Source organism: Sturnus vulgaris, chromosome 9 (genome assembly GCF_052056855.1).
Source record: "Sturnus vulgaris isolate bStuVul1 chromosome 9, bStuVul1.hap1, whole genome shotgun sequence".
NCBI classification, from domain to species: domain Eukaryota; kingdom Metazoa; phylum Chordata; class Aves; order Passeriformes; family Sturnidae; genus Sturnus; species Sturnus vulgaris.
Window position 1 is genome coordinate 16,675,767 of NC_142251.1, and position 72,089 is coordinate 16,747,855.

At 39.8% G+C, this 72,089-nt stretch overlaps 1 protein-coding gene across 1 annotated transcript; it reads left to right on the forward strand.

Moving 5' to 3' along the window:
- The first annotated feature begins 19,612 nt into the window (after positions 1 to 19,612).
- On the forward strand, positions 19,613 to 36,847 carry CDC7 (cell division cycle 7). Its single transcript, XM_014884120.2, has 12 exons — positions 19,613 to 19,692; positions 21,139 to 21,290; positions 23,571 to 23,657; positions 25,549 to 25,684; positions 26,332 to 26,425; positions 26,538 to 26,680; positions 28,345 to 28,594; positions 29,143 to 29,238; positions 30,232 to 30,410; positions 31,585 to 31,667; positions 34,568 to 34,717; positions 35,680 to 36,847. The coding sequence occupies exons 2-12, from the start codon at positions 21,197 to 21,199 to the stop codon at positions 36,054 to 36,056; spliced, it is 1,689 nt and encodes a 562-aa protein (XP_014739606.2). The 5' UTR covers positions 19,613 to 19,692; positions 21,139 to 21,196; the 3' UTR covers positions 36,057 to 36,847.
- Positions 36,848 to 72,089: the final 35,242 nt, after the last annotated feature.

Genomic DNA, 72,089 nt, shown 5'->3' on the forward strand with positions numbered 1-72,089 from the left:
AATACAAATAAAAATACAGCAAAAATGAAGTTATCTAGGTAAGGAAAAGGGGAGTTTCTTCTATGTTATCATGTTGGCTACGATTCACAAACATGGGCCGGATGTTGCAGCACCCCTGCAAAAACTGAAAGCAGGTGAAAGTTGATTTGTGGCAGCTGAAGTTACTCACGTGTGTAAGTGTTTGCAAGATTGGGTCTTCAGAGAGCTAAACGCGGCTCCCCGGGGCCGGGGCAGTGCTGCTCTGCGTGTCCGCCCCAGGGCACAGCCTGCTCCTGCTCCTGCTGTGCCCCCAGCACATGCTGCTCCGCCAAGTTCAGCTCCTCAACTTGGATTTTTATGTGGCTAAACTAAAATAGTTTCAGCACTATTGGGTTTTCTTCATGGTGAGGTGGAGAAAGTGTTCTTTTCTGTACTTTTTTTACCTTTGTTCTCTTTTTCGATTTCTTACCCATATACATTTTTGGTTTTATTGTGTTTTTTTAACAATTTTAAGAGATGAATCCCTGAGGTATAGACTAACCAAGAACTATTTTCATTGTGTATACTATTAGTCTCATGCTTCAAATTAACAAACAAGCACATTCCACATTTATAACTCCATGTCATGTACAAGCATTTATTTTATAGAGACATTAGCAATTTTGCACATAGACAAAGGAGATATATTGAGTATATAGACTTTATAGTTCACATAGCTGATACTTTACAATCCCTGTATATCTGAATCAAATGCTCAGCTGATAAAATAAAGACATACACAGGAGGAAAGAAAATGAGATTAATGCTGTAGTGATATTGGTTCTTTTGAATGTACCTCCTAGGGGCCAAGTCATTGCTGCTTCCCTTAAAAATGAAACAAAAAATGTCTCATTGAAAAGTGTCCGTGGAGTCTGCTTTTGTACAAATGACAAACCTGAAAGTTGTATCTGCAACCACTGTTTTGGAAAATATCTGGCTATTTTAATCTATTTTACTTTTTTAAAGGTAGGGACAGAATGGATCTTTTAAAGATAGAGCAATTTTGTTGAAGTCAGTTCTCAACAGAAGTACAACAATTGCTCTTGTTTTATTAGCTATTTGTTTTAAAATTATGAATCAATTATTATGAATCAATTCTGTTTACCAGCTATACAGCTAACATCTGGATTCCAGATCCTCTGATGGTTCATGCCCTTTGAAAATGTTTCCTGTCAGCAAGATTTCTTGCTTTGGATTGGAAATTATAATTCTATAATTAAAAAAAATATATTCAGAACTCCTGAAAAACAACACTTTTTAGAGTTCTTCCTTTAAATAGATAAGTATACTAGGAAATCTATAGATTTTCCTGGAATGATTTTTTTGTTTTTAAAAAAATAAGTATTTGTCCGCAGTCAAGGAACAGAAGAAAATTTGTGAGTTTTGAAGATACAGGTCTGATACATGATGAATTTTTAGAATACATTTTGTTTTACACTTAACACTTTCTTTAGAAGAAAGTTTATATCTTTTTAAATGTGGTTTATTATTTTGGCAAACAGTGATTTGAGGAAACCATGACACTATGGCCACTTACCAACTATGTGTCTGAATCCTCCTCAAGGGAATTAATTTTCTGGGCTTTGTGTCCACTTCATTATGTTCGGGGGGAAAAAAAAAAAAAAGAAAGAAACAAATATTTTAGGTAGTATTCTCTTTGAAATGCTCATCCAAATATATCTAGAAAACTTCACCTTCACTTTCTGCCTTCCCTGATCACATCCTAATTTTTAAATTTATACTGATTAAAGGTGGAATAACCACCAACAGTGTTTAAAGCAGCAGTGTGATCCATATGCAAAGTGTGGGGGGGGTCCAGCCAGTATGATTAATGGCTTGATGTAGGCAGGGCTAAGACACATATGTACTCCAAAGATACTTCTGTTAATTTGAAACTGTCTTTCCTAGAATGACAGCCTACTTACTCAGTTATTTCTAATAATCTTCCCTACTGTAGCTATGCTGTGCATTTTAAGTTAAACAGCAACAATGTGCCAATTAAATTTCTGCAGACTATATGATCTGAACACCCTACAGATCCTTAGCTTTTTCAAAGTAGGTCCGTGTATACAGATTTTGTTTGATCTCTGGTTCATGTCAACCTGGTTTTGAAACATACCATAACTAGAAAATGTTTCTTTATGATATGTTAGTTATCAGGAATGTGATCTATACTGATAGAGGGGGAAACAAGTTCATGCACTGATCTTTCTTCAAAAATGAAGTTTATTCTCCTTACATTAAGGTAGAAAGAATACATTCCTCAAAGTTTATATTTTCTCCCTTTTTCAACTTTTATAATCATTGCCTTAAGATTTTAAATTTACTAATTCAATGCTTGATAATATATTTACTGATACATCATAAAAAGGTTAAGTGCAAAACTGTGTGTTGTGTGTCACAGGTAACAAATTGTGGTCTAGTCCTTAGGAGACCATTGGGATATTACTGCAGTGCAAGTAACACACAACAGAAAATACAAGTGCAGAAGTGGTATATATCCTTGCAGATGATGGAATGGACACAAGCCAACCCTCCTGACTCATATCAGATACCAGGAAATTGTGTTTTACAGCACTGAAACCATACTGATGTAGGAACTTAACATGACTTGGCCTTTAAAACTGTACTCTTGTAGATGCAGCAAGATGAAACACACAAGAATGACACAAGTATCTGGTATCAGGATAAGAAGAAATAACCTCAAGTTGCACCAGACAGGATGTAGCTTGGATATTCTTCATGGGAACAGGCATTGGAACAGGCTACCCAGGGAAGTGGGGGAGTGACCATCTGTGGGGGGATTTAAAATGTCTGCAAACGTGGTTCTAGGGACATGGTTTAGTGGTGGACTTGGCAGTGCTGAGTAAAGGGTTGGACCTGATGATATTGAAAGTCTTTTCCAACCTAAAGGATTCTATGGTTAAGCTCTCTGTTCAGTACTTCATCATAGTCCATGAGTTCACTGCCCTTCATGTACAAATTTATGCAATTCCATTGCACAAGTCTCAAAGGCATTTGAACAGAATATTTTTTTCCACCTCAACCAAATTTGTACCACTGCAAACTGCAGCAGTATTGTATTTTTGGGACTGAAAATCCGTGTGGAACAGTATAATTCAAAACTTTAAAGTAGCAACTTTCTTACATTTTGGAATGCAGTAACTAAGCACAGATGTTCAGATTCCAACTGGGGCACTTGAGGAAATTGTACCAGTTCCCGATATGTTCTGAAAACAAACCCCAAAGCAAAAAAATTACATGAGAAACAGCCAAATAGAATGTCTGAGTACACTCACATTTAAGAAATTGTCCATCACCAGATGGGTTTGTTCCAAGCAAACTGTAGACTCCAAACTGCTGAGCATCTCAGGAGTAGGCACAGCACTAAACAGAACACATTCTGGGAAACTTGCAAACTAAGAAGTAAAGACAATGACTGAAGCTTGGGGTCTTCTCATCATCACAGAAACATTTGAGTACAAAATCCCACTGCATTTTGGCACAAAGCACTGAAGATGGTTTACACAGACTCAACTTATCCTCAAAGTAGCACAACTGCTTTGGTGACAGTGGAGAACCTGAGATATCAACATGTTGCAAAGAAAGAGACAAACTTCTGTCACACTGAATTTTTGATAAAAATGGAACAGGCAGCAAGGAGCACAGCTGAAAAATGCAGGATGTCGACACACTACCAAAAGAAACAGAGTTAGATATGAAACACTTTTATAACAAGCTGACTACTGACAACGATACAGAAAGTAGGTGACAGCATTTCAAAGTCAAGACATTCTACATACTTGTTGATGTGTTTACAACATAGATGAAAGAGCAGTTTCAAGATTTCACAGAGAAATGCAGGCTGACACGTTGACATTGATAAAGTTTTAAAAACATCTTCTCATATAAAGCCTCAAAGAAAACTTTGTAATTTGCATATTTAGTCCAGCTATTCACTAATCAACCCTTTCATGTATTAATTCAGACCATACAGACATATTGGTAAATTTTCAGTTAAGATGGTCAGAAGAGGACATATACATTTAAATACACAAAGAAAAGATGGAATGATCACTGGACTTTGTCTACAGAAGAATTCAGGATGTCATAATAGTCTGACAGTTTTGTGAGTCGTCTTCTGGAAGGTAGTATGTGTTTTCTGCTGGAACATTCTGTAGAAAATTGAAAGCCCTGGCTTCCTCTAAAGAGGACTTGGGAGTTTATTGAATCTAGCTCATCACTATAAAGAAGGGAAGGGTTCCCCCTTCTCATTTAACCAAAGAGCATTATAGTAGTCATTTGAGATCCCTTCCCTTTCTGTGAAGTGATTTCAGTCCACATCTCCCATCTCATGAGTGAAAGCTCCAGTTACTCCAGTATTGAGTTTTGTGATCCAAACCTGTACCAGCTCTTTGAGGGTAAAACCATTTAAAGTTGTATGGAATAATTAAACCTTATGTAGAAAGAGCACATATGTGCAATACCACTGTTTGACTCAGGAAAATCACCTTAGACTTGTGGGACCCCCCCAACCAAATCACTGCATTCCCCTAGGCTACAAGAGAATACATCCATTTGTGCTCTTGTGCAAAGTATTTCTAGTGACATCAGTGATGTTTGGACCACATTTGCAAAAAAAGCCAAAAAAGTCAAAACACTATTTAAAGGTGAAAAATTGTTCACATGCTATTAACATTGAATTTCAGGAGTGGATTTTATATAGGTCTTAAAACTGTTTAATTTAGTATGAAAGAAAGTAAAGATTAGAAACTCATGCCTTAACAGACTGTTTCTGCAAGTTATACTAATTTATAAAAAAAATCAGCCTAACCTAAACTATTGCTATAGCATTGCTAAATGTTACAAAGTGTGAATTTCAAGTGTTTAGCAGCCATTCATTACTTCTTTGTACTTATTTAAGTGTCATGCTTTCCTGTTAAACAAGCTAGGTTTGCAACATCTAGGCAAATTACACTAACATTTGGTCTTTTAAGCTGACTACAAAACATGCAATGTGAAAATAAATTTTTTCATTAAAAGTCTTATTTTGTTTATTGAGAAGTTGCTGATAGATAAAATTCACATTATATTCAGACAGTATTTTAATTAATATATATACAAAAATAAATCCATCTCCTGTCTCCTTGTTTTAGCTCTTACTTCTGGCTTTACCTCTACAGAGCCAGAATGGTATGACCAAGGAGACTGTGAGAATCCCCAACCTGAGCTGCTTCATGTAAAAAGCCACTAAAGTTCACTAAGTCACCCCCTTTTTGAGACCTATAACTTTTCCTTTTCCCTCCACCCTTCTGTTTTCTCCAGTGTGACCTATGGCCTATATTCACAGTCTGTGCATAGACTGTGGAAGCAGAGGGATTTGAGGTAGAAACATTTCCTTGGGCAATAGAAGTGGTAACAGCAGGAGTACCAAGGAAAACAAAGTGTTAGGATAAATCTCTTCTTAACAAAACAAAAAAAAAAAAAAAAGGAAAAAACATCACAAAAAAACCCCACAGTGCCAAGGTGTTCCTCATAGCTACTTTATATGTACGGGGAAGAATCTTAATCACCTGTGCACAAGGTACAGAATATAGATCTACAGAACTTCAGACGTAACTAAAACTCACAGTATTTGTTAAAAATAATAGTAATTAAAAATTGGAGTGTTAGCAAGAGAAATGGACTAAAATGTCAAGGCAAAGCCCAGCAATCCTGCAGTTTTAGAGCACATACTTATCATGTTATCATACTTATCAGAGCTGAGAGCTCTGCAAGGCAGCTCCAGCCACTGCTTTCCAGATGGCAGAGGAGAGCAGAGGCACAAGGCAGTTACCCTGATGGAGCTCAGGTCTATCACCACAGTAACAACTCTGCCACAAAACAGGCACATCAGAAAAGCAGAGGAAATTTACTCAACCCCCTCTCCCCCAAAAAACCCAAACCAACCAAACAAAAACAATAACCCAAACAAAAAACACGCAGGAAAGGGCTCCAAGAGTGGCTGGGGTTACTGGGAGGGGCATCTGGACCCTGAAGTCCCAGCTTCTGTACCACTGCCTAGGTTAGGTCCCAAAGAAAGATCTGGTTACATTTACTTACATATATTTCATGTTTCAAAAGTAAATTCCTAATTCCCCAAATATGTTCCAAGCTTTTACTCAAGATCATTACTACTGCTTCTTGTCATCTGTTTCTCAATAACTAAAGGGAATTTGCCTTTCACAATGCTTATGTTTTGTCATCAGCTGATAGGTGTGCATTGTGTTTATTTCAAGGGTTGAAAACACAGCTTGGGTGTTACCTGGTCCTTTTTATCTGACATTGAGGGCATGAAACATGCCTCCAGCAGTAAATAGAGACCCCCATACATGGGAAACCAGAAACATAAGCACACACATGTATTAGTACATATCATCCTAAGAGCATAAACTAATCTACAGTAATTATCTTTGGGAACAAGACAGCAGCACAATTTCCCCTTTGAAACTACCACTGCTGCACATTCAGCCTGAAATAAGCATTTTAACCATTATTCCTTTCCTGCCAATTAAACAGTTTTATAATGTGTCACTGAAAAACAAGGAATTTCAAGGACTCAGACTGATTTCCCTGTCACTGCCAGCTCACTTCTCTGGTAGTAAAGCATAGCTTTATTTGTAATGGTTATAACTAGTGATTCCTTTGTTGATTTCTGGGAAGCCCACTGGCATCATAATCACAGTGTAAGATTTTACCATATGTGATACTAATGTTAGACAGTGTGCTTGGCTTTGTCTTTATATTTGGACAATTTGGTAGAGATTCAAGATTATGCTTGAGGAGTTTGTGCTTTAATTTGTTAAAACTGCCTATTTTTCTGCTGAAGAATATTTCAAACAATATGATGGAGTAGGATAGAGTGAAGTCTGTTCCCTAGACCTAGACAACTTTTCATTGCTGACAGGACAGGTAAGTAAAAGCTAGTGAAATTAAAATGACACAGGAATTGAAACAGAGCATTTCCACCTAAGGTGGGTTGAAAAATAAAGTTTTCATCCTGGTAAAATCGTAATACTTAAGACCACGTCTGTTTTAAAATATCCAGTTGTTTTGAGACTTCCATAAAAACCTTGGGCCATGTTAGTGTCTTCAAGTGGAATATTCTTATTATGGTAAAAATTCAGCAGATCATGGCTTCGCTTCAACAGTACTTCAGTAATTTGTAATTCATTCAGAATAGTCTTGTAGAAAAAGGCATTAAAATGAGAATTTTTTTTTTTTAGGCGCAGGATTCTTTAAAATTTCAGTTATATTTTTGCATTATCTAAATTTTTTCTAGTTTTCCTTTCACAGTGAAGAACCTCAGCAACTTTATTTGCTACTGTCATAAAAACAAGTCAACTTTCCCATGATGATTTACATAGCTAGACAGTATACAGCACATATCTTAAGTCCTATAAAACTGAACTTTGCAAAAAAAAAGGTATTTCTAGGTTATATTTTGACATTATACAAGGAACTGTTTGCCATATGTTTGGAAAGGATTAAAAAAGAACTATCCTCATATCAAACTGGAGACAAGGGCTTGCTACTTACCCAATTTCTATTCATGTTTACAGCGTTTCAAGTAATTTCTATTTTAAACATAAGAACCCTCAAGAGATATCTACAGAAATATTGGGGGAAAAAAAAGAGGAAAAAAACTCCTGATACCAAACACAAAAGGCAGTGCTGCATTTCATTACTATTATTGTTGTGTTAAACTAAGCATAGGTTAGTAATCTACCAGTTCTCAGGAAAAAGCAACAAAATTTCGTTCATATACATTCCATTTCTCTGGTTTAAAACTAATTTCTTTCAAAGAAGGTATCAGTTAACACTACAGAGAGTTTTCTTGCCCCTTTGCAATGCTCTATAGTTCTGAACCACTAGCTGAAAATAGGACTCAAGGCAGTGGAGCCGAGTCTGAGTTGGGGAGTTTTCTGTGATTCTGCATCCATTGAATTATTAGTACTTCTGAAACTCAAGAAAACTGAGTATTGTGTAAAACAGCTGGAGGGAACAGCTTCAGAACATTAAAATACAGTCCACAGGCAATTTTCTAAAAGAACTCTCCTTACCATAGTTCTGTCCTCCTTTTTAATATTTTAAGCTAGATGCCTTAAGTGATCTATGTATTCCTGTCCTTTCAGGATAAAGCCTCTCTCTGACAGCCTGCTTTGGTGAGAGGGCCCCAGTGCCACCATCTGCTGGGGGCTCCCTGTGCCCACTGGGACGGGGCAGCTCTGCCAGGGATGGTGCCAGCTGGGCACTGCAGTTTTTCCTGTGTGTATTCCCACCTTCCTGTGCATGCAGCTATGGAATGCTTCTCTCAGGAGCCGTGCCCCTCTGCTCCCGGGTTGGCAGCTCTGGGCACCAAAGCGTGGCAGGCACAGGGAAACCCCAGACAGTCCCATTGCTGCTCTGCCCTAGAGAGCTGAGGGTTAACTCTACTTCTGTTATACCGATGTAAACAAGGAGGAAATAGTCTTCTCTATATCTCTAATCTAAGAGAAAGTAGACATAAAAGAGTAACTAAAGCCTAGAGTTTTGGGGCAGGGATGTGGCAGCTTTTAGAGATTTACAATTTTTTGATTTTTATTTGTAACATCACCCGTAGGGGTTTGTTTCTTTTTATGCCAAACAACAAGAATAAAAGAACCAGAGTTTTAAAAGCTAAAGTTCAAAATCATAAATACCTGTAGCTTCTTCTGGGATTAGAATAGTAAATCCTTGTGTGCATGCATACTTGCAGATAAGTGGGCACAGTTTTACTTGTATGGAAAGCTAAGTGTTAGATTAAAATAACTTTTCTCACATCAGTGACAACTTCAAAATAATATAAATGCTACAAGCATGAAAGATATGACAAGAAAGGTGTTTCAAACAAAGTCAGTTTTCCAGCTTATTAATTCTGGGAGCTGGCTCTCCTCTTTATCCTTTTTTTAAACCACTGATGCCAAAATAAGGAAAGCACAAATACTAGCAGCATGTAGCAAAAAAAAAACCAAACCAAACAAAACTCTAAATTTTTTAAAATGAGGATCAGTGGGTAGAATGCACAAAGAATTCAGTTTTAAAATCTGAATAAAATAGTATACTGTTTAAGAAATAGTGTACAATATCATGCTTTCCTAAAATTATCTTTTAACTTCAAGATATTAGTCTTGCTAAAGCAGAAGGCCAATATTTTTACTCATAGAAGATACACAAGAGAAGAAATCCAGCAGTATCTAAGACCCCAATAGTAATAGCAATGGAACAATGAAGTTACAATTGCCTAGAAACAGCATAGGAGAGTGGAAAATCTAGGCTTGTGCACTGATTTAAATAAAAGCCTACATGTATGTTGTTAGATCATATTGGAAGTGACATTGTGTTAAGAGGTTTCAGCCATTGAAGGTGTAGTGCTGTAAGCTCGGGCAGGATTTGGCCCTGCCTATCACATTTATTATACATGTGCTGCTCACTCTCTTGTTTTGCTCCAGTCTGACCTATGGGCTGTCCCTGCTGGCTGGGATGCTGACTTCATCCTTGACCCTGGCTTCCTTCCACACCCTGGTTCTCCTGTGGCTGCACATTACTGCTCTCATTGCCTTAGCAATCTATTTTTTACTGTAATTTCATCCTCACTGAAGTCTCCCATTAAGAAATCTGATTATATCAAGCTGTCATTGAAGCTGTTTGCTTTCCAAATTTGAAATACTTGTATTTTGACCTTAATGCTTCTCAGTATAAGCACCCTGCAGAAACATTAAAATTAATCCTCTAAAGGCCAATTTTAATGTAATATTATGTCAGTTTTCATCATAAGCTATCCCTACCAGCTCTTCATTGATTGCAGGATCTGTTAAAAATTGTCTCTCCTTGTTTTTCTCTATGGATTTTCTCCAGACTACCTTTTCATCTAAGGCTGGACTTTTCATTCCACCTCTCCTTAGGAAGTATCTTTCATCAGAGCTGTGTGGATGCCAAATGCTGTTAAGTAAAACTGCTATACACAGCTTTGCTTGCATTGTATAAATGCAAATGCAGATAAAGTCAGCAGAGAATAAGGTCCCATTGGTCAGTGCTATGCAAGAGTGCACAGGGATAAACAGACTATCTACAACACAGAATACCCCTAACTGTGTCCAAAGGATGTAGTTTGGATAAAAAACAAGAGGAAATTGAGTTTTCCAAGTTGATGGGGAACAGTTAGGACACAAAGCCAGTGGCTATAAAAATATTGAATATAATAGGGATCAGAAAGGCTGAGAGGCTATGCCTTTCTTCTGGCATGAAAGGCAGTGTTCATAGTGGAGGGAGGCATTACAGTTGCCTTATTTCCTCTCCCTTACTCAAATCTCTGAAGGAAGACACCCTGCTGAGTTGTATGTTTCCACAACAGCTTCATGGTCCTCGCTAGAACAGCAAACATGAGGACTTCAGCTCTCCCCAGCCACTCCAAATGAGCACTGTAGTTCCTGTCAGTTCCCACCCCCCCATTTAGCACCACTGTCTTCGGACTCTTCTGTCCTTTGTTAGAGTTTTACCAGCATTGTTTACAAAACGGCTTCTGCTATCTATTAAAAAATCCTTTTCTCAGTCCGTCCATCCAATCCTATTGCTTTCCCTTGTGTTTTCAAAATTCATATGATAATAGCTATTTCTGAGTGACTCCTTGTACTTTGATACAAATATCAGTTAACAGAGGGTCAAAAGAGAGACTATGAGAGATTTCTGTGGCAAAGAGCAATGTCTGAGAATGCCATGGACTTGCATAAAGGTCACTTTGCTACCACATTTGTACCAAAACCAGGGACATTCCAACACCCCATGTTTGTTGAATACATGCATTAGTCACCAGGTAGCTGACAACTCCTATGGACAAAATGTGAACAGTAACCATTGCATCTCTCATGCCCCTTTCAGAGAATGCTAGTAGAAAATCTATTTTCAATTAGGCAAAATATCTGGAGTACTCTCTGTGCTACTTGTGAATTTTCACAACTAAGTGTTTTGGGCTTGCTGCTTTCTTGAATAGTGACATAACTTTTGACCAATTTAACTCATCATTTCCATATTTTGTAGCTGTAATAGGAAGCAGTTTCATAATGAGCATGCATATTTCTGTGCGTACCACAGAGTGAAGAATAGAACTAAAATCAGAATGTATTCACCAAAAGTTTCCCTAGAAAGCTCATGTGCAGCAAAACCCACTACTTGGAGCATGCTCACACCAGATTACAGCACTAAAATATTTCCTCACTGAGGATTTGAAAGGGGTCCACAAACTCCAGAAACGGTTGTGTAGGAAGAATTTTGGAACAACCAACATTCTATATGCCTCCCCACAAAAAACATATTACAGCAGAAAGCAAGCAACCTGATATAGGCAAGGCATTTTCACATAATAAAATATTCCAGGTGAGTTTCTATGCTTAAAGGAACATTAGAAGATTGAGGCACTTGAGGGCTCAAAAAAGTTCATTTTTAAGTGAATGTCCTGTCTATTCCAGATGCAGACATATGTGTTATTTGGTCCATTGCTTCACCTGTCTGGAGAGGGTTTGTCTGAGACACCTGAACATGTACCTTGATAAAAAGGAGAACATGGCTCCCACTTATTTGCCAGAGATCACAGTAGACTAGAAACATGGCATGCTTTTCCATGCAGGGAGGAGGAGAAGCAGAACTGCCTTTCCACATGATCACATCCCTGCCTTCCCTGTGCCAGAGCTTGAGAAAAGCCTTCTGCTGTATTCTGACACAGAGCTGTGCCTGTCACATGGGGCCAAAGCCACAATAAACATCAACATGTTCCTTTGCCAGTCCACAGAAGTTACCACCTTATTCTGGCATTTGAAAAGTCACCTGATTGTACTTTGAACAATGAAGCTAGTTTTCATTTCATCACCTGTAGCTGAGAGTAACAAAAAAACTCAGGAAAAACAAAAAACCCTAGACAATTGTATTTAAAAATAAATGAATCAGTCAAGTCACAGCAAACTACTCACAAGAGAATTCATCCTTGGAATTTAATACAGAACAAGCTCTGCAGTGCACCAGTACAGACTTTAAATAAAGCGTTTTCAAGGCATGTTATCCTCTCAGTGAAAGGGGGGAAAATCCTAAGCAAAAAAAACAACAACAAAAAAGGCTCTATATTCAAATTCAGTACTGTTATTCCTATAGTAGCTGGCAAGCACTGCAGTAGCATTGGAAGCAGCTAGCTTGGAAAGATGACTACTTTCAGTATGAGAGATTGCAAGAAATTAATATTTTTTTCTCAGATTTTAGAGTTTCTGCCCCAAGGAAAAATTGAAATGGCAACATGAGAAAATTACAAGTCCAGAGAAAGGAATTCTTCCGATTTACTGCTGGGCTGCAAGACCTTAAAAATTAGGTTGCTTAATTGCCCAGCCTAGGATATGTGGTGCCCAATTTAAATTTCTGTATTTGCTTCCTTTGGCCAAAGAACCTGGGAGTCTGAACCAGGAGCATACAGTTATGTGCAAAGAGAGCTGCCAGGCTGGAAACACCTGGGTCAAAAGCTACCTGGTCTGGAAGGCTTCCATGGAGAGTCTCTGCTGTACATCTTTGCACCAGAGGAGAGAAGTAAAGGAGAACCCAGATGAGTGTGGCATTTCTTCCTCAGTAAAATTGACCTAGAATAATCTAGGCATAATATAACCTTGGAGTGCTGGGAGAGACCTCCAGTGTGGGTAGGACCTGAGCAGGGCAGGGAGGAGACAGCCCCCACACCCCTCTATCACCTCCCTGGGCACAGGGACAGCCCAGGACACCAGCCCACAACCAAGCAAGGCTGGAAGGAGCAAGAGAGCAGCACTGCTACAACACCACCAAAACCCAAGGCAATGAGCCCAGGCTGGGCTGAAATAGGGACGTGGACAGGGTGGAGAGAGGCCCCAGGTGGAGATGACCAGGCCTATCATTACTGTATTGACTTTTTTCTTTTTAATTAAACTCCAGAAATTAAAGTTACGGGGTTACAGTATTCATTTGTCTTCAAAAATTAATGCAATGAATACTTTAGGCGTAATGTTTTCAGGTCTTATTCAATGTTATAGAAATAAAATAAGTGGTTATACAAGTTAGCATGAAAAGTGGGTGGTTTTGTTAGGAATTTTCTCATTCAAAACACTTGTTCATGTGCAGGAATTAATGTATATTATTATGTTTTACTCTGACCAGAATTAGGTCCACAGTGACTATGCAGAGTTTCAAATTTTCAGAACATCCTTTGCCTCTGTGGTTGGGTTATCCAAACCAGGATCCTTCAGGTAGCTGCCTGCCCATTTACACACACTCACAAACACACTTACCTACCTGGCACAGGATGCTAAGAGCAGCACACAACCCAGTTCAGTACCTTCAGGGTTACACCTGTGTTTAAAGTTATGTATATACTTAAGTGCTTAGTTGCATGAAGCTGCCAGCATAGTGGCTCACAGACCCTTATTTCACATGCAAAAAAATTGGTTCAAGAATAGTCATGTATACAGTTACAGGCTCATTTCTTAGTCTTGATAAGTTTGAGATGCTGAGAGATTTCCGCAAGATGTGCTTCCAGAACAGAGCTAAATTCAGTCAATTCAGTCCATACTAAATCAGCAATGTCAAAATTCAAGCCAGCCGCTTTTCCTGCAAAACATCTTCAGGTCTCTGCACCAGCCCTGCAGCCTGGATGTTCTCCTCTACTGCTCATTTACAGTGGTTTAGTTGTGGTGGATTTCAGAGGTTCTGTGGATGAGATTAAAACTCTGCTTGGGTGACAGAATACAGTAATAAATCCCTGTGGGCTGCTCTGTAATGTTCAGCAGGTATTTCACATGGGGACTCTCAGGAGGATAGGTACCTGCAGGGAACATTAATTGCTGGTCACCTAAATGATGGTTTAAAGACAAGGTGGTTTCAGGCTGGACTGTGCTGCCACACACAGGGTTAACTCTTGCTCTGCACACCAGCCCTCTGCCCAGGGGAGGCATTTTCCCTTCCTGCTTCTCCCTGGCATTTTTAGGCATCTTCTTTTATTCAAAATTCAGTTTCAGTTAATATGATTTAAAAAGGCATTAAATTTCTCTGCCTTTCATAGGCATTTCTTGGAACTTAGTGATGGGGACAGGTTTTGTCCATTTTCTAGAAAGTGCCTCTGCCAAGGAGAAATGCATAAAGAAAACAGTATTTCATCTGGATAACCCAATGTTTCTATTAGAATCACATAACGTCTAATTATGTACTCCATAAATCTTCATATTTTGTTATGAAGCTCATAATAACAAAGTCTGATAAATAGATTCTCTCCCCTGGCCACTACCAATTGAGTAGAAAAAATACTTATTTATGAAGCTTTATTAATAAAATCTGAATAATTCAAACAGCTTCTTCAGTGAAGAAACAGCATATTCCTATTTGCATATAAATGAAATGATGCTTTAGTGTCAGAGTGAAGAATTAAATAATATGAATTTTTACTGTGCAGTCCTGGCAGCCTCATAAATATTATGGTCATAAGTTGCAGTTTCCTAAAAATCTAATATTATCTTTTATTAGAAAAATATGACCAAAGGGCCAAGTCCTACTCATTTTACATGTGTGAGTATTCCCAATGACAACACAATCATTCAGTAAGTGAGGTTACCACATTCAGCCTTATGTCAGCTACTGGAGCAAAAACACACTGTTATCTACATATCTACTAGGAGACCAGAATCTTTTTTTTAACCATGAGGAAAATCTTGTGTGTTGATAAAATACAAAGAACAACAAAGAAAACTGTAGCTCTACATTCAAAGAGAAAATATACAACATGAGAAAAGGAAAACCACACAGCTAATACACTTAAGATGTCAGATTTGCCCTAAATGACACAGAGAGCAGTTTGGCCAAGCCAAATATTCCTGTTGGGTGTAAGCAATCACAAAAGCTGCTGCAATTATAAGAACATCTATTAGACTTCAAATGGACTGTTGCTGCTGAGGAAAGTTTTGTTTTTATCTGTTTTCTTTGAAAGGTTGTAAAATCTCTGAAGCACAACCCAGACCAGCTATAGAGAAAGCTGAACTGGATGAAGAACATTATTCTAGAGGTCAAATAAAAGTGAGGGCCATGACACTACTTAAGAAACTTCTCAGAGAGGTATTGTGCAGTCTCAGCAGCTGAGACAAGAAGTGGGTGTCTCCATAACCTGTCAGTGATATTTTTTTCAACCACAGTGCTGTGCAAGTGGGACAAAATAGTCAAATAAAGATGAGGCACACATGGAAAGTAAAGCTAAGCTTGGGGTGGTAGGATGAAAATAATTATTTATAAATGTTTTGGAGAGTTTACAAAGTATAGAAATTTATTTATAAAGTCTAAAGGAGACTATGGGAGTATATATAGTCTGATCTGTAAATTACAGACAAGTGTATTCAACCCTGAACTAAGCCTGCTGTACTCAAACACAACACAGCCTTTGTCTAACTCTGCTTTCCAGGGAGGCACTGGGTCTCAATGAAGACACCCAAAGCCATGTAACCAATGATGGCCCTTAACTATTCCAAGGAATACTTATTGTCAGTACTGAACTAGGTACTGAAAATGATTTTATTTTGCTTGATTCCAGCTACTAGACATTATTCCTTCTTATTTCAGTCTGGTAGATTCAAATGTCCCTTATATTCAACATTTTTTTTGTGCATATATGTATACAGTTATCAACTCACCTTTCAATCTCTTTGATTCAGTGGCTAAGTTAAGGTTTTTAGTTCTTCAATTACATACCATTTTCTCTGACTCCTGATCATTCTGTAGCTCTTCTCTATACTCACTTTGTTTTTTCTGTATCCATCTTGCACACCATGGCCCAACCACCCTCAGCACTTTGCACATACAGGTAAAAATTGTTACCATTAACAGCTGCACTCTGTCTGTAAGTCAAGGGTTGCACAAACCCCTTCTGCTACAGCAAACTCATCAGCTTACTCAGCTTGGCCTTTTTAAACTTTTCCATTGTGTAGAGAGCCTACATTCCTTCTTAGGTATGTATCAATAGATTTTATTAAAACATCCTTTGTTTGAATGAGACCCAGTTCATAAAAGGTTGAGAATTCCTCTGAATCTTTGCCTAAAGGATTTTTAACTGCCTTTAAATAGGCTGTGGAGACTGTTATTGTGGTATGTTTTCTGACACCACAACAATTCTTGATATTTCAGATATAGCTGATCATAAAATGCTGGCAGAGACAGTCACTGACACATCTGAGTGCATTATTCTAGGGCTGCACTCATCTGCATGTGAGAGCAAAGCTGGCAATCTCAGTTTTCCTGGCTAAGAAATGGAAATGGAAAATGAAAAACAGGAAAAAAAAAGGACTTTAGTCTATGGTTTTCAAATCAATCTCTTCATGTTAGTGCAAGACTCATAAGTCCTGAATAATTGAATTTGACAGTATTCCTAAGGGGCACAATAGTGTGAAGAGATTTGTCTTAACCTGGTGCCAAAGAGAGCAAACTTTTGCCATACAATCATATTGCTAACAAAAAGAGTAATTAGAAGTAGGAAAGCATGTGTCATTTAAACTAATGAAAACTGAATAGTACATTTAACAGTGTCATTAAAATTGAATTTTGTCTTTATTATATATATGTATATTTGTAATACTGACAGGGCAACAACTGCTTTTATTTGCTCATTTCTAATTCTAATTTTCTAATTTATGAACAGATATTCTTGGCAGCAAGGGGATGTTAAGGATCTCCTGCCTCTGCTTGTGCTGGATACAATTAATCAATTACCTTCCTGGATCTTGCTTATTGTTTTTCTAAGGCTGGAGAAAACACAGGGAGTACAAACACAGGTTGGCTTCTAGTTTAATTGACCTAGGAAGCAGTTAATAGATTTCTCTAGTGTCAGCACAGATTCTCTTAGGCCTGTCAGCAGATAGGAACAGTTTGATTTAGCTGCAGATTCTGGCAGCAGTGGATGCAATCACACAGCAATGTTTGGATCCTTTCTTGGCCATCTCCCAGACGTGGGTTTTGGTGATTGCTTGTCAGTCATAGGGAACATTCTGCATGACCTGGCTCATCATTTGGCTTCTCATCCTTCATATCCAACCTAGAGATAAAGCCACAAGAGAAGACAGTGCAGCAGTTTGGCTCACAGAGCATTAGGAGTGCTGCTTTGTTTGTCATTTTTAGTTGATGCAATTTTTTCTCTTTCCTTCTGAGAAGTTCCTGCCGTGGTGCATGGTTGGAACTGGACGCTCAGCATTGAATGAGAAGGTGGAGCCTTCTCTGCCCCACAGCTGAAGGAGGAGTTTGTGCTTTTCCAAGCCAACAGCAAAGGAGGAGTGTCTGTGCAAAGGCACAGAAGCTGTGCAGATGTGAAGCAGAAGCGATACCTTTACTTTTTCTACATTCATTCAAAATAGAGCAAAAATAAGCTAAAGGTACTTAAGCAAGTACTGAGGGAATAGAGTGGAAATGGTATATATAATCTATCTGCTGTAAAGAAGTACATGGAGAAAAACATTGATGAAGAGGTGACTTTTAGAAGATATGAGAAGAGTCATATCCAATTTAACTTAACTTCCTCCTTAAACAGAGAAGAAACAAGAAAGTAAAGTCTTTTGCAAGACATAAATGAAGGCAAGCATCAAGGCTGGCATTTCTGGCAGGCTAAAAAGAGTAGGGCAATAAATTAAGAAACAATATGAGATTATACTACAAGGTCAGTTATGTTCGTGAGAATAAAAAAAAAATTGACATCATAGAGAACGAGAATCAATGGAAGGATGGCATGAGAGAGCACAGCGAATTTGGATCAATAAGAAAGGAGGAAACAGAGAGGAGCTAATGATCAAGCTAGATAAATGACCTGGGTCTAAATGAAAATAATTTTAGGTGTTGGAACCAAGATAAATTGAGACATTGTAGGGAAAGAAATCACAGCTAGGCAGGCTCTTGATAATATAAAGAAAGCAGATTTCTTGCTGTATGAAAGTGCAACTGAAGTGATGAGGAGGAAGTTAGTATGGCTATGATTGACAGAGAGGTGCCAATAATGGGAGCTGTATAGAAATGGTGGTGATTTGGTATTCCACATGAGGACAACTCCAGGGCAGGGAGGCCAAGGAACTTGGATGAAACTCTGACCTGGCCAGGAGGCAGCAGAGCTAAGTATGCAACCTGTAAACAATCAGCAGCAATTTTTCAAGTATTAACTGGCAAATATAATTCCTGGTTCAACAATATTCAGAAATGGCTGTAGGTAAGTTTGTCCCAAGAGGTTAATTTAGAATGATATTGCTTGTCATTAGCACTAGGACAAACCTGCACTCACGAATGCCCTTTGAACTTCTGTAAAATTACATGCATAAAAGAAAGAACAAAATTTGGCCTAAATTATTTTGTCATTATACCTCATTTAAATAATGTTTGGTATAATCTACTTTTAAATACAGTCAACTGAAGTTATTGAGCTTGCATACTTCACTAAGTATCAAGTTGTTGCACTGACTTCTTAGAGCCCTAAACAGAATGTATAAGCGAGAACAACTGTTGGAAAAGAAAAACCCAGACATCAAACCAAAACCTGCTAAAACCAACAAAGCAGCACAACAACTCATTTCTGCACCCTCCTTCTATAATGTGCAATAGGAACCACAACTTAACAAAAGTGCTGGAACCTGCCTCTGCATTTAACGATTTGTTAACCTAAGTACAGCTTGTTATAAGGTAGAGCCAAGCTAGAACATTGCCTTGGGAACTTTGGCAACCCAAGGCTTGGTTGTTATTTACCAAGGGCTGCAGTTACAGATCTCTACCTGAACTATGCAATAAACAAGAGTATTTTAGTTCATATTCTACTGAACAAGAGATCTGTGAATTATCAACTGCAGTGGAGCTGCTCTTCAACAAGAGTAACATTCTTTTATCTTAAAAAAAATAAATATTGACCAAAAATGGGTAATAGACAAGAAGTGCTAAATCCTTCTATTTACAAACATACAATTGCATCGGTTTCAATAAAACCCAACGACTACAAACATCACCAAACATTGCAGTGAATATTTCCAATAGTTCTAGGAAATGTCCTAGTCCTACTCATTGCTGGTCAGCAGTTACAGCCCAGACCAGAGCCAAGATGCAAATTTAATTTTGTATTCTGTGTGATTCTTTTTGTTGTGCAATCAGGCAGTAAGGCGAAGCTGCAAGCCAAGCTGTTGCCCCGTTATAATTAATGGTGGCGGTGGAGCCATTCCTTGGCCTCTGGGCCATAACTGCATTTATAGCGGAGCTAATGAGCACAAAGACTTATGAGGGACTTGGGGCTGGGTTATTTCACAATAACCACACGTAGAAAAGGAAGTGTAAAGGACAAACAGCGTTATAAGGCGCTCGGTGACCGCGGGCAGCCCCCGGGCCGACCCAGCCGGGCCCCGGGGGGGCCTCAGGGCGCTCCCCGCGCCGGGCCCCGCCCCGCCCCGCGCGCGCCGCTCCGGCCGGGCCCCGCCCCTCGGGCCGGCCAATGGCAGCGCGCCCTGCCCCGCGCGACGCCGCCATTGGCCGGGGCCGCGGCTTCCGCCGAGGGCCGGGATTGGCGGCGGCGCGCGGGCGGCGAAAGGCGGCAGCAGCAAAACCCCGGCGCGCGCCGGTGTCCGCGTGAGTGCCCGTCCGCGCGCCCGCCACCCCCCCCGCTCCTTCCCCCTCCCTCACCCTCGCTCGTGCCGCCGGGGGACCCGGCCCGGCCCGGCCCGACCCCACCGCCCGGCGGGCCCCGCTCCGCGCACCCTCCGCTCCTCGGTGCCCGCCATCCCTGGAGTAGAGCAGAAGGGCCCGTCTGCTGGGCCCGTCTGGCCCCGCTGCGGCCGCCCGTGAGCCCCGGGGCCGATGGGGGAGCCCGCGGCGTGCGCTTGGCCCGGGGCCGCGCTGGCGGGAACTGTCCCGTAAAGCAGTGCCGAGCTGCGGGTGTCGCCGCTTTGTGTGGCGTTGGTGCCATCCCCGGAGCGCACGGGGGTTCGGGTGTGTGACGGGGGTTCGGATGTTCGGTTCTGGGTCGGTGTATGCTGGCTTGCAGTCTGTGCTGCTGGTGAGGCCGCGCTGGTACGCGTTTGCAACAAGCTAATCTGCCTACTCAGCACTAGTAGAGGGAGTGGCTACCTGTAAGGGACTAGAACCATCTCTAAATCGCGTTCCAATCGTTTCCAAGTCCCTCTCCACCAAAGATCCCGCAAAAAACGGGGCTCCAGAGAGACAGCTCCTGCCTCTTGTCCCTGTCGTTACACAAGGATGACAGCTCAGAATCTTTGGGGAGAAAAGGTATTTCTAGCTCCATAGCTGAAACAGATGAATACTTTCATCAGGAGTTTTTCAGAATGTTTCCCCCATGTGACAAAGTTCATCCAGAGCTTTGATGGTTTGACAAAGTAACAAGGAATGAAGGTTTTTGAATGGAACCAGTTTTGAGTAACTGTAAGAGGTGCTGCTTCCACACTCACTTGCCACTGGTTGTTCTGCCCTGGGAGTCCCTGCCACTCTTTTGCTCCTAAAATGCGATGATCGGGGCTTTTTCTGATTGTACAATATTAGTGGACTTTACAGTTTTATGTAGTGTTTCCAAGGTTTGGGAAGAAGCATTTCAAAATAAACGTGTTCTATTTTTCTTGTTGTGGTGGGAGGCCAATGAATAATTAAGCCTTTTGTTGAATTTACATAGGAGAAAGATCTCTCTTATGGAGAAGGTATTTTTTTCTCTTATTATTTCTTTCAGTCTTTCTGGGTTTCTATAGCTTTTGCAGTGTGCAGTGCAGCTATTTCTGTGTACATCACTTCCTTGCCTTTCAAAGCAAACTTCAGGGAAAAGACAATGCTTTTATGTGAATGAGGAAACATAAGAGATGAAAATCAGTTGTATTTAAGCTTATCCTGCAGTCTTCTTTCCATTCTCCCCTCTCTATCCTCGTGGCTTTACTGGTTTACTATTTCACTGGAATGGTGAGTGATAGTTTGTTTTAGAGCACAGAGGAACTCCTCAGACTCCCTAAATCTTATCTCAGGAACAGAGTGCAGGGCTAGGAAATGTCTTACCAGATATGTTTGCTCCCCCAGGTGTCCAGAAGCGGCCCTCGAAGTCTTGGATTCTCTTTTACTTGAGACTTGTTTTGTGATGGAGACGGTGTTGAAGTCTCCCTGCGAGGAACAGCACCCTCAGCAGGCTGAAGACTTGCGCGGGAATTTTGAGCAGAACAGCAAGCTTTCAGGTATGTGCTGAAATAGGGATTGGGAACATTACATTTTGTTGGTGACATGCTGCTTCATCACTTAGGGAAATTTCAGTATCAATTATAAGCCTGTCTGTATATGATCCTTTTGTCTAAAGAATTAATGAAATGAAAACATTTGAGGTGGCTTTTGATTTTAAGTTTATTCCTGCTGCTTGTGCATTACAAAACTTCAGCAACAGCAGTTTGTCACAATTTGCTAAAGCTCCTATTTATATATTACTGAGCATCTTATTATAAGAGGATTCCAGAATGAAAAAAAAAAAACAGCCTTTGAGAATAAAACTGACCAGAAAAGTGCACAAACCCAGTATCTTACCTTTTAACCTATAATCATCTGCCTTATGCTTCAATATCTTTAGATGTGTTTATGTCCATAAAAATATACTTCTCGTTTTTCTTTGTAGAAGCTGAACTAAGAACAAGTGTTCTGATAGAGGTTTTGTTGGTTGTTTCTGAGTCTGTTTGTGTACCTGAGTCCACTTTCTGTACAGTGCTTGCTCAGGAATCTCTGATGGTCAGCCAGTTTATAGCTATAATGGCTTCTGATTTTTTTAAAAATATATAGTCCCCTCTCAGGCTCCTGCACATCCATGCCCAGACTGATGCTGAACAGTGTTTGTATTGTCTTGTAAATATAAGAAATCGCTTCAAAATCTGCTCACAGAAAATACTGGCTAACATTATCAGTATTATTCTCCTGATGGGACAATGACTGTATGTTCTCTATACCCAGCTGAGGATTCAGGCCCCCAGAACAGCCCAGATGATGTTTATACTGATGTCGTTCAACAAGGACAGTCACTGACTTTTTCCAGCACTTCTCTCTTTCACACAAGCAGCTGTATTGAGTTCCTAAATGCTGTCAATGCTTGGGTAGGCACTGCAGCCTCTGACACCCTGCTTGAAGTTGTCTGACAGCTTTACCTTTCTCCAGGGAGGAATCTGGATTCAGCGTTGGACAAAACAGAGTACCTGGCAAATTCTATAGCAGTTGTTGAGATAGTTTTACATGATTGTTAGTATATACCTTAGGACTTTTTCATTCCTGAAATATTTCCCAAAACGTCTTAAAACAATTTGAAGAAGCAGAGAGAACAACTTAAAGGAAAGTAAATGGATAGTAAGTGAGGCAGCAGGTTTCAGTTCTCAGAAGTATTTTTAGTATGTTGGTTTTTATAAAATTTTGAAATGAAAAAAGATTAAAATTGAAAGTTAAGTATAATTTGAATTACTAGCTGATTTATTGGGTTTTTATCAGGAAGAAAGGGTTTTTCAGGCAGTTTTTATTGTTGTTTAAAGTGAGCTGCATAGAAGACTAGAGATGCATGCTAATCCATACTTTGATTCTAGCATATCTGTGATATTTAAAAAAAATTTGTATTGCTTATGGCTTACTGCCCTGGTGAAACATTGTCCATTTTTACTTACACAATACATTAAAATTTGTCTGGTTATGCTGAATTTATTTTTTATTTTTAGGACAAAAATTGTATACATATTTTTTCATTAGATTGACTTTTCAAATACCAGTTAGTTCGGTGCACTAAAATATTCTTTACCCCTGCTCCAGAGAAATTAGTCACAGCCTCTGCATAATTGATAGCTTCAAAAAAAGTGAATTCTTACGTGGGGCATAGAAAAGGCTTGAACAACAAGGATTTGTAAACTGAATGGAAAACGACATGATTGTTTTGGAAATAATGCAGATCGGCATCCTTGTCGTGCCATCTAGTGATTGCAGTGTGAAGTGCAGCAGCCTAAATACGGAGCAGACATGGGCTTTGCTGCCAACTACTTTATGTAACAGTGGGAAAGAAAGATTGCATTACCAATCTTTAAAAAAATCTAAAAAATCATTCTTTTTCTGCATCTGTGATTTGCATCTGATGGATTTGCACCTGTGCTTACAGAAACAACTGTTACAGTTTTGTCTTCTGTCAAATTGCTGTTGGAAATCTCATGTAAACATTTAGTGATGAGCTGTAGGTATCCTGTGAACCGGAAGGCTTTTGCCCTCTTAGAATCTGTTATGTATCAGATAAGTAAAAAATAATTGCTTAAATGTTGCAGCTTAGAAAGGAGTGTGATGAAGAACAACAATGATGTCAGAAGGATAGGACACCTTTGTGCTGCTTTTTCCTCTGTGTATGAATCCACGCTCCTATGAAGTGAAGTGTAATTTGTGATCTCCAAAATAGATCAGATATTGGATCAAGTAATAAAGTTCCTAACTTATTTTCCCCATTCTTTCCACAGCAGGAGTAAAAAAAGATATTGAAAAACTTTATGAAGCAGTGCCACAGCTTGTAAATGTGTTCAAAATAAAGGAAAAAATTGGAGAAGGTAAATACTTCATTTTATCTTGCTTAGAGTTAAGATTTCTTTTGGAATTTCTAACTTAAAAATATAAATCTAAGATCTCAATATACACAATTTAAGCCAAATGCGTGTTTTTTTTTTTTTACTTACTACATGGTCTCTGTAGGAATTCTAATATGTTGCTGCACACATAGGTGTATTAATTAGGAACATTTTCAAGATATTTTCTTGAAAGTCAATTAAAGCCTTTTAAAGAAACAGCATTCCAGTTTTAGCAATTAAAAATTTTTGAGCCAGATTCAAGTAAATAGTCTTAAAAATCCATTCTTTTTCTCTTTTACATGGGAAATCTACTTATATGTAGCTGTGTTTGGGCATACTTAATTGGTGTTCTTTAAGTTAGCTTTGTTTCCACTAAAATCTCTTGGGCAGAAATGGATGATGAAACTGAAAGGTTGGAGCTGCTTTACTTAAAAAATGAACAACTTTTTTATTTTTGAAGACATTCAGTATCAAATTTTAGAATGCTTGTGTTCACCTTGCCTTCAACAAGTCAGTATTGCAAGTAACTGAAATTAGTGTCAGGCATGACTACCAATAGATTCAGGTACTTTGAGTGTGTTATTTCAGCTTTTTGAAACTTGACCCATTTAATCTCTGAAATGCTCTGTGACACTCCACACTTTTAAAACAAAAGATGGGGATGGGTAGCTGGATTGCCTTACATCTGTTTTGTGATGGAATTTCTGTGCAGCAGGTTAGATGCCTAAGAGTTTTTATTTCAAAATCCACCAAACTACTTTAAGCCCCCCAACTCCATTTCCCACAGGAATCTAAAATTTTAAAAAATAGACTTCTACCTATCATAAAAAGATAGTGTGATTTTAAAGAATTCTGGTTATGAATAGTATTCTGATTTTAGTCTTGGGAGCAAACAATATTTAAAAAATTAAAAAATATTTCCTGTTCAACAGCATTATGAGAAAACAAGCTTCAACTTAGGATTCCTTTATGGAATCACTTTTATTTTAGCAGTTCTCACCACCAAAAATAATGTCTTAAGTCAAATTTGGTAACCCTTGTTGCTGCAATCAATTCTGTTGAGGGTATGGGTCTCTAGGTTGTTTGGGATTTTTTTTTTTTTATGGTTGCAGGAAGTGTTTAGGTTTTGGTGGCATTTTGATGTATGTTGGCACTCAGGCTGTTGAACCAGCACAATGCAAACACTACTTAAAATGTAGTCAAAAGTAATTTCTTTATTCATATGGAAGAACGCTTCTACTTGTATCTTCAGATATCTCAGATCATTAGGATAAGTTTACCTCCTAAGAGGTTTATTAGGATATCTTTCAAATTAAATGGCTGGGTAAGTTTATCATACAGTCTGAATACTCCCTTTCTCAAGCAAGTGTATCACATTGGATGTGGTGAAATGCTCTGGGCAAATAAACAGTGCAGTTACACATCATGTGGGAAGCCTTACTTTATAGATAAGGTACAGAATTAAGGAAAATGTAGCAATTTCAGAAGTGCTTTGAATAGCACTGGCAGTGCTTTCCAGATTAGCATTATATAGTCCTCTTACATTGTAGGGAGAGGAGTTAGATGTCAGATGAAAGTAAGCTACCTAAACAAGAAAGCAAATCAAAGATAGAAAATTTACATTCAAAGAGCACTGTGTCCCAGGCAGGTTAGACAGTGTTATATTTGCATTTTTACTGACATAAAAAACTTGTATACAAGATCAGTATACTCAGTAGTAGAAAAAAGGAGCTGTATTTTTCTCTTTTAGAACCTGCTTTTGATGTAGTATCAAGTGTACTGCAGGATTGTGAACAGTTAGATCACTTCTGTACATATCTGCATTGACCTAATTAAAACTGTTGAAGACAGTGTTTTTCTCCTTTGTTTACAGGTACTTTTAGTTCTGTTTACTTGGCCACAGCACAGCTACAAACAGGCTATGAGGAAAAAATGGCTCTGAAGCACTTGATTCCAACTAGCCACCCTCTGCGAATAGCTGCTGAACTTCAGTGCCTCACAGTGGCAGGGTACATAAACAAAAAAATTGTGATTGTCATGACTAAACTGCTGAATGTTTTCTCACTGTTCTGTATTTATTTAAGTTTTGGCACTTCTCTTGATTTGTTTTTAACCACGCACATCTATGTTCTTCCTATTGAGAGCAAATAACAAGAGGAGTGTCTTACCTGTAATGGATGCCCTTTGTTGCTAGTCTCAGTTTGAGGGGGATGCTCTATTTACCAGCTGAGAAATTCCATTATATATTTCTGATAACAAAGTTCCAGTTCTGAAATGCTGGGAAAAAATAATCAGTTCATCAGAAAATGTGGTTTTAGGAATGAATACTTGTTAGTAGAGTGTGCTGAATAGCACCTTCCTAAAGTAGTAGGATCATGAAAGTTAGGGCCTGTATTAATTGCAGTGGTAACTACAGACCACAGCCCCAGAGATAATCTGCAGAATTATCATTCCAAACTGCAGAATGGAGCATAAAATGGAGTTCAAATGGAACATAGCAGTGAGCAGCAAGAGCACGACTACTGATTGCTGATAAGACTGCTGTCAAAATATAAATTAGGATTATAAAAGAAAGCCTGACTTAAGCTTTTAAGAAATCAAGGAAAATAAACATCCACTTTCTGGTCTTCTTTCAGTAACATTACTTTTCTTCTAGGGGACAAGATAATGTTATGGGAGTTAAATACTGCTTTAGGAAAAATGATCATGTTGTAATTGTTATGCCATATCTGGAGCATGAATCCTTCTTGGTGAGTATCAGACTTCTGATATATAGTAAAACATTTAATTAAAAGCAAACGCATAACTATTCTATCATTATTCTGTGAATCTGTACATTACAGTATCCCAATAATTTTTCAGGACATTTTGAATTCCCTTTCCTTTGAAGAAGTGAGGGAATACATGTTTAATCTGTTTAAAGCACTGAGGCGTATTCATCACTTCGGTATTGTTCACCGTGACGTCAAGCCCAGCAACTTCCTCTACAACAGGCAGCTAAAAAAGTGAGTCTGGCCATACTGTGATCTCATCTGGGGATGTGTGCCTTGGCAGAACACAGTCAATTAGGCTTTTAGGCTTCTTTCCTTCCAGCTGCATAACATGTGGTTAAATAATAAAGCAAAAATGTGGGGTTTTATTTGTAAAATTTTTCTTTCACTGCTAAGGGACTTAGGGGAAGGATTTTTTTTTTACTTAATGTAATATCTGCTTCACAGAGTTACAAATACCTGATAAAATGAAGATTTTTTACTACTGAGTAAAAGTTCTACATTTTCAAATAAGAATGAGAAGAATAAAATATGGGGGGTTTTAAATAAGAAGGTTAATTGTGACTTGTGGTACCTAGAATGATCCTTGTACGTTTTTAATAGTGGATAGGGTAAAACTGATATAGATAAGATGGCTGGCTTTGGGCTGTTTTCACCTTACATTGAATTAATGTTTATAACTAGTAGGGTTGGTTCTTTTGCCTGCAAGTTACAAAACGTAAAGATTGTAAATCAAGTGCCCCTTCTTTGTGAAGAGCTGAAAGGGACAGAATGCTCCAGTGCTAGCAGTCCTGTAGCTGTATTTGTTAGCATAGTGCTTGTACAGTTGAGACACTGAGGTGTTGGAGTGTGTCCAAAGCAAAGCACTGAGAGGAGGTTATAGCAGGATGCACATCCCCAAGTAAAAAGTGATGACAGGAAATGACCTCAAGTTGCACCAGGGAAGGTTTAGGTTCGATATTAGAAAGAGGTTTACCAAGCACTGGAATGGGCTGCCCAGGGAAGTGGTTGAGTCGCCATCCCTTAGAGGAATTTAAAAGACCTGTAGGTCCGGCATTTAGGAACATGGTTTTGTGGGGCTTGGCAAAGCGAGGTTAACAGTTGGACTTGATTTTAGAGGTCTTTTTCCAGCCTAAATGCTTCTGTGGTTCTATGCAGTGAAAGTTTGTAGGGGAGATTTGATTGCATTTTGCCAAATGGCAAGCTTAAAAGTTTGAGAAATGCTGGTTTGTTTTTTTTTTTCTTAATCTGTCAAAATGAATATGTACTGTCATTTTGCTCTTCCAGCATTTGTTTGAGCCTTAATCTCTACTTTGCATTTAGAGGCGTGGAGTTGAGTTTGAGACCCAGGGACAGATGGATTGTCTCTGTACTGGTTATAGCAAAATATAATTCTTTTAGAGACAGATCTGAAGTGTGAACTAATGCAGTCTTACCTGTTTGAAGACTAAAGTAAATTCCAGTAGTATTTGCCAGGAGTCTGGCAAAACTTGAAGCCTTGTTGGTCTGGTCTGTCTTCACTGCTACCTTTGTCCTCTGCCCGTGGGAATCCTGCAAGAGTCGAGTCACTTGCACATGACTGCTGGCTGAAGATTCAGGGCTGTGGAATTAGAAAAACTTCAAAAAGGAGTTGGTGGAAATAATATTTTTTTGGAGGAAGGATGCACTTGAGATTTGGGACAAGAAACAACGAACACTGGTATAGGGTAAAAACATTGATGGGATAGGTAAGATGGGACAGTAAGAGGAGAAGGAAGAAAATGGGACTGTGATGCTGTTAACAGTACAGATAAGTAACATTGAATGAAATATGAAAGAAAGATAAATAAGTAAAGGATAGTAAATGGAATGGCTAATAGATTACTTTGTGACTCCTGATTCTGAATTTGTCTTTTCAGGTATGCCTTGGTAGATTTTGGCTTGGCACAAGGAACCCCTGATACAAAAATTGAGCTGCTTAAAACTGCCCACTCTGAAGACCAGCAGGGAAGTTGCTTGCAACCTAATCCCATTGTAGCCTTGGGAAATGGGGTTTCTGTCAGTGTCACAGCACCTAAACAGATAGCTCAACAGTCAGCCTCAAAAGCAGCTGATAGAAGGTCCAGCTCACTTTCAAAAGTACAGATGAAACAAGGAAGAGGAGGAAAGGTTCTCAGTCTCTTTCATTAATGCTGTTTATATGTTTAATGTGTTCCTTCATCCAACAGGGGGAGATGCAGTACTTGCACAGAAGCTGAGCCTGCACAGCATCGCAGTGTTCATATCTAAGGAGCTACTTCTCCACAGCCATTGGCTTCATAATTATCTGTTAGGTGTAATACAGTGCTGAAGGCTGTATAAAACCCTAGCATGAGTTACTATTTAGACAGCCTTCAATCCTTTTTTAGAGACATGGACAGTGAAACTCCTCCCCATGCCAATAATCATTCACCTATGTTTAGTTACTAGTTGCATAACAAATGCAGTACAGACTGCACTGAGACGGTCTTGGGGCACTTCAGAGGTGTGATTCGTTTTGTAAACATGTTTGCTGTTCTGTCTAGACCATGTTTCTTCATCTACAGTAAACTGATGCCTGAAAACTATTTACATGCAGCTGTTCTTGTTTTATGACACCACACTTTTTTTTTTGAAGTGTCAGTTCCCAGATGCCTGTTAAACAGGATCCTTATTGTCATTTTTGTTGTTTTGCACAGGAGGACTCTGTGCACCATTCTGTCCAGCGCTCTGTCTTTGGAGAGAGGAATTTCAATGTCTATAGCTCCACATACCAGGAGACCTCAAGCACAAAAGTAAGAAGTATTGACTCATCAGTAGCATCAAATTGCTGCATATTTGCAAAAATATAGGACTGGTTGTTCTATAAGACTGAGCACTGCTCCAGAATGCTATTGAACTAAAAGGTTTTGAGCAGACTATTATATGTGTCTTTCCTGAAAGGCTCAAAGAATTTTTCATGTCTGTTTCAGTCTCTTTTGAAGCTCTCAAACAAGGAGGTCTGTAGCTGTCTCCCTAGCTGATCTTGTTTGGATATTAAGTTAATCTTTTTTCCTATACATCTATTCGTGCAGTTAATCATAGAATAACAAAATAAACTGAGTTGGAAAGGACCCGTGAGGATCATCAAGTCCAACTCCTGGCCATACACAGGACACCCCAAGAGTCACATCCTGTGCCTGAGAGCATTGTCCAAACACTCCTTGAACTCTGTCAGGCTGGTGCTGTGACCACTGCCCTGTTCCAGTGCTCAACTACCCCCTACTTACCTCGTGAAATATAAAAAAAAATATTTTGCAGTTAAAGCTGAGGATAAAAATTGTAACCTATTTTTTTTGTAATTAATATTCAATATGACAAGGGGGAAAACCCCAACTAAATTAGAGGGTTTGGTTTATGGTATTTTATTGTAGAACTAGAGTTGGTGTCTGTGTGTTGCTGTGGCATGTCATTCTTTTCTTCTTATTCTCATGTTGAGCCAAAAAAAATCGTGAAACACTTTACTAACTTGAAAAATACTTGTCTTGTAGCTTCAGAATATCTAATATATATTGGTTTTTTGGAAACACTGAAGATGTCTTCTGAAGGGGAAGGGGAGGAATCAGGCTATTTAGAAAGTCCCAGTGTCTGTTTTGAGGTAGTTTTGATACTGTTAAAGAGGTTTGCTGTCAGTTCTAAAATGCTTTTTCATGAGCACCTGTTAAGTCAGTATTTTAGGAACTGTCATACCTATATGTAAAGGGAACCTTCTTAAATATGTCACCTTCTCTAAAATATCTCCATTGCAGCTCATAAAACAATCCAAGATAATAGATGTTTCATCTAGGAAGTTAGTAACAAAGAAGAAGATTGTTTCTACCAAAACTGTGAGCAATGGGGCGGCCAGGAAAGCTGCCAGTGGCTGCCCTTTAAGCCTGCTCTGTGACTGTTATGCAACGGATAGAGTTTGCAGTGTTTGCCTTTCAAGGTAATTTGCTTTGATAATGTTGTAAAATTGTCTGCTCTGCTGTCAGGCAAAGTCACAAACTTAGATTTTACTAGACTGCTGATTTAGTAAGTGAAATATAGCATTTGATCTCTGCAGCCCTTAAAACACTGAGTATGCTCTTTTTAAACAAGAATAGTTCATGGAATTCATGGATTAGTTCACTGTTATCTGCAGCTAGAAAGATTCACTGGTAATTATCTTCTTCTTGTGTTTATTTATTCACCTGTATGTGTTGTAGAAAATCACTTGAGTTAATTTCAACACTTATAAAAGTGTTCTAAATTCTGTCACCTAGCAGTTATCTAACCGGGCCTCAGTTATACCAGCAGTTGGGATTCTGGACATCATAAAAGGTAGAATAAAAGGGAAGCATGACTGTTTTTTGTTTGTTCATCTAAAGAACTAATAGAATCACTAATAGAATGGTTTGGGTTGGAAGGAACCTTAAAGGTCATCTTGATCCAAACCCCCTGCCATGGGCAGGGGCAACTTCCACTAGACCAGGTTGCTCCAAGCCACATCCTGCCTGGCCTTGAGCACTGCCAGGGATGGGCATCCACAGCTGCTCTGGGCACCCTGGTCCAGTGCCTCATGTTAGAGAATCTTAGCTCTGTTAAACTCCATCCTTCTACCAGTGGTTTTCATTATGATCTACTATTTCCTTTTATCCACACATGATTTTTTAGAAATTATGCTTACCTCGCACCTTTTAGTTAATCCAGTAAAAAAGTAAATTCTTGGCAACCCTTAGTGTGCTCTGGACTAACACAAAGCCATAGCATCCACATTGGAGCATCTCATATGCTTTTTGTCTTGGGTTAATTAGCCTCAAGGTCAGAGTTTCCCATGAAAACAAGCCTTTAACAAAAATGACACTTAGATGAGACTAAGAAAAGGTCATTGTGAATTAAGTATGCAATAAGTATTTCTCTGGTATTATCTTATGCTAGCTAATATAATTAAAATAGATAATAAGGCTATTATATGTGTATCTTATGATTTCATGCTAGATAAGACGCTTCAAACCTCTGTGAAACTTGGGTTAGGTTGTACATATCTTACATAAGTGTATTCTAAAAATTATATTATGTATAATTAGATTTAGAACTTACCAACAACTTCTATTTTCTAAATGTGTTTCTCTTATTACAAGGCGTCAGCAAGTGGCTCCCAGGGCAGGAACACCTGGATTCAGAGCACCAGAAGTATTAACAAAGTGCCCTACTCAGACCACAGGTACTGCCCAACAGACTCAAACAAATTGTTTTTTTCACCTTTCCATCCTTCTCATTTATAAATATTTTTTATGGGAGGATTTTTTAACTTGTGAAATTCATTTTTCATCCCTTCTAATGCTTTTGAAGTATTTCCTGATTTCAATTAGAAGTTTATTATTCAGAGGAAGAGCAATTCAGGAATATTTTTCCTGTGTTTGAAACTTGAATGTGTCTATTCATTTGAGAGATAGTGCCATGTCCAGGAGTTGAATACAATACATTTTAAAAGAAAAAAGAACTTTTTATGAAGTTTCTTGATTATTAGTTTCTTATTTATTCAAGAAAAATCTTGAATAAATCTTGGGGAGAAAGGACATTATTTAGCCTTTTCTAGGCAGGTTGTAGCATATGTTGCCATAGCAGGCATAATTAATGGTGTAATTGCAGATGTGTTCTTGAAAGCATTATTTAATGACTTTTTATCAGATTTTTACTTTTTGCTAGTGGTTTAAATAGCTGGTGTGTAAATGTTGTAATTTTTTTAAATTAGAATTTTAATTTCCCTGTGTTAAAATTTAGTTAATAGGATTCAGTGGGTTGGGTAAATATTGGGGCAGGGCAGAGGGATGATTAATGCATTAGCTGGTGCAGGCAAGATGGGAGAGGTTGTGCCTACCTGCAGGATAGAGAACCAATAGAAGCAAAGTTACCCATTAAACATTTGGTGTATGACCAGGAATTCTGGCTTAGAAAAAAATACCAATGTCCTCAAAAACTGGATTTAAAATATAAGGCTTTAGCCATTTTTTTCTGAATAACTTTTGAGAAGGTTGTCAATTTTCAGTAAAGTATGTGTACGCACTCAAAGTAGGATTAACAAAATATTTGATCAGCTTATGCCAGATTGCTTACTGCTGTTTGAAACATCTGTCCTGTGGGTATGACTGGGATTTCAAAGGTATGGCAGCTTGTTTGGAGTTCTTGTGCCTGTGCTGTAACAGCCAGCTTTATGGGCTAGCAGTCATCCAGAAATCTAGGACAAGTTCAGACAATTTTTGAATCTGTCTAGTCAGAATTGAGGCAGAAAGAAGACATAGCTAGGAAATACTGGACACATACTGGTGTTAAACAAGCTTTCAGATGGTTCTCTGTTCTCCAGGGTAATGAAGAGCAGGATTACAAAAAGCGTTCAATCTGGACACCTTTGGGTGTGGCACAGACATCCCTGCACTGAGTCAGTGGTGCTGAGCTCCTGCAGTACATCAACAAAGGCCTCAATTAGAACTGGGTAGACTAATACTAATATTTATAATATCATGTTTTATTTGAACTAGCAAGTATTCCTGTCCGCTTTCATTTGGGGCTGCTGGAGTCACCTCCTTGTATTCCTGCCAGTCTTACTCCTAGTTTTTGGCCTCTGTGCTGAGACCAAGTTACTGGCTGAATCCAGCTGACTCTACCCAGAGCTACTGTAGCACATCTGACCCAGGCTCACAGTGCTGGGAGTACAGCCTGAACCTCCAAGTTGAGGCTACACAGGTCCAGCTACACTTTCCCTTGGTTTTTCCCTCTATTCCCTTTTCCTCACTGGCAGCATAACACCAGACAAAAGCTTAGGGAGGAATCATGATTTTGATGTCATTCCACAAGATCTTGCCCTCTGCTGAGGATCACAGATCTACCACAATAGTGGGGCCAGGATTTACTGCCCACTCAGATGTATAATGCCTTTTAATTCCAGCAAGAGTTACATAATTAAACCTTTTCACAAGTCTTGACCTTGATTACTTGAGCTTACCCAATCACATCCTCAGGGGGATGCATGGCCCCTCAAACAGATAGAATTACTACATCACTGTTGGAAAGATGATACTGAAACTTTTTTACAGGAACTGTGCAGAAGACAGAAAACCTTTCCACTGTAAATTGTTTCAAATTAACTTGGATGTTTATTTTTTAATAAAAGACCTAAAATCTGGTTTTGCAACTAAAGTCAACCTAATACTTTTTTTTCAAATTAAAGTCCTGTGCTAAGAGTGTTTCTAATTAAAATGTCCAAATTAATTACTGCCTATTTTGCTACTTACTTTTTTGAATAGGATTAAGATGAATATGCCTCTATTTCCCAACTGTTAATTTTTCTCTTCAGAGTTTGAGATCTTTCAAACTCTCCTTCACTTTCTTTGCCATCTCTCAAAATGTGCACCTTAGTGAGCCAAAAAAATTATGGCAGGCAGGTATTCTTGTAACTTCAGTACTGAAGTTTCCATCAAGCTTTGGCCTCTATCCCCAGAGAGAGTACTCTCTGTACTCTTCACAACACAATGAAAGTGATGAATAACTTTGAACTCTTAACAGTTTTTAAACTGTCTATCTTGTCAAGTGAGTTCATATTAGAACAGAACAAAGTTCATAATAAGATCCATTTTTTTAGTACTGCCTACCTATGCCAGCCTCAATCCCCAAAAAACTATTTTCACAAACATTTGTGAGTTGTTTTTTTATGTGTGACCATTATATAAGGTTTTCTTCATGGGAAGTAAAGTTAAATATGTATCAAATCTGCCATTTCATTTGCCCCTTCCCATCTTCCCAGGTACAACAACTTCAAACATTGTTTTGGTCCATATTAAGTTTAGCAAGTTAATGGAATTACGTATATGAAAAACACTCCCTCTGCATCAAAGTAGGAAATTATTCTTCAATCTAATTATTCTAATCTAATTATTCTTCAATCTAATAGTAATTTCCACTCTTGTCTGAAGTATTATCTATGTGACCAAAGTCAAGAAGTACTTCAGAACATAACTTTTGCTGATAGAAACTTTTCAGATCATAATTTCTTTTTAAAAAAAGTTGAGATTTTGTTTATGATGAAATCATGAGTTCAATTGTTAATAAATTTGCTTTCCTTTGCAGCAATAGACATGTGGTCTGCAGGAATCATATTCCTTTCTCTACTCAGTGGACGGTATCCATTTTTCAAAGCAAGCGATGATTTAACAGCTTTGGCACAAATCATGACAGTTCGTGGATCCAGAGAAACCATTCAGGCTGCTAGAACTTTTGGTATGCAAACCTTAATTATGGGGGAAGGGGAAAAATATTACTTGATGCTGTGATTTACAGTCATTGATTTTTTTTTTTAAATGTGTATATAAATATATTTTATATTTTTTGGGGTTTGAGAGTAATTTTAGAAGTAAATCACACTTTTTCATTTCTATATTGACAGACTTTTAAGATGGTTTTGTGTTTTTCTGTCTTTTACCATGTGTGTATGGGGTACTTTGTCAGTTTTCTCAACCTGTCTACTGCCTTTCACTAAGTCAGGGCTACTTGAGGTGAAGTATGCCAACTAAATGTTTCCTACTGGCATTTGGTTAGAATTCTTGAGACAGTGTTTCTATTCCTACAAAATTTGGCCTGAAGGCTTAAGTCAATATGACTTAGTATTTAGATGATGTAAATCTTGCTTTTTCCCCTGCCCCTTCCCCCAAAAACCCTAGTAAAACAATCAAACAAACAAGATGAAAACCCAATACCCAACAGCTGGCCTGTTTAAAAAAGACAATCACCACAAAGCACAAAATAGCCAAATAACCATTCCCCTAATTGCTTGCAGGCTAAATGCTGCAGCACTTGCTACCTGGATGTGTAACTGCAGCATCAATTTGCATTCTCCAGACAGAAGTGTAAAAATCAGGGTGTTTAATTCAGTTCTGTTAAAATGACAGTGAAATGCAAAAAGTTGGTGTACAGGGTGGCTGACAACCTGTCACTACCTAACTTCACATAACCCAAAGCTCTTTGTTCTGAGCAGAACTGATGACCCCTTCTGACTTTCAGAGGCTGCTGCTGTAACAGCAGGGCTGGTGTGGAGGCATAGGGGAATGGATTTGGTTCTTTGATAGGTTTGGGATGTTTTTCTTTCATGCTGGTTATACTTCGAGACATGAAGTTTCTCTGAAACAAAAGTTACAGTTGCATAGAAAATAAAATGTGGCTTCCTGTACAACTTTTTTCCCTAGGAAAATCAGTTGTGTGTACCCAAGTTGTCCCAACTCAGAACCTACGAACCCTCTGTGAAAAGCTGAGAGGAACAAACAGCAGCTGTAAGAGATCTCAGGGGGAAGGGCCCAGCAGGTCTGGAAGCAGCACAGCTTTGCCACTTGCAGCAGACAAACCCTGCGCTCCTGAGCCACTCGGAAAACAAATTCAACACTTAGAGAGTTTTCAGGAAGGTGATGTTGCTTTGGAAATGAAGACAACTGACATGAAAGGATGGGATCAGGTTCCTGATGAAGCATATGACCTACTTGATAAGCTACTAGACTTAAACCCTGCAACAAGAATAACTGCAAAAGAGGCTTTGCTGCATCCTTTTTTTAAAGACATAAGGCTCTGAGAAGATAACTCTGTTATTCCTTTCATATGTTTTGTGTGGAAATGAAATACTGAGGCAGTTTTACCTTGCTGCCCTCAACATTTACACTCCTTGAAATAACATCACACTGTGCTCTGAACTACTGAAATTTTGTCTTGTACAGTTAGACTGCAAATGTCAGTTTAAGAAATACTTGCAGATGCAAAAGTTACACAAACATCACTAATACGGTCTTATCTGAGTGGTTATTGCTGTGCATACCTGTTCTCTAAGAAAGTTAACTTTGATCAAAAACAACAAAGAAAAAAGTTTCATAAGCTTTATGCTTAATTCTCGAGATAATCCCTTAAAATTTAAAAATTTGCCTTAAGGTAATTCTGAAATAAGAAAGTGTTTTAGAGGCTTTTTTCTCTACTTGCATATCTCTGCTTTGTTCCTGTTTAGTACATGGGGGACTGAAAATGGAACAAAGTGCATTCATTTTGTTCAGACTATTTTCAGAGAACAGTATTTCTTTGGGAGTGTTGCTAGAGGAAAGGCCAGGTGCTGAAGATTAGATCATCAAAAGAAAAGCATAACTTTTAAAAGTACATTCTTGTTCCTGTCTGGCCTTTCCTACTTAGGCAGTAGTAATAAATGCAGTTACTCCTTTTTCATAAACCATGTTTCCTTAGTGCCTTGGATAACTGTCAGTACTCCACAGCTGCTGCCTTCAGGATGTCTCAGGTGCCAGGCATAGGTTTGATTTCTGTTATGGAAACTGATTTCTTAAAAAATACCTGTTCAATAAATGATTTGGTTTTATAACTTCAGAAGCTTGTCTAGAGGTGCTGCTATAAAAGTCAGGTAAGGTTTTCCTGTGGGATATTTCTACTCAGGGAGTCTTGGACATTGGTTTCCTGCATAAATTCCTTCTAAAGATGGAAGACACTTTTTGGATAGCTCTAGTGTGTATGGCTGTTATAGTGGAACTGTCTTAATTATCAAGGAACTCTTACCACAGTTAGCTAGCTATTGTGTGGTCCTAAGGAGGAAAATCCCATACCTTCAATGTGCAAAGTAAGCTACATCATGTTTAACAGAAGTTTCTCTAAACCCCTTGACAATTCTGGAGACTGAAACATAATTACAGTGTTTTTCCATGTACATTTCTTGAGATGCTGGTGGAGTTTCTGTGAGAGATTCCAGGCCATTCTGAGAAAAGATTGCTGCTTTGATAACTCTTGTAAAAAGCCTCCTTATATGAGGAGCTGATGGTTATGATAGTGCAAAGATCCTGACCAGGACTGGGGCTGAAGAGACAAGATTTGAATATTTTCAAGATCTTGAATATATAGAAAATAAGGGTAATGTTGCTCTGTTTCTGGCATCAGCTGTTAGGGAAAAATATTTGCAGATGTCAGAATATTGGTTGCAGAAAATCTTGAAACCCTCAAGACCCTGGGGCCCAGGTCTTGTAATTTTTGTTGTTTATATAATTTCAACACAGCACGTCACTGAGAAATTATTTATCTAAAGGAACTGTGGCCAAATTTGGCAAGCAATGCTGTCTGCCAGTGTCTGCAGATGTATTGTTTCCTCCTACATTCATTCATGCTGTCTATGGTCTTGTGAGAGCACCAGCTGAAAGAAGAGAAAATATGTCAGCTATCTATTGTGAGCTTTCTAAGCAACTTCAGCTCTTAAGCTTCCCTGCTAACAGCCTTCAGCAGCTCCTTCCAGCAGCCCTACAACAATTAACCTCTGCATTCATTGAATAGCCAAAAAAGAAAAATCATTGCTAATGGTATTTTTACCAAAACATTAAGGGTAAATAAAATTTGTAAGGAACAGTTCTAAGTTCTGTGTATTCCATAATGAGCTGAGAACACACTGGTATTCTTTCTTCCAGACTACTATTTAAAATATGGAGAATTTTTTTGAGGGGGAAGGATAAAGTAAAAAGACAAGTGTGTTTGAACTAACATATACTTAGGAAGTACTTTTTGTAGCACTCTACAAAAGAAGAAAGACAGAAGTAAAATGTTAAATGCAATGGCCACTCACTGAGACAAGAAAAGAAGGAAAAGAGCAAGAAAACACTAGGGCTGAGCAGTGGTGCCACTGGATTTTCTCTTTGTCTCTGCTGTGGTTCTAAGAATCTCTAAAAACCATTAAGGTAAGAGCCAAGTACTAAGATTCCTTTAAAGTTTAAATACATTATTTGAGATACTAATAAACTGAACATGAATCTTACAGTATGAGAGCTGCAATTAGAAAAAAATTCTGCACAAAAGTTACATTGCTTCAATAAATGCTCAGTGGTTGTGAGGCCACAGCTGGCTTAGTGTTAAGTTCTGGACACCATCTATGACAGGGTTAGTAACAAATTGGGCAGAAACCAAAAACGGCTGCAAAAAGCTGCATGTGCTTGGAGAGATGAATAGAAACTGATATCTGGAATTCTGAGAACAGAATTCTGGGAGCAAATCTAAATACATCTGTGTATTTAGCATAGGAAAGACTAGCTTATTCTCAGTACTAAGCCAGGCTAGGTGAGGAAACTGACACGGTTATTATGATCACCCTAGTTGAAAAGGGTAACAAATACATTTCATATTTCTTTTCCTCGTACCTTTCTGGCCATTACATTTTACTAGTGAGCAAAATACAAAGAAATAAAGAAATCTTTAGAGCTTGCCTCATGTATTTGTTGGTGACAAAGACGTATGTTCTGAATGAGGTGGTATAAATAAAGTGTTTGCATTTAGCAGGGGACACCTGAATTATTTCTGCCTCATGAAGGCAGACCAACAGGGTAACAAAAGTAAAAGAAAAAACCCCAACAACCCAGTTTTCTCTTGTTTGCTGAATTTTACACCACATTTGAAAGACAACGTGGCTGTGTAGAGAAAATGACTAGCCATTCAAATCACTTCATAGGATAACACCATTTTAAAGGAAATTAGCACTTTATGGCTTTACGAATTCCTAACCTATAATGAGACTACACAGCTCAAGCAGTAGGCTTATAGCGAGGACACTTCTCCTGAGACATTACTGAAGCAATGTTCTTACTGCAGCACAACTTCAATGTTGTTTTGGTTGGGTTGTTTCTAATGTTTGTTTTTTTAGAGCACATAGTAAATTATTCTACTAATGTAGCCACAGCATGTTCAATTCAGAATTCTCTTGTAGCTTGTCCAGAAAACAGAACATGTCCCAGGTCAGTGGCAGTACATATGTGGTTCATACCCCTTTCTGTTGCTGTGTTCCTGGCTGGCCAGTTCAAGGGGTAGTAAATATTTAAATTGGCAGCCTGCACACAGTGGGTGGAAATTGGATAGTCCCTTTGATCATACACTTAAAAAGGCCAGCATATAGAGTTTTGTTACCCTGGTAACAAAAAAAAATTCGGGTACTGCTGAGCTGAGGGTCCACTAAATTGGATATTTTGCATCAGCATAACCTAGATAACCAAGGGTTTTAAAATATGCCTGTTGTATGCTTAATTCTGCCTCTCCATGACTCAACCCTTTCTACTTTCATCTCCACTGACTGCTAGAATGTTATCCCTATATAATGGTTTATTGTATCATGTTAAAAACTAACCACTATATGCATTCCTGAATATCCCCAGAGTATTGTTTATTCCATTTATGGAAAGACTCACATCTTCCTGTGGGGATATGGCAGGGAAGAGAGTGGTTTTGTTACATGTTAGTTGGTTTCTTGCATAAAGTTCTTCCATAGTTTTCAGAAGAGTCAGATTTTCATCTAAGACCTAATTAAACTTTAATTTCAAAAATTCTAGTGCTAAAAAATGTTTTGCCTAAGGTATTAATTTGATTTGATTTGGTCTTTTATATGGCATAAACAAACTAATTGTAACAAATAATGCATAATTAGTTTTACTTCTTGATGTGATAAGATAGGAATATAGCCTAACAACTGACATTTTAGAAGAAAATGAGGATCTTAGGAGGAAAGGTTAAATGATTGATACAATGAATGCCACAGGTCACATGTAGCAGCAGGCAGCTCATTGATAAAACCTCTCTCTTACTTCCCATTCCTGTTTTTTCTCACCATCTTCCCCCAAAAAATCCTACCAGAGGTTCAGATACACTCTGTGTTGCTATAAGGCATTTGGCTTTAATCATTCTTTTGCTGCTCTAAGTGTTACTGTGTTATGTGAAAAGTACCAATTATTTCCAAGTGTCCTGGGAGTCCTCTTGAGTCCTGCTCCTGTTCTTCTGTCCTTACTTGTTTCAAAGAGCTCCATTTCCTTATCAAAACTCCCCCTCTTGGACTTGGCAGTATAGGTAAGAAATTCTAGAGTTCTTTGTAGTATTTTAGTTTTCTTGTCTGTCGTCTTGTATTATCAGATCTGGGAATGCCAATTTCAAAGAGAACTGCTGAAGTTTCTACCATGTGAGTATACACCTGTCAGGAGGAAAGCACTGAGGGGAGACAGCAGTGTGGATCTCAGAGGACACAAAAAGCTACAGCTGGCTTTTTTCTTGTTCTATCAACAGCTCAACATCTTTTTTTCCTTCACCAGATTGATATTCAGCTATAAAATTTTTTCAAACTGGCTTTCAAAACTCCCAGAAGTTACTCTAGTTTGTGATGGCTACCCCACTCCTGTGGGCTGTGTTAGTTACTCGTGGGGCTCCTTCCACACCCCAGAAGCGAGGGCATTACAGTGGCTCACGTGTGCAGCAGAGAAGACACAGCCCATAGAATATCCTGAGCTGCAAGGGACCTAGCAGGATCATCAACTCCAAATCCTGATCCTCCCAAGAGTCACACCATGTGCCTGAGAGAATCGTCCAAATGCTTCTTGAACTCAGACATACCAAGGACCTTTTTGTTCTTTTAGTGCTTTTAATGGATTAAACTGTGGTAGCTTACTACAGACAATTCACCAGGACACAGAATTGTCCTGCACACAGCTTACAGCCAAGCAGTTATTTCCTGCTGGGATCCCTCATTATCTGGCATATGTTTTCCATTGCAGATCTGCTTGCAACTAGTTCTGTAACTCTGTAACTTGAGTCACGTTCATTGCAGTTGCTTAATGAAGGACCAGTGTGCAGTTTGAATTTATAGGTATTTATCCCAGCTGTCTTTGTAAAACTTGCAGTATTCTGAAATACTCACTTGCAGGCAGCCCATGCTGGGAGGGGAGAGAGGTCTGTGTTAATTACCTCCTGTTAGCTCAGCTTTTTCTTTGCTAAAAATCAATGCTTTTATTAATTCGCTGTATTATGACTTACATGTGTTAAGTCCTCTGTCAAGGCAGCAAAAAGAGGACTGTAAAATCTGAGTAAATTACTTTGGACAAGGATACAAATGTACTGGACCAACAGTGCTCCAGAACTTAATTCCCTGGCCTTATTTCAGGGCTTAAAATGGAGACTTAATTTTGGGCTTTTCCTTTAAACATTTCCATGGAGATTCATCACCTACAACTTTCACAGAACATATGAAACTGATTAATTATGGCCTACTGTTTCTAGCTATTTTGAAATGAATATGGTAGGACATCATTACTGAGCCACTTCAGCTGCTGGCTGCTGAGCTACCGAGCTCCTGCTCTCACACTGCCTTAGGAATACATACTGATACCTGGAGATCAGAGCATCATCTGGGCATGCATCACTCTGCCCATGGCCTCCCAGGAAAATACGAGGTAAAAAATTAAAATTACCAGCTCAATTGTTTTTCATGTGGTGACAAACCATAATCACAGTTTGTGAGATGGTGTTGTTTAGTTCTATCAGGTACTAATTATTCAAAAGAGCCATATCATCCTGCTTACAACACACTGGTTTTAGCCCTGTAACATTTGTATATTAGGGCATGAAATGCTGAGACAAGCCACACATTTAACGTGTAACTACAAGATCTATATGTCAGCTTCAAGTGCCTTAGTACATGCTAAGATTTGGCATGCAAACCTGAAAATTAGATATACTACAAAATTTTCAAATATTAATGTCACTCATCCCCTATCAGTAGAATCAGCGTGAGTGAAATGCTAATTTGAAATGTTCAAAGAAGTCTCAAAATATCCGGGGAGAAATACATTGCTGTGATTCAGCCAAGTGCATGTAGTCTGGATTAATCCTAGCAGATCTATTTTCTATCTTCCAGTGCAAAAAGTTCCTTGTGAATTTACTGGAAGTTATGAGACAGGCTTCTGTAAAACCTAGGACTACATTCAATAAGAGATCAAAAGTAAAATTCAGATAGCACAAGAAATACACCTGCCTCTGCTAGTTTCAGTGTTTGTGGCAGGAGAAACCAATGGTCGCAAAAGCACTGCAGCTGGCACAGTTAAAAAAGCATCACATATGACTGAGCAAGGGAGCTGTGGATGCAGGAGGAGCTCTGCCCACAGCGGGCTCTCAAGCTGCTGCTTACAAAGAGGCACCAGGGCACCTTTCAGCCCAACAGCAGACATAATCCTTCAGCAGCAGCACTGGTTCAAACAATCAGCCCCAGACCTGGGGAACAGGGCAGTGCCCGGGTGTTCCCCCATGCTTGGGCCACGCAGGGTTTGGGCAGAGCTGCGGTTCTGGAGGCAGCAGCAGGAAAATGCCCTGCCGGGATGTCCCTGCCCACCTTCCCTGCTCCCTGCTCAGAGGAGCCCCCAGCTGCCTCCCTGACACCATCAGGCCCTGCACACAACACGAGCTGCAACCCTCCCTTTCTCTTCCCACTAATCTTTTCCAGTTTATAAAACTGACAAACAGAGGGTAATTGATGGTTTATAAAGATATGCAGCTTATTTATCAGGAGGAATGAAGCTGGAAACAGCAGCACGGGATTTTTTCCTTATCAAAACAGATGGAGAACTGCAAGATAGATACTACCAGATACCACAATAAATTCCAATTCCCATCAAACAAACCATAACGAGTTATCAACATCCTCCCACTCGGATGGAGGGAGATCATCCTGTTGATCTGTTAACAGAAACATAGCATTTGTTGTCAAACCAACAGCCTTATTTCCCTCAGGTCAGAATTAAATCTCTCTAGAAGTAAAAGGTGTTTCCCTTCCACTCTCTTCCTTGGATTTCTACATTCTTCTTCCCAAAAATGAGTTTGTCAAGTTTATAATGTGTAATTAAGGGTATCAGACTAAGCACAGCAGGAATCTTTAAGAACTTTACTGAACTTATTGGTGACCAAAGAGTCAGAAGAGGCCTCCAAGCTGAGTTCCTTAATTTGGGTGGATCAAAGCAACATTTTCCACTGTCTGGGAGAACAGAGCACAACCAAAAGGCTGACAGACCAGTGCTATTTTTCCAGCAGCTTTTCAGATAGAACATCACTGTCATGGCAAGAATGTAATTTCCCCCAAGCATTTTCAGCCATGGTTGTTCTTGTGGGATTCTCTTTGACCATGTTATTAGAACTAGGACAACTGAAATTCTAATTCAGAAGTTTATTATAAAGTAATATATAGAATATATGTATGCAAACTATTGCCGCTAATTAGTATGAATACAGAAAGTCTTGAGACACAAAAAGCAGAGGAAAATACATGAGAGAGAAATGTAGAGGAGGAGCAGCAATATAATGAAATGGGAATGGAATTCAATCCAAAAGGAAGAGCAATTTGTTTTCATAGCTTGGGGGAGTAAAGGAACAAGCCCACTGCAAGTGTTTACAGCCAGAGTCCTCGGATAATTGCACAAATACTGGTCAGCCCACGCACTGAGGCATTACTGTACACACCACCCCAGCCAAAAGGGAAATCCAACACTACAGAAGGCTGTTTGTATACTGAGGCAGGTGTGCACCCAGCACCTCTGCATCCCTTGATGCTCCAGCTGGGATATTTACATGAACAAGCTACAGCTCTCTTTTAGGCTGGCACCCTCTCTGCAAAGCTCACATATGGAGAGAGAGAAAAGGAAGGGAGAAAGCTGAGGACTTGTGTGCCTGCTCCTTGCCCCACCATGTGAAGGCTGAAGCTAGGGAACAAATTCCATCCTGCTGGCTAAGTGCTTCCTAAGCATAACCTTGTGAAGTAAAGCTCTCAGAATAGAGATTAAAAGCAAACCCACCCTCCCTTAGCAGCTCATGTCAAAGAAGCTTAAGAACAAGCCTAAAGTTAACCAGATGTTTAGGTTTCTGCTCGTGGGGCCTGTGCTGACTCTGCAGGATTGCTGGTTTACAGGACTGACTCACAGCAACCCCAGGCCCCTAATTCTGCTGTACCTCTGCTCTGCTGATATGTGCTCCTTGGTATGCATACTCTGCAAGCACTGACCCAGATGCCAGATTTCTATAACATACACAAAGCCATAAAAGTACTTCTCAAACTCTAACTATCTAGTTGATTCAAATAAAGCACATACATTTCTTGAAAATTAGATATAGATATATTTGTGTGATGTACAAGTACAAAATCTTTTCATAACATTATCATTCACCCAAATATCCTAAAATGCCACAATAAAGCAATAGTGGCCAAAGATAAAAAATGCAAGAGAAAGGGAAAAATACAGATTTTGTTACAAGACATTCTTTTCAACCGATGACATGTTTAAAATTGTCTTATCCACAATGTCTATAAATAAGTGCGTTACTTGAGTTTAATCTCTAAATTATTCCTCAAACCTCTTTGCCCTTTTCTAGCCTAAAATGCCAGGTTCTTCCAAACGGACCTTATCTGCTTTAGAGATAGACTCCACTGTGGGGGAAGCTCCAGTTGCCAAGCACTTGGCAAGACAGATTTGCAATTAGGTACTTCCCTCTACCCTAGGGAACCTGGACTATAAAAAGAGAGCAGGAGACAGATCCGGATTTAACGAAAAGAACTGCACCCACTCCAAATGCTGCATGCCAAGTTTCAGAATAGCCTGATTTGCAATAAAGCTTTAAAGATAGTTTTCCAGCAGCCATCTCAACAGCCTGCTGAAGGCACCCGCACATGCTAGAATTTCATACAGAAATACAGTCCATAGTGAGGCCTGGGTAACACAACTTTTGCCAGAATTAGGATACATACAGAGAGAATGCTCATGCATTGCTATAAAACTCAGTCCATTAATTACAATTGACAAGCAATATATAGGAGACAAGGGTGGTTGTGAAACAGATTGCAAGATACGCTGGTTAAAAGTCCGTGTCAGAGGTACAGGAGCAGTCTGAATACATGAGTGTATTCCTGCAAAAGATTATTGACTACAAAGGCAAACTGGCACACAGATCATTCCCTGGTGCTCCAGACACACAGCAGCTGACTTGCTAATCAAGTTACACTGAAAATAGCTCTTAGAGTTGTCTTTTCAAAAAAATTGCTGCAGATGCACAATCATTTGGGAGGAGGAGATGAGAGGGTCACAAGATGCTCAAGTCTTGTCACAATTTTTAGAAAAATGTTTTCTAGTACTTTTAGTTTCTGAAGCATACAATGAAGAAGCAAGTTAAATGCTCCATTTAAGAGGAATCTATGGAAGAAAGCCTATGCATTTCTCTTAAAGGTTAAATGTATTTACTCCCTTCACACGTGAAATATGCAGTGATAAAGTGCACATTCTTCCTGTTTTACCTGGTTGAGTTTGTTGAAACATACTAGTCCCCAAAAAACTTCATCTGCACAGAAAAAGATCATTTATCATGGGGATGAATGCACACAGGCAAGTGCAAGCAATCTGAACCATAGGAATACGAACTAATGCAGTACAGAGCACCTAAGTGTATTAGAAAACATTTTAATTTATAGTTTTTTAAAAAGTAAACCAAAAATAATTATAAAAGTATAAAAGATTAATTTTACATTGTTTATTAAATTCCTTCTATTAAATACTCTACACATGATTTTAAAGCAGCTCTAAAAATCATCAACAGCCTATGTAAGTGCTGGCTGTACCTGCCCAGTCAGGCCAGTAAAAACAACCAAGGCCCTGCTTGGATTTTCAAACAAATTCCATTGCCTCTTTACAAAGAGAAGGCACAGTGAAGCACAAGGAAAGAAATAGGATACCTGTAGCAGAAAGGAATAAAATTTTTTCTACAACTGCTGGATTTCTAGTAGCAGAGAATCTGCATAATAACTTTTCCAAATCTGATTTTTCCATTAGCTTTCACAATAATAAACAATGGTAGAGGTAAGATAGTTCTCATCCCTGGAGAGCTATATTTCTAAAGTGATTGCTCAGATGGGGCACTGCTTGAGGCACCAGAATTCTGCAGTATCAGGTTAGCAATCCTTTCATAAGAACCAGAAAATTTACCCCCAAAACACACTGGCAGTACCTTATGACCTTCTAAATTTTCTATGTATGTCTTTTAGTCCAGTTTTGTCATTATGAAACTGCAATATAAGAAAAGTTTGCAAAATGCCTTGTTTAAAAGTATGATAAAAGTACATGATTTCAAAACAAAAACGAGTTTAGTTCATGTTTAAAGAATGTACTGACAATGGTCATCTCTGAGTAAACTGAGGAACCATTGGGAACCACAGCAATGAGAAATTCATTCTTCTCTGAAATGTACAGGAACTGTTTATTTCTTCATGTGTTCAGACATTATCTGGATTTTCATTTACTTTTTGCTGGAGCACATTGAATGAGAGTGGCAGCATCCTGGTAAATTAATTATTATCAATTCCCCTCCATCTTTTCTCTGTTTTGATTCTAATTCTACAGGACAGGCACAATATTTCCACTCTTCCCTCTTAATTTTAGTTGCTATTTTGAAAGGACTAAAAATCACCTGAAAATATTTGCAGACATTTAGCAAGATTTTACTATGTATTCCTTTCAAAACATTCCATTTCCAATCATTTCCAAACAGGTGAAGCTCAGCCACTTATTATTATAAGATAATATAATCTGGAGCTGCAGGCCCTGATTCAGGTCGGGTTGGCCTGTGATCCATGAGGACAACCTTGGCAGGTAAATATGGACTTTGCAAGGCTCAGGTCGGCTCTGGCAGGGAAGGTCTTGCCTCCTGGGACAGAGACATTTTGGTCCAGACAGGTCAAAGGAAGGAGGGAAGGGAAAATTCATACACCACCAGGTTCCAGCAGAGCACAGCCTGCTCCTCAGCACCCGTGCCACCCTTCTCTACAGCAGGGCTGCAAGTAGGACAAATAGGATGCCAGCCTGTTCTTGCTTGCCAGACTTTTTTTTTCTTCCCAGGTTGCTCATGATAGATGAAGTAGGCAGAAACTGTCATTTTACATTCTGGCAGAGTAGATCAAAATAGTCCCAGCCCTACCCATCAGAGATCAAGGATCCCCGAACTGCTATAGAGCAAAACCAAAAGCCTCCTCCTTGTATCATCTCTCTTCTTCTTGGGGGAAACTGAGTGTTTGGTCAAGCCTAACATATCTGCATTATAACTATTGAACTCTGAAGGTCTCCAAATATCACCACTTAAAGTAATTCTCAATCAACATCAGCAAGGTTCAGACTTGCAGCAAGAACCCCAAAGCCTGGTAACACACTAAGAAGAGCACGGAAACTGTTGCCCCTGCTCTGGTCCCTGCAGCAACAGGAATTTTGTTCAACAAAAGCCTGAGCTCATCCCAAGAAGCAATCAGTGCCCTCAGTTGCACAGGAAAAATATAGGATCTGAAAAGAGAACTCAGGAAACATGCTGTCAATCGGCTTAGCCTGAGTATGACAGCCAACTTGAAAAGTTTTGTTACCCCTTGAGGAGCATAAATGCACAGGATGAAGTTGATTTCCATCAGCCTGTGTAGCAGTGATGATGTGCAGGGGAGCTCAGCCCAGCAGTGCAGTGGAGTTGGTGTGTCTCACCCTTTCAGCACCCACACTGCCGTGGTTGGTGTGTCCTGCCCTGGGACACTGTCTGGGGAAGAGCAGCAGGAGCAGAGCTCCATGAGGGCTGTGAGCCAGAGGCCAAGGTGCAGACAGCCCCTCACACACAAACCAGTCCTGCCATGTGTGACCAGGACAGCTGGAGCTGGCTGCTGGCACATCAGCATCCCTGGAGGGGATATAAATTAGGTCCAGGGTCTATGCAGAGGGTCCAGTCAGTAGCAAAAGGAGTGGAGCTGGAAGCAAAACCTCAACGCAGAGCCAAGATGCATCCAGGAGGTAAGACCACGGCTGGAGACAAACACACTGACAAAGCTTGAGCTGAAGCACAGCCCCAGGGCCAGTAGCTGCACTCAGGGTCCCAACATACTGGTTCAAACCTTAACTGCTCATCTCCTTGCAGGAGGCTTTTACTATTGTAATCCTATTGCCTTTATCATTGTGCTTCCAAAAAGAAAGACAGCTGCCTTAATACTTCTATCTCTCTTGAAAAGAAGTTTTAAAACCAGCTGGTAATTTAGGGTAATTTAAGTTCATGCTGTCAAATAAATTGACCATGCAATTTTCGGGGTTTACTTCATTTCTACCTTTTAAAACCAGCCTCAGAGACTTTAGAGTTGCTGCTCAAGTGAGTATTTCATTGCTTTAACTTAGTATTGAAAACATATTACTGTCATCTCTCAATCTCCATTTGGGACTTTCATACAAGCTGCTTCCTGCCACATCACACTCATTCATTTCTGGTTTTCTATATAAGAAGCCACAGACCCAGCATGTGCCTGTTACGTAATCCCTGTAACAGACACAGATCTGGGATGCTGAGCAGCCACACATGAGTGAGAACACTTGGCAAACACGGAATTTACTTCCTGTGAAACCGGAATGCAGAGCAACTTGCTGGGCTTTGGAGTTTGTGCAGTAATTATTTTCCACTAAAGAGTTAGTCTGTGAAAGGAAAATAAGGCAGGCATGGAAGCAAGCCTCCTGCCAAGCCAGCAGAGTGGAGCTCAGCTGAAATCAAGTGCCCTAAAGCAGGTCAGGACACCATACTGCACCTATAAGTGGTCACTGCTGTCAGATCTCCTGCGTGTCTCAGGGCTGCAGCAGAACATACAAGAGCAGGATTCCAAACAACTGTGACTGTCCTGGTCCTTCTCTTCTAACTCCTACCCCAGCTTGTCTATGCTCCAAGTATTTCCAAGCTGCTTGATTTCTAATCAGGTGTCTGCTAAGAGCAATGAAAGGGGAGCTGGGTTTACTTTTGAGATCTACAAAGGGCTGCCTTGTTCTCTACCTCTGGCACCAAGGACTCCAAATGTTTCCAAACATCTGGAGATGTTGCTCCAGGACAGGCTGCCCAGCCCTAGAGTCCCGGGTTAGGACAGGCTCACTGACCCTGGCAGGATACCTGCCCTCTCTGAACACTCGAGAGCACTGTGGAAATAGTGCATTAAGCAACGAGACTCCATAGAGGATTCCACATGCTAAATTCAGAAAATATTTACAAATCCCCTGCCCCTAAAAGAATTGGGCTGAATTGCTGCACCAAATCATGAACAGCCACGTTTGTCAGTGGAAATGTAGAAACACATGTCCACTCCTCTCCTACAAGACATGTGGTTCACTTTTTGCATGAAAGCTTGAGTATAACAGTGATAAGAAGTTTCACACTGCCTGCTTAAGGCAGTGTTATCTCCACCCTTGGGAACTCTGTAAGGGGGAGATGGATAGTTGGATGTTTTTGAATAAATTTTACAAACAAAGTTGCAAATTCCTTTAAGCTTAGCTAGTACAGAAGGCAGAATGGAAGTGTCCAATCCATACAAAATTCCCTGCAAAGGGGATTCCTATGGTATTGGTGGCAGAATCCACACACCTGATATTCCTGGAAGACCAGACCTTTCAAATCCCACCTCTCCTTAAATTTCATCCTATTTCCTACCCAAGCAAGTGCTCCAGTTACCACCAGCATCACTTGTCACAAGCTGTTCTGTAGTAGGCAGGCATTAGTGACCCTCCTCATGTCTGCATCTCCAAGCAGAGATGACTTTCCACAAGCTAGAACACAGAGTAGCTCTTCATTCTTGAAGCAGGATCAATGTATGACCATTTCTTCCCAGTCTGAGGGTTCCAGCACTCTGTGCCACCCAGCAGGTTACTGGTGAATGTCATCTCTTTTCAGCGCTGATGAGTCCATGATGAACAGAGTCCATCAGCACGGGGTCTTGATGAGCAATTAACATTCTTATATTCGCTTGTTTCTCACAAGAGTGATCAATTTACTGTAAAAACACAACACACTGACCCCTGTAGCTCACATCTGCCTCTCTGCTGCTTCCCTGTGACCTGGCACAGGAGCCACCACCTTGGACTCCGACTGATGGAGCTGCTCCCATGCCGAGGTGGTGGGAAGGGAAATACAAGCTCCTCCACCCACCACTCCCCACGTGCTTTACTAATTTAAAAAACCCTAAGATTTACCTAGATTTGTTGGTTTTGCTAAAGTTAGAAATCATATTCTCTCTGGGTTTTTGGTAGATATAGGGGGGGTTTGTATTTTAAAGAGTCACTTTTGTAAGTGACACTAGTAACTTCAGCTATAATCTCTATAACACCAGGGTTTCTTTATTCTTTCTCTTCCTGAATTAGGAATATAAATATGTCACTGGTTAAGGAAAAGATCCAGAAACAGTTAAATAGTCCTTGTTCCCCTAAAGATAATGAAATTCCTCACATGAGACAATTTTGAAGCATAGCAGATTTTAATAAACATTTCTTTTGGCTTATAATATTTAGAATAAGATTCCTAATTTTCCAACAACACAGCTGTTATATGTCTGGCTTTTAACCCAAATCTGTTTGTATCATACTAAGATTCCCAGTGAATAGCCTCAAGGTTGGTTTTCTTAAGCATTGAAAATTTATCCTGTAATCAATGTATGTTCGTAATAGATTATTTCAGTTAAATTTCCTTAATTTCCTTTGAGGATGCATTCTGTCAAATAGTTATTTGATAAGATTAGGGGTAGCTCAAGTCCCTAGCCCAAAACCTTGACGTGAGAGTGTTGGCCAGTGTCTCAGTAGGAAGTTTTCATTTCCAGAGGAAAAAAATCCTGATTTATCAAAAGATCCTCATAGGGAAGAGTTTAATTTGCCTGAGTATAATTGATTTTTATAATCATCAGCATACAAAAAAAATAAATTCTAAAACATTTATATCTACTGTCTCATAGAGAAAAATCAAAGAGGGCGACTTCTAGGTCTCTAGATCTTTTTCGCACTTCTGAAGCCAGAATCAATTAGATTTTCTAAGTTTAACAAATCTGTTTATTTCTTTGAGCTAGCAATGAATAGGAGGAAAAAAACCCCAAACTCCCTCAGTATGCTGCTTCCATCTGAGTGCAGGCTAAATCAGATTTATTCAGCAACCTCCTGACAGGGTGGAAGCAGTGGGAAATACTTGGCCATACTGATTGTTCCTGACAACAGCTGCCCTGAAGGAAAGTGATGTTATACTACAGAGAGAATTGTGGGTGTTTCTGTGTAGGGAAAACCCACTAAAATCTGATATTTGTTCAGTAATTGGTGTTTAAAAATCTAAGCAAAATAATAATAAAACCAATAATAATACATTAAACGAGATACCAGCATGTATCAGGGATCCCATTGTGCCCAGCTCTACGTGTCAGCAGCTACCACGGGAGGAGCTGTGTGTGTTTCCCCATTCCTCTCATGGTGATGAAGTACTTGAGCCCATATGGGGCACGTACATAACACATACATATTCATCCCAGAACCTTCATCTCGCCAAAAGCATCATGCACAATCAGAACATTTCACAGATGCAAGAAGCCAGGACCACTGTCCAAATTCTGCATCTCTCATCACCAAGCTCAGGCCACTGTCAGGGTGCAGCCTCCCTGTGCAGCCCACCTCCTCTTAGGTGATAAAGATGACTCAAAGATTTCGTGAAAATAAACCTTTCTTTGAACACGACATTCAGGGTAGAGACATGTCAGAGCACACAGTGCCCCAGCCATCACAGTATTGCCTGAGAGTATATTTTCTAACAGAAGTACAAAGCAACAACAGAGTCTTTCAGCAACCAGATCCTGGCTTTGTGGGGCAACACCAACTCCAACACTGATTCAATTGTGCCTTCTGCTGTTGCTGCTATTCATGTATTTCTATAGCTGTGCACATAATTCTAAAGTTCCCCTTTGCAACTCCTGTATGACATATAAGGCAAAGTATCCTGGCAAGCTGGTGTGACTAATCTCTTAATTTCTTTGCTCTGAGACTCTTCCAGAATAGATTTGACTGAGATGTCTGTAGACTCCAACAACAGTTCAGTTTCAAGTTAAAGCTTAAATAAAATAAGGATTGAAGGGTAATCCCTATGTCCTACAGAGAAATGCCATAGACCCCTATGGTCAGAATACAGCACATAGTTTTTACTGAGTTTCCTCAAATCACACAAAGGACCTCTTGAAAAAATGAAATTCATGGTTTGATCAACTGCTGGTTTCACTATATTTACTTTCTAGATTGTGACAATAATCTACAGATTTCAAACTCCTGAGATGCAATGCCTGAAGGATACAGCAAAAATACCTTCCCTCCAGAAACACTCTTGGTTTAAGAGGATCCCTCCTGCAGAAGCACATCCTCTGCCCTCTCACCTCCCCACTCTGTCACAGCTGCTTTTTAAACCTTGCTGCAAAGTGAACCACTGAAACCACAGAGCACCCCGGAGCACCCCACTGTGTCCCCCCAGAGAGGCAGATCATGACACCACTGCACGAGCACAGCCTAGGGGATAATGAGCTATAAGGAGAGCACAGGGGCATGAAGGGGCAAGGCTGTGGGAGAGACATGATTTTTTTCTGATAGGCCTTGCTAGAAGAGCAAATGTATCAAACTATACCTTCAAGCTCATTTAATCCAAATTCATGGATAACACACAGCCATTGAAAAGGACACATCAAAATCCCTCCTATGTATGTATAGAGAACATATAGGACCACAGTTCAATGGTTTCTTGTTTTGCAATTTTAAAAAATACAAATTATATCTTCTGCTCTGCTCAATACTTTTGAAATCATATTTTTCTGGAAATTTTTCTTTTACTGGTTGTACAACTGCAGCTGTGTTGGTTCTGAAGGCAGAAGTTCAGATCAGAAATAGCTGATAAAGAGTTTGATTTTTTTTTTTTATAAAATAACTACATTTCCAAGGTGGTTTAAAACCAGCTCACTTTCCCATCCATCCTCACCTTTGAAAAGACAGCGAAACAGTTTTGACTACATTATTAAGCAAGGAATTCCACATAAAAGTAAACATGCAAGAAGCATCTCCTCCATTGTAGAATACTAGCATGACTAGAGTTGCTCAACTGTTCCTGCCTGTTTCAGTCTTTCCCATGTCTGTACTTTCCCAGTGTCAATGATATCTATCTATTAAAAAAAAAAAAAAAAAAAAAAAAAAAAGGGAGCTCTGTCTCAATTCCAAAGACATAGCACCAGTTTTAGCATGCTGCTTTTGTGTGTTTCTGGAATCTTTTCTCAAAACATATTGTGTCCCCACCAAATATTTTCATTTGTGTCCAGAGGAACACTGGGTACAGAACACTAAGAAAAATTGATGCTGTGCAAACAATTTGTTTATAGTGAATATTCTAGAATTTGCCTCATCAAATAGTATTCACTGGAGCAAAGCTAGGTTCAAGTAATTTGGCTGATGCTGTTCTTCCCACTATTCCATTCAAGTCAGCAGATGAACATTGTCTCTTGAGGATTTCTTGGCTTTGCAGAAATTCTGACACTACTGTCTGGTGCTTTGAGTGTTACAATCAAATGAGTCCCAGCTGTTTATTCCCCCATCCAGTATGTTCTTTCACTCAACACACCCTTCAGTTAAACTACTGATACATTTCTCATTGCATATTGCCTAGTAGGCCTTGGGTTTTAGTCTGATCTCCTGCAGGAAGGAGGTTTTAGTGGTTGTACTGTTTGTACATCTCTCTCTTGCTTATCCACAAAGCCACTTTTGACTTTTTCTACCAAAACTGCTAAAGAGTAGAAACCTCTAAGATAGTTAATAGATGGCCCATAAGACAGACCCAAATTTCTTGCTCACAAAGGGACTCTAGTATGTATAAAAGTACACATAAAAGAGCAAGAAATCCACCTGCAGGCATATTAGGAAACCTGGGAGCAGCAAGCCTGAGGCACAGCATCAACATCCAGCTGGATTTTTCCACATTCCCACACTCACCCTCAACTCTTTGAGAATACTTAGAGGTATAAGGCATGTCCAGGCTTTAAAATCTCCTGAATTAGAGCCACCTTGTACATTCTACTGGCAAACTCCCAACCACTTGAAACACATTAACAGAACTGCAAAATCTTGCCGTTCGCTTTCTTTTCTGTTGTCTATTTTCAGGTTGTTGTTTTTTCCCTAATTTTTCAAGTATTACAAGTTTGGTGCTATTGCTTGCCTCTCTTTTGCTGAAAAAGACGTCTCACTTTGCCATTATACTTCACAAGGCTTCAGCACTGAAATTGCTTTTCATATAAACAGTGCCATCAGTTAAAGATTGCCATTTAACCATGACTGATTAATTTGCAGATGTTTGCACAGGAAAGGTCCTGCACAATCTGCTTGCATCAGTGGTATTTTCTTTTTTAAGCAAAAAACTGCTAACACTTTGAATTTTCTCTCATTTAATAGTCTAAAATGTAGAATGCATTTCATTCAAAGAATTATCTGTTCCCAATTTTTTACACTGTTTATTTAAACTGTACTGCTTTCTGCTGTATTACTCCATAAATGGCATGATTTACAACAGAAAATACTGAAACTGCCTTTATCTTTTATTTTCTGATCTCTTGCATTACTTTGTTCTATTTCTAGTTAACACAAGCCTATTGTAGCCAGCAACACTGACTGTTGCTATGGTTTTGCACTCCTTATGTTTTGTTTCCATTTTCTACTGGTCCTTTTTCAGTTATTTGACATGTTTTTTGTTGCTTCATCTATGATTAATCTCTTTATTGACTCACTTGCTTAGGTATCATTTGGACTCAAATAATCTGATCACATAGCTGGAATTCTTCCAGACTTTTGAAACAATATGATAGGGTATTATGCTTAGAGTTAGATGGCAGTCTAGCTCTCAGCTAGCTTCATTTTCCTCTTGGCTGACTGCAGGGAATGAAGCATACTCCACATTTTTATGGTTGTATGGATAGAATTGATCTTCAACTGAAAATAATTTTATATCTTATTACTCCCTATGATGTTCAGACCGACAGGAGCTCAGGATGGAGCCTCTGTAAAATAAAGTGAGGAAGCAGCCCCCATTTTTTTTCATGGTTCTAGCTTCTGGTGGCTGGCAGCTGGGACTCTGGTTGGTTTTCTGACCTTGCCTGGAGAACACCAGGCTCAATCCTTTCTTGGAATCAGTCATTTCCAATAGTCTCAGCTATTACTGTGGAGTTGAAATCACTTCAGAGCAGGCCATTTTCACATGCAGAAAGTAAAGAATGCTTTTGTACTTGTCACCATGCCTCAGTACAATATGCACCTAACTTGGATAGCTGCCTTGAGCAAGGCTGGACAAAAAGAGGAAAACTAGAAAGCAGAAGTCGATAGTGTTGGTAAAATTTATTGCCACTTACACCAGAGCCAAAGATATGACCCATATAAACACCAGCACAACTATAAGTTGCACAATCAGAATACTAAAAATAGCTGCAAAACTTATATATCAGCATAATACTATTTTCAAATCTACCTTCAATACTTTAGGCCAAATTGCTTTTCGTACACAGACTGGCTGAAAATATTGCTGAATCTTTGTCTTAATGAATCTCTAACACAACCCAACCTTTTTCATGTGACATTTGCTATCCCAAGGGTCCCTCATTTGGCCAAGTTGGACCGTGGTTGCAAAAACTTGATATATACTAGACACAGGATAACAAAGAAGATGATTCAGGTTAACTTGATGAGCAATCATTGCCTAATCACAGATGCTTTCTGATTTATCCATTCACACTAGGTTTTTTAACACTTTCCCATTCTCATCCCAATTATAATTATACTGGATGTGTGGTATTAAAACCTATGGCACTAAAACGGAATCAAAGAATTCTGCTCTTTTGCACATATTAAAGTGTCCAAAATGTAATTATACTTTACTTGTCACTTCTTAAAGTTCTTAAATTTCCTTATGCAGGACTTCCATAATATTAGAGAGTAATTTGTATCTTCTAACTCTTTTCTGTGGGGTTCTTTTTAAGGAATATTGTGAATTGTAAATAACAGGATGGAGCAAGACATTCCCAACTCCACAAGATAAGGTAGACTGAAGATGTGTGCATTTATTCTCAATATTCATGTTGCATTACTTTATGTATATTCTCTAATATTACGTTTTAAAAACACCTCTCTTATCTGTTCTGAACATAGCCTGTTCTGCAAATACAAGCATGCACAAAGAACATGTTTGGGCAAAAGACTGAACCAGAACCTTCCCCCTCCTTCATGCATATCTGACTATTTTCTTATCAGGGATTCAGAACCTGCCTATTGCAAAATACCTAGTGAAAATCCACAAATGGCAACGTCTTTTCTAAGTATAGTGTTAAAATTAATGTATGGAGTGTTTACAGTCTCATAATTTATGAAGTAATATATTTTCTATCAGATTTTTGTAGGGAAAAATCTACTTGCCAGGAAAAAAAAAATTACTTTTCACTAGTGAAAAATCACAATGGAAATCCTGCTATTAAAACTCCCCTCATAAACACTATCAAAGAATCATACCAAATAAGGCTTGTAAGGATCTTTTATTTAAATAACTAACAAACTATTTATACTTTTACAAGAGTCTGTCCTATTTTAGTAAATATTTGGCAAAGTTATTTGATTAAGAGAGCAACCTGACCCTCATTTAACATGGTTATTTGCCATAACTTATCCTTCCATCATTTTGGTTTAACTACACAAATAATTTTTTGACATCTTTAGGTTAAGTAATACTTTTCATAACTTGATTAAGATGGATTTGCCCAGATAAGTGGCCAGGGATCTTTGAAACAACTTTTGTACAGACATCTTAGGGCTGAAACCACTCTCAGCAACTTGTTATCTAGAGCTGCATGGAGAACAGCATGGTCACCCCTTGTTTGATCACTAGATGCAGTTTTCATTCCCAAACGAGCCTTGCTTTAGAGGCAGTTTTTTAATCCCTGAAAGCTTTTTAGGAGCTGTGATTTGTGTTCCCTGCTCAGGCATTGAAGCACACCTTGTCCCCATGGCACGTCACCTGACGTGGTGCCTTAAAGCAGCTTGTGCACATGAGGATGGAGGGAGAGCTTGGAGCCGGTGCTGCAGGGAGCAGGGCCATGGGGCACCATCACAACCTGCAGGGGCTGGCTCTGCCTGCTGGGCTTCTGCAGCCCCTGGGCACGCTCTGCTCCCCAGAGAGCACTGACAGAGCAGCCCCAGCTCCCCCTGCACAGCACTGCCCTTGCTGCTCTCTGGTGTCAGGCACGGCTACAAAGCACCACACACCAGCCTTTCATATATTGAGCTTGACTGTTCTTGAGGAATTTTAAGTAGATGGAAGTTAGGTCAGTCATGCTGCAGTATACTTTGAATAAATAACAGACTTCATAATCCAGCCATCTCCACATTCCAAGTACCTTCCTCTTCCTGATGAACTGAACTACCTGGTTTTGGGAAGCTTGTTTAGGAAGCTCATTACAACTTCTAGAAAGATATATTATTTTTTCAGGACTCATTCAGGTTGAAGATATCAGGCTTTTGTTAGTATCTTCTCACAATTTCGTCTCCAAGGAAGGGACAATACCTTGAAAGCTGAACTCAATAATCAAGTAGAATTTGTGGCATCTCATGGCTTTTGTGGACACATTCTAATCAGATCAAAATCAGAATCAAAATGAGTTATGGCCTCAGAGCATGTTAGGCCCATATGAGATCTAAAAGTGCTTTGAATATCAATATTTTGCATGAATTCCATACCACATACTCTTCATAGTTACAACTTTTCATTCACTGTTTTTGACTAAACCAGATGCTTAAAATGGCAACCCCATGGCTGTGGGGGAACTGTGCTTCTGATTCTCCAGCCAAATGTGAGAGCTGTACAGACTGGGGTTTGGGCAGTGGTTTTACACTTGCCTCACACTGATCTGAGTGCAGGTTGCTGTTACAAGAGCCAATTTTACATTCTCCTCTTTCTTTATCAGTAGGAATAACCATGCAACCATGAGATAAATCAGGGAGATGATCTGGGTGAAAATTGGTTTTCCTCCCTTTCCTTCTGTTCCAAATGTTTAGTTTTCACCTGTGCATGTGCCTCTGGTGTGCTTGACAGTCATGTACATGAACACCAGCTCTGACACAAAGGCAGGAACTAACATGGGGGCAGGTTTTCCCCAGTCTCAGTAGCAAAGCCTCTCATCTGATGAAAGCATAATTCTTGCCATGACCCAAGCTCCACAGGAACTGACCCAGAGACTGTGCTGGTGTCTGCAACTGATGACTTAACAAGAGATGAAGAAGAGGACCTGCTTTAGACTAGGAAATTTTGCCAATTTTCTTATGTACCTTAATAGAAGAGAAATTCTTTAGATTAATTCTGTTTCTTTTTTGTGGAGAAGATACCATGTGTAGAAGCCCATACTTTCTTAGCTGTGGAGAGAAGCTGCCTCACCAGCTACATACAAATGTCCATTTTATCTCATTGGAAGCTCCCAAAATATGAGGCCAGATATCAAACATCAACTCTTCTCAAACCCTGTGCTGGTCTAACCCAGAGTGTATTAGAAACTGCTCTGCAAAAGGCTCTGTTAGAAGTGAAGAAAGTTAGTTTTGATAGCACATATTTCCAGTAATGTAGACTAATAAGATGGAGAAAGCAAATTCAAAAATTAGCCATCTCCACTGAATAGCTGTTGTTGTTTGTGTCTAGCAAACCCTCCTGTAGTTTCAGTTCTTTCTGGATATCCTGCTAACTGCTGTGAAGAAGGCTGTTCAGACATTATTCCAACTGCTGTTGCCATCTGTAAATATTTGTACATATCACTAGAGTTCTGCATGTGCAAATTTCTGACAACCAAAATAAATCAAGCTATTTAAGTAAAAGGACTTAAAAGCCAACTCTAACAGCTGAAGAAAATACAAACTCTCACCCCCTCCCAGCAGAGGCTCGTAAGGAAAATGTGCTCGTTTCTGAAAATGAGTTTGTCATTAATGCAGTGAAGTTTTCCACTCCAGCACAAAAAAAGCATGCAAAGAGGTTTTAAAAAGACTAAGTTGTCAGTGGGCATCTCCAGCACTCGGGAGAAAGGTTTTAGAAAATCAGCAGCATGTGGAAGGAAAACAAGGATCCAGAGGAAGGGGATATCACAGCTAACAAGCAAGACAGGAGCTCAGATCCTGCTGAAAGGAGTGCTGCTCCTGCTCTGCCCCCTCAGACTCCTTACTTCCAGAATAATCAGAATACCTCAAATGAGTCAAAAAATAGATATCTCTAATGAGGACTGATGACATCATTCTGACAAGGATTTCATCAGCTGCTAGTCACAGGCATCTTAGGAAATGGATCTCTGCACCACAGGTCTAAAATAATGTTAAAGATACTGCAAAAAATTTCAAAGGACAAGGCATCATGTTTTAAAATGTGAAGGTTGAAGGAGAAGTGAAACACCAGGCCAGTTGCTTTTTACCTTTCTTGGCCACAGGAGTTGTTTATCTTTATTGCCCAGAGGTGGTTTCAGCTTGACAGCACTAAAGAGAGCAAGTCTATAAAGCACTTGTCATCCATTTGCTCATATACCTTTTCTTTCTAAATACAGTGGCTCACAGCCTCCTCCTCTGCTGTATTACAGCAGGAAATTCTGTTTACTTTTAATGTCATAGAACTTCTCTGGACTGATTTTGGACTCCAGTTTTCACACAATAAACAAGTTTCTCAGAAACAGATCTTCAGGATTTGCAGAGTTTTGTTTTGGAGGGGTTTTTTTTGCCCTTTTTTTGTTTGGGGTTTTGTTTGGGTTTTTTTTGTTTGTTTGTTGGTGGTGTGCTTTTTTTTTGTTTTGTATTGTTTTGGTTTTTTGATAGAGTTGTATGTTTGTTTACTGGGAGGGTTTTGTTTGGTTGTGGGTATGGGTTTTTTTTGTTGTTTTGTGCTGGTGAGTTTTGGGGGTCTTCTTATGTTTTTATAAAGAATTGTATTGTGTTCCAGCACTTACAAGAAGGATGTTAGAGATTATAAAAGCCCCTGAACTGTGCTGCACAGTTTAAGCACGTTCTACTGCATGTTATTTCTGCACATGGGCAGGTGATCAGGACAGATGTGATGTATTACCTGGCTCAGTGCCCACTGAGGTTAGCTGGAACATTTCCACTGACTTTAGAGAGCTTTGCACAAGGCTATTAAATGGGGCTTTCAATGAGAGAGGAGTTGCACTCTGTCAGTTCTTACTAGCATTAGCAATGTCAGACTAAGAACCCTTTAATATTTTGGACATCTCGGTGCAGCCAAGGGGTGCAAGAAATACAGAGTCCCATGGAGCATAGCTCTGCCTTCAGAACTTGATCTTGCTTTTGAAAATAAACTTGCTTTCCCTTAAAACAAAGGGAAAAAAGCATAATTTATTTTTTTCTCAATTTTTCCTCAGTGTGGTCTGATAGTCTCACACTGACAAACGCTCTCTTTCCCAAGAAACAAATTTTTTCCCCAAAAAAATCAATTAAGCACACAGCAGATTCCCCAAGACAGCTGCCTTACATGCACAAGAGTCTGTCCCTACCCAATGGCACTTTAGTCCAGGACAGCTGTGGCACTCCTGACTCCTCTGTTTAAAATTCCCTGTTGCCTTTGTAGGTACACAGCCTCCATGCTTAGCATACATGCATGCTTTGTTTATAAAAAAGATTTCAATTAACATCCCAGACAAAAAATATGCCCATAAATAAAGATAAAATAAAACCTCACAGGAGAATATTGAATAAAGAAGGGAACAGTAAAAAGCCAACCAACTTTTCAAGCTCCATGGGGAGCTGAGAGCATTCAGCAACCACCAGATGAAGCCATTGATAAATCTCTTTTCCTGTTCAATTCAAATTAAACTTTTCGCATGAGTCAACATCCAGAACATTCACATCATATCCACGGGATTATTTACACAATGCTCACACTTTCCTGCAAGCTCCATATCTTTGCATCTCTTCCACACTACTCCTTGCTGTCAGTTGCACTCCTGGGAGCAGGCAGGATTCAGCTGCCTCGTTAAAAGCCATTCCCTGTACACCCAAGCTAATTGCAATGAAGTGCTGACAGAGAGCCTTCACATATGAGGGAAGTGTGCTGTGGCGAGAGTGAAAGAGAAGGAATGTCAGGATAGAAGGTGACTCAATAGCTTGTCCATTTCCAGGCCTCGTTTCAGTTAAAATATTTTTGCTTAAACAGGCTCCTCTGAGATACTGTAGGGTTATGTTTTCCACTTTTTTTTTCTTTTTCAAAGTTTTAAAAAATTCTGGGTTACAACTGGAGGTGCCCCTGCAGTGTTCTGGCACAGATCCCACAGAATTAAGAATTACAACATGGACATATCCACCTTGACACACACCCTCCAAGAGATTTTGCAGAGAAGGGAGAAGACAGTGTGTGCAGGGGGCTCAGGGCTAATATGTCTAACATTCCCAAAGAGAGCATGAGAAGACAGCAGCAGATTTTCCTTCCCACTTACCTGGGCAACTCCAGCTCCAACACCTCTGTGACCTCTAGAGAGGCAGCACTTTCTTTACAAGGAGTGTTCCAAGCCACTTAAATTTTTTAACTTAAAACTCAAGTTAACTATATGAAAAATCTGTCATCACAAGTTATAATAATTGCCTTTAACCATAGTATAAATTGTGAGAATTATATATTGTAAAAATTCCACAGAGAGATTCCTGAGAAGACTGCAACAGCTGATTGATCAGGGGCCTAAGACACATGTCCCAGGAGACTCTGTCCTGGCAAGCAGGCTGCACCATCCTGAGCTGGCCCTATCCTCCAAATCACAGTTGCTTCCCTCAGACTTCAAAAACTATTTGTTCTATCCTGAAAATCTGATTTATTGTATTCAGTAAAAAATTATTTTGAGGCTTAAAAGGGTTGTGTGTGTTTTCTTTGGGGGTAATACATATCCCAAAGAATTTTCTCTTGTTTTTCCTAATGTATCATCACCTTTATCTTCACCTTTCTTAATCTGTTTCTGAAGGAAAACTAAAATGTGAAATTTGGGCCTCTACTCCATCTGATCTTTTGTTTGTGTGTTCTCCTTCAGTTTTTCCATCTCCAACAATTATTTTAGCACTCAGATTTTCAAGGAAGCCAGGAAAGATTATAGTTCCTGGTATCTGGAAAAAAAGTCTTCAGACAAACCCTGCTAGTCTCAGTTTTTTCTCCATTGGCACCCACAGCCAGGGGGGCACCCTGCAGTGTCACCCAGCTGGTGCATCACACACCAGACCAAGGGATTTGAAAATTGTTTGCTTCTTTTTGCAGACCAAAATTTCATTCCTCCCAAGGAATTACCCAGGTAGATTCTTTTGCAGCCAAATGCTTGTAAACAATGCATTTTAGTTTTATTAAGTTTTTTCTAGAGCAAAGAGACAGCTGTCCCTACCCTCCACACTGGTGCAGCGTGGCTGGCCTGTGAGTTTTCTTGTGTGAAGTAATCATCTAATAAAGGTCAGAAATGCAGTAATAACTAAAATATGTACAATAACTAATATAATCTTTCCTAAGCACTTTAGAATTCCCGTTGTCTGCTGATGTATTGGCTATGTTTCTGCTAATGACAGCTTATGTCAGTAGAAGGTGCCCATGGTGTTTTCCTCAGAATTGAATACAGCTGAACCACACAAAGGCAGAAAAGCACATGTTTAAAGATCAAGTATCTTTAAAAGAAAGTCATCACCTAAATATTAATTGGTCCTAATAAACACAAAGTTGACCATTGCATAAAAAAGACTTTCACAAAAGACTGTGCAAGGAGATGACAACAACCTTCACACACCTACAAGACACCCTAAAACTACATTTGCTCTAAATAAAGTAACTAAATAAATTTCATAGCTCTGCATTTCAAAGAACCAGACACCAGAAGCCACTGGCCAGGATAGAGGCTGATAGATGGCAAGACTTAGACGATTTGAATGTGAACTTGGCTTCAGCAGTTCCCTCGGAGACGGAGCTCTCACAAGAGGCCAGAGCTCTGGGGGCTGCAGCTGTGGGAGCCCAGCCCCCAGCCTGGCCAGCGCTACATGGAGCTGGGGGCTGGGACTCAGGCACAGCTCTCTGGAAGGCAGGCTTGGATGTCTGAGCAAGGAAACAGCATTATGTTCATTTCCAGAGCTTGAGGAAAGAGGACATTGTGTGCTGTTGTGTGTGTGTGTGTAGAACAGGTTGCATTTCTGCCAAGGAAACACACGCTCCTGCCAGCGCCTCCTAACAGAGCAAGCACTGACTGCCCTTCTGGGCAGACACAAGAGCGAACAAGAGGACTCCTGGCACCCTTTTTCTCCCCAGTGAGGGACAGTCATGAACACCATTATTCTCATCAGATCTTGTTTTTGCCAGAAGCAGGGAAAAAAAACCCTAGGTGCTTAAATCAACAGAGCACGTCAAGTGCAGAGGCTAATAAGGGCCTTCATTGCAGACTGAAGTCAGACTTAAGTCCGAGTGGTTAATGTGCTTTGGTCAGCTATTTGTTTTTCTCTTAAATTTGTTCCTGACTGCTTCATTTGCAGTGAGGTATTTGTGTCTTTTTATTACTTTTATTATTTATATGAGACATAAACCAAACACACTTTCTATCCTAACTGGCAAAACAGTCCAGAGGTCTGTTTCTCTTACACAGAAACAGCTTGGAGGCATGACAGCTATCTTGCCTCTCCTCATGTTAGTCCTTAAACAGGCAAGACTTTCTCCAAGGCCAACTGTCCTGATCCATCATCACAGGCTATCAGCAGGCTCATACCACCATAGTGACATGATGAAATACCAGTTCCTGGCTAACTCGTGCTTCTTCCCATTGCTAATGGTTCAACACCCTCAGAAACATGAGAGGTTAAGACAATCAAAATCTGCTAATCATATTTTGTAAAGGTATTATTCACCCAAGTAGGATATAAACCAACAAAGGCACAAAATAGTGATCATCATAAACGGAGTTTACATATTGTGTGCTAGCCTGGAGCTTTTTGGTGGACAGAAACTCCTCAGAGCAGAAATGGCACCCAGCTTTACTTTTTGTTCTGCAATGGGGGTATGAAATGACAGGCTGAGTAAGAGTTTGTTTGAAGTCCATGGTGTCAACTATCGTAATTTTATCAGAACTCTTCAGTTTTGTCTTGGAGACCTGTCCAATAAAACTCTCAGATTTGATTAAAAACAGTAAGTTGTTTGTAGCTGTCCTTGCAGCATTGGTTAGTCCTATAGTAACTGCTGTGCAGATCAGTGAGCAGAGATCCATGCCGAATTTAAGACAGCTAAAACAAATAACAGTAACTTTTCTTTCCTAGCCTGCACTTTGACATGGGTTTCAGAACCCACTAGAAAAGCAGGGCAAGTACTTAGAGTAGCTGGGGAAGTACCTAGAGTAGCTTGCTCTCTCTGAGCTCCTGCTGCAAACCCTGCACCACAAAGCTCCAGCAGCCCTGAGTGCATGACATCCAGCTCAATCATGAGATTTTTAACAGATGTGATCAGAAGGCCTGAAATGCAGCATTAACTGGATACCATAGCAAACAGGGCATGGAGATAAAAAGCAAAGGGGTGTTATGGGAAGAAAAAAATTAAAAAAGAAAGAGAAGAAACTAAAAAAAAAAAAAAAAGACAATAAAAAGGTCAGGAGAAAAATGCATATGAATGCATGGGAAAATAAGCCTGATTAAGTGCAGGAATGCCTGAGGGAAGCAGTTAGGGAGAAACAAATGAGAGGCAATTGATGCCATGTTATTAATGACATGACAAATGCTCACAGCATATTCAAACAAAAGAACCTGCTTTCCCCAGTTACCTGGGGTAATTCATTTCCACCAGTCCTTTCCACCAATTTTGGCTTGAATTAGCCACGAGTTTTGGCTAATTCACCAACACAGAAAATAACTCTTCCCAGGAGCTGCAGCAGCATACATTTTGAACGTCCCTAAGCCACCTTTCCTTAGTTGTTAAAAAAAGTAAAATTATTTCAGTTTTCCACCCAAACACAGGCAGAGGAGGACACAGAGACTGGGAAATGCACAGACTATGGCAACCTCTTGGAAGCTCAAGTGCCCACAACAAAGGAGATGGGTAAAGTACTGTACAATATACTTAAGGATCCTCAGACCTGTGATCCACTTTATTTTCCCGGGCAGAGTAAATGTGATCATGGGTGGGGAAGGTGTGAAGATTCAGGCTCTGCTGCTTTAGACAGGGCCATGCTGCAACACACCTGTGCTTACACCAAACACAGCACCAGCCCCAGGGGAAGAGTCCTAAACTATCAAATAATAATACTGGGAGTACAGTAAGTCCAGTGTGGGGGACAACTGCTGAACAAAGTGCACCGTTTCCCATCAGAATTTGTATCAGTTGTTATCTCAGAAATACTACAAGGAGAATGTGCTCTAATGACCTTCTATACCTTTATTGATCTTAACTGCTTCATCCAAGGCCAGACAGGGTTACCTGCTTCTCCTTGAGTTAAGTGACTGGACTGTTGGCTGCACCTTGCTCATATCTATGTTAGCACAGCAGAGAACTACAAACCTCAGTACAGAGTCTTGATTTTTATAAACAAACGTGCATAAAAATCTTGCAAATTCCAATTAGATTATAAAATGCAAACCCTATAAATTACAAAACAGACCCCTGAGAACAAGTTCAACAGCTTCAGAATCAATATTCCACGGGGTGCTAATTGTGGCAACAAACTGTGTTGAAATTCGTGTGTCCTTGTTGGGTTTCCAGCTTTCATTTTCAGATGTAAACAGTCAAGGAAATCATGTTTGAGTTTTTTCTTTCCCTAGAGAAAGGGATACGTAGAGATTTCCAAAGCTTTGTGAATTCCTTTGGCACCTTCTAGTTGAGACCTCCCCTTGCCAAAGAATGAATATTTTACCTTGTGACATTTCTCAAAAATGTGACAAAATGTACTAGACATTTAGTCAGCATTACATTTGTTAGCATGTTTCCATGGGCTTGACAGTGCCTTGGTCCCCAGCTGAGTGGCTTGAGTTAGTAATCATTTATTCAAAACTGCATTTAAAATGAAGTTGTTGAACACAGAACAACAGTCATGAAATATCACACTTTTCCAACCTTCTGGAACTGTGAGGTTGGAGAACGGACATTCCAAACTGTCCCACCAGAGGCCATTTTTTGAGAAGAACACAAACTGTGACCATGTTTTGGGGGAGGCTCTGTCAGGAGGTGTCTACAGCAAGCCTCAGTACAGACCAGTATAGAAGCTGTCTGCCAAGCAGAATAGGCCTGGAGAAAACGCATTTCTCATCTTCCCTTTGTAACATACTTGTTCTTAGGAACATGATGTAATGAGGGCTGGATGATCACCACCCAGTCTGCTCATTACCTTGAAAGAATAGCCCTGACTGCTGTGGGATGAGAAAGGGCTGCCAGAACAGGAGGTTGGCTGCACAAGGATTTCACCCATGGCCTCTGGGTCATGACTGGTGGCCACAAGTTGAGGTTCAGCCCATTCCTAGGGTTAGGAGAGAGACACAGCTCCAAGCAGGGACAGACTGCAGAAGGGTAACCAAAATAATAGATCAGCCACACAAAATTAATAAATACTGAAATACTTGTCTGGGCCATAACTGAGTATTATTATATGCTGATCAGCCAATTTCTGGGGCTAGTGTTAGGGTAAAGAACCAGGTGGAACAAGGCACCTAAGAGAGGGAAGGGTAGGCTGTTCAAACATTAGACCCTGGCAGCTCATTCCTCTGGGCCATAACTGGGGAGTCATGAGCTCAGGCCAGGAACGACTCAGGTTCTGATTTGAGTGAGTGTTTGCTGAGGATTTGTCCCTCTGTTAAGCCTAAACCCAAGTATAACACCAGGCATGGACAGAACCTTTATCCACATTCAAGAGTAATTTCCTAAACTGTCAAGTGCTTGTGCAGGCCATCCCTCCATTTTGTAACTTCTTTTTGCCTCCACACCAGTTGTAGTCCTTGGCTTTTTCTACTTTTCATGCTAACTGTAACTGGGCTACATTCCCTAAAATCACTGGACCTCTCTCAAGAACTGATTCTTACTGCTTTTTCAGTTTGATAATTAGTCTTACCAAACCCAAGCTAGTCCTGAGCTGTAAGCATGTAGTCCTTGGAAATCTTAGGCAGTTCTACCAATGCAGGGAGCTGATTGTCCTGGCTGTGAACATAAGCTGTATTTACTGCAAAGGAGATGAGAAATTAGAATATCCTTTTGCTTACAAAGACAGACCAGCTTGCAGGCTGCTAACATTGCAAGTTTTAAGTACAGTGCAGTTGTAAACTATATTTGTGGCCATTTTCTTATCCTAGCATTAGTATTTTATGAAGATAAAGCACAAATATTAATGCTGATAGCATTAACTGATTCTTTCAGCCCTCGTTTTGGACCCTTGGAGTAGAGCTGCAGAGAATAAACAGCCCAGGAAAACTACATTGCTTGCTGGAATACTAAAATAGGAAAGTGGCTGAGATGGTGTTTCTGTGTAACATCAGACTAATTGCAGACGGAAAGGGAACAAACAATGCAGTTAATGCTGTCAACAACTGCAGACCTGTAAACACTAAAATTATTAAGGCAGATGGTAAAAATGTCTTGAAGAAAAACCACAGCAGAGTTCTTGCTCCAAAAGTAGAAATAGAGATCAATGGGCACAAATAACTTATTGTATGTTGAGTACTCATCAAGATTCCTTGGGGATTAGATGTATTTTACAACAAACAACACCTGCAAGAGCACTACAGAGCCAAGGGATGTAGTGGGTAGAAGAGGAAGGGGATAATGATGGAAATCTTGCTAGCCAAGCTCACCCCTTCCAGGAAACATTACAATACCACATACCAAAGCACCCGGGTTGTTTTTCTTGCTTTATCATTTGATTTTCCATATGGTTTCACAATTAGCCACCTTAGTTCATGGTACCATTTCACATCTTTTCTATAAAATGTTTCCTCAAAGCACTTTATAAGCAGCTAACAGAAACTCCCTAACAGTGGTTTTGTGTGTACAGCAGCAACAGAATTAGCCTGATTCTTGGAGTTCTGCCAAAAAACAGTGTCATTCAGGTCCACTTAGCTGGCAAAATAGTATAGAAATAATGGCCAAGATGTAATGGTTGTACTGATTTCTTGTTATTCCAACAGCATGAAAAGGTGAGTTTGTATAAACAGGTATTAGGGTGCAAAAATCTCCCAAACATCTATTGCCTCGACAAGCCAGTTGCCATCAAAGCAGATGTGGTACCTAGGTTACTTGCTGTTGAACAACAGAAGAATTTAGTGAGCTCAGGCCATTGCACAACACTGTCTGCAAAGAAAGGGAGGAATTAGTTTTTCCAGACTTGGAACTGTATCAGAGACAGCTCAGATACATTCACAGCTGGCTCTTATTGGACCCAGCATTGACGTGAGTGAGCACCAAGCAGCAAGTGACCTGGTGTGCGTTTGTCAGTGCAACTTAGAGCAGACCAGGACACCACAGTCATATAAAAAGTACCTCAGACACAGTTACAGACTGGCCTTAAAAAAAAACTAAAACAAGCAAAATTTTAAAAACCCAACCCAATATACAGATTTAGTAATCTTGAAAAGGTTAAGCAACAAAAACTAAATGTAGCAATGGCAAACATAGGCTGTTCTTCCTAATTGATATCCACAGTTAAATCTGATTTTGCCTCAGGCTTTCTGCCAGCACTGTGTACCAATTCTCCTGTTTTTATTAAAAGCAAGATTGTGTTGTAAATTAACCAAGTTTATGCTGCACTTGAATCACCCTTTGCCAGTGTCCTCCTTTTCCAAACATGATGACATTAGACTGCCTTTGCAAGCCTGTGCCAAAGCTAACAAATCTTAGGTAGTTCCTAAGCATTTCAGTATGGGTAAGTATTCTCAATCCCGCTCTTTTTAGAAACATGAAAATGTTTACTGAATCAATACCTTTTAAAATAGTCTCAGAGTTTCAAAATGAAAGAAATTTAGTTGCTATAGCAGAAGTTATTTGTATTTGCCTGTATTATTATCTTTCCTCTGCTTACCTTTTCTCTTGAAACCTCATTCAATGACCAGAGTTGCTTAGAAAAACAACTAAGCTTATCCAAAAGAAACAACAGCAAAAGTCAAAGAAAGTTCTTAGGTCAGCAATACTTTAAAATGTCATTGTTTCAAGCCACCAGTATTTTGCTTAAACTAACATTTCTTAAGATCTCCACTTTAGTAACATACGTAGTCGAAGATGCATTTTTCCCTCCCCTAGCAAGCAATGTATTAGCAACAGGAAAGGGAAAGGGAAGAGGAAAGGGAAAGGGAAGATCCGTCCGATCACCACTGAGGAGGATAAGAAAATGCTTGCGCAGGACTCCGCACTAATAATCTCCAGCAGAACTCCGGCAAGCCAAGGCCGTTCGCTGGAATTGCTTTGGCTGCCGGCTGGCACAGCAGGGTCACACCAGCTGTGCCGGATCCCATTGGAGCTGTCAGCCTGCTCCTGCCCTTCCCTCCGGAGCAACGACCCCGGGACACAGCGCTGCTCCTGCGCGATTCCTCCGGGGAATGCCGAGGAGCCCGGGGAGCAGGCAGGTACAGATGTGTGCGATACAAGCACTGAAATAGTGTAAAACCAGGAAAATGTAACCACGCCTAAGCCCAAGCAGCTAAGCTCAGCTCTGGGAAGACGAGCTCGGTGTCCAAGCCTCGCCTTGGGCTCGCAGCTCGGCTCAGAGCTGCTCTCGCAGGAGCCCCTCTGCCTTCGGTCCCCCAGACCGCTTCCAGGAGAAATCCAAGGGTACCACTCTGGGGGCCAAGGAAAGGAAGAAAAGCCTTAACTCGCCCTGGGGGGTGGCTTATCCCCCTCCTCAGCTGGCACAGACACATCCCCACCACGAGCAGGACCAAAGTAATTGTGGTATTTTAACTTCTAACTGCAAGTTAAATGAAGGTGGACAGAAAATTGAGCCATAACCTAAGATCCTAGTCCACAAAAATCAGCTTTTGCACAGACTTCAGAGGAGATACCGTACATGTGAATTATTTAAGGGTTTTAAAGCTAATATTTCACTTTGCTTAACATGCACATTTTTTTCCAGATCAGTTTGCCCTCCAATATGCCCTCCTCTCTCCCTGCTAGCAAAGAAGCATATATTTTTTCCGGAGTCTTAAGTGAAAATAAAGGAATGCAGGGCTTATCTGACATTCTGTTTACTCTTATATATCACCATTGTGTAAGGTCTGTAAATATTTTCCATATGTTGGCTGAAGCAATCCTTCCATTTCAGCATCTGCAAGATCTGTCCATGCAGCCTTTCAAATTAGCCTTAATAAATTATTTCTGATGGAAGTAAAAAAAAGACAGCTCAAGGACTCTTCACATCCCATCCCCCCACTCTGCCACTATTTTCTACAGCTTTACTCGAAGAGAAAAATTCACCATAGGGCTCATATTCACTACAACTCTGAAATTTTAGGTCCAAAGGCCTTATTTCAAATGTAAAAATCAAGCATATTCGTTTTTTTTAGGCTGTCTTACCTTTCCCTGCCAAGCTCAGAGTGGGCTCCAACACTGAAGGTGATCAATTCCCTCCCTCTGCATCCTGTGCCAGGAAAGAGCCCTCGGGAACAGCCACACCTGGGTGGGACACAAAACCCACACACCTGGAGCCCGGGACAAGTGGGGGCAGCTGAGCCCCTGATGGTCATTAAATAAACCTCCACTGGGCTGGGGAAATAACAACAGAAGGCACATACAAGAAGTCCCTTTTAAATATTTTGAAAACAAAGTACTACTTTTGATTCTAAAACTTCAAGTCAATCAATGAAGTGCTCTGATGAGGAAGGAGAACCATTAGAATGGATTCATGTAATCTTATTCCACCAAAGCATTCCAAGGGGTCTCCCCTCTGGAGAGTCCTATCTCCATGTACAGTTTGCTGTGCCTGGTGGATTTTAGTGAAGTGATCAAGAAGTTGATCACTGTCATGGTCAAAAATGAAATTAAGATTTATGAACTTAATACTCTGTGTAAACAAATACCCAAGTAGAACTAAGAATGTTAATGCATTAGGGTAAAGAAAGCCTGAACCATACTCTTGTGCCTGTTGATTTATCTAAGTGGATTTCTCTAAGGATAATATCTAAATGACTGCATTGTAGGAAAGTATTTATACAACCCCAAACAACCATAAATTGCAATATATTAGAAGTTCTGATTTTAATTATTGTTCCTTTTGTCTTCCACCTCTCTTTCCTGTGTTATTTATTCATGTCCCCTGTAGCCCTTATTCCATGCTGGCTCCTCAAATGGGAAAATGTCTTCCTCTTTGAGTAACATCATAGTTAGACTGAGAATAGGATGAGGGTTTTCTATGAAAAGTTAAAACAAGAATCCCACAGAGAGTTTAGTAAAGAAAACTCAAAGCTTTCTATAAGGATACAGCCAACATCTCTTGTTTTTCTTTTACCCCCCTGCACCCAAACAACAGATGAGTCACCTCCATAATGCACCCAGCATATACTGATCATATCACAGAAAATGTCACAAAACCCTATGTGTTTTTCCAAGAAGTCTCCAAAACAATTTGAGTTTCCCCTTGCCATTTCTTCCAACTTCTCATCTTAATTTCAGAGCAGTCATCCTGGATAAAGTACATATCTCCCCCCAGTAAAACTATTGCCTGTGGCTTTTTCACTATTAAGTTTTTTTTTTTTTTATTTGAGTGTGCTGGATACGAGTCTGAATAGAGTGCACAGTAGCAAAAATTAAAAATGCAGAAGATAATGTACAGAAGGAGCCCCTCTTGTAGGTTGGACATGTGTGGCTGGAAGTGTAGGAAGATGTCCCAGAGCAGGAGCAACACAGTTGCTTCAGGTGGTGCAGCAGCAGGAGATAGTGGGCAGGGGTCCAACAGATCCCAAAGAGTCAGGATACCCCTCATTCCTAGCAAGGCAAGAGCACTGCAGTG

What these genes read in the sequence shown, in the direction of transcription:
- CDC7 (XM_014884120.2), top strand. Translation starts at nt 21,197, where the DNA reads ATGGAGACGGTGTTGAAGTCTCCCTGCGAGGAACAGCACCCTCAGCAG. An exon ending in AGGAGACCTCAAGCACAAAA is followed by an intron (nt 29,239 to 30,231) that starts GTAAGAAGTATT and finishes TCTCCATTGCAG; the next exon opens with CTCATAAAACAATCCAAGAT. An exon ending in GTGCCCTACTCAGACCACAG is followed by an intron (nt 31,668 to 34,567) that starts GTACTGCCCAAC and finishes TTTCCTTTGCAG; the next exon opens with CAATAGACATGTGGTCTGCA.